At 43.8% G+C, this 72,089-nt stretch overlaps 1 protein-coding gene, 2 long non-coding RNA genes and 2 other non-coding genes across 8 annotated transcripts in view; 2 read left to right on the plus strand and 3 right to left on the minus strand.

Annotated features, from left to right (window-relative positions):
• Positions 1–24,611: 24,611 nt before the first annotated feature.
• trnan-guu (transfer RNA asparagine (anticodon GUU)) lies at positions 24,612–24,685 on the minus strand. The gene has a single exon. It is a non-coding gene; the product is annotated as a tRNA-Asn (tRNA).
• Positions 24,686–31,725: 7,040 nt separating this feature from the next.
• LOC147270625 (uncharacterized) lies at positions 31,726–37,652 on the minus strand. Its single transcript, XR_015115696.1, has 3 exons — positions 37,479–37,652; positions 33,922–34,257; positions 31,726–32,361 (listed from the first exon to the last, which is right to left on the minus strand). It is a non-coding gene; the product is annotated as an uncharacterized LOC147270625 (long non-coding RNA).
• A 5,092-nt stretch (positions 37,653–42,744) lies between these two features.
• Positions 42,745–42,816, plus strand: trnaq-uug (transfer RNA glutamine (anticodon UUG)). The gene has a single exon. It is a non-coding gene; the product is annotated as a tRNA-Gln (tRNA).
• Positions 42,817–61,879: 19,063 nt separating this feature from the next.
• LOC147270627 (uncharacterized) lies at positions 61,880–66,340 on the minus strand. Its single transcript, XR_015112106.1, has 3 exons — positions 66,312–66,340; positions 62,947–63,767; positions 61,880–62,826 (listed from the first exon to the last, which is right to left on the minus strand). It is a non-coding gene; the product is annotated as an uncharacterized LOC147270627 (long non-coding RNA).
• LOC147270628 (NACHT, LRR and PYD domains-containing protein 3-like) overlaps positions 62,874–72,089 on the plus strand; it is a 24,590-nt gene continuing 15,374 nt past the window's right edge. For 3 of the 4 annotated variants that reach the window (XM_086199015.1, XM_086199109.1, XM_086199283.1), the window contains exons 1-6: positions 62,874–62,988; positions 67,431–67,635; positions 67,776–67,886; positions 68,065–68,143; positions 68,245–68,440; positions 68,622–70,416. In XM_086199015.1, coding sequence (XP_086055141.1) covers positions 67,445–67,635; positions 67,776–67,886; positions 68,065–68,143; positions 68,245–68,440; positions 68,622–70,416 — 2,372 coding nt within the window. In that variant the 5' untranslated portion in view covers positions 62,874–62,988; positions 67,431–67,444. Of the gene's footprint in view, positions 62,989–67,430; positions 67,636–67,775; positions 67,887–68,064; positions 68,144–68,244; positions 68,441–68,621; positions 70,417–71,983 lie in introns of all 4 variants that reach the window. The other variant, XM_086199198.1, reaches the window with a different exon arrangement.

Below are 72,089 nucleotides of genomic sequence, written 5' to 3' on the forward strand. Positions count from 1 at the left end.
CTAATGAACTCAAAATGATGCTAACAGTAATGGAGTGAAAGTTTCGAATAACCTCAAAGTGATGCTGACAGTCATGTAGTAAGTGTTGCTACGAACCTCAAAATAATGCGACAGTAATGTAGTAAAAGTTGCTACGAACCTCAAAATATTGCGACAGTGATGTCGGAAGAATTGCGAATGAACTCAAAATGATGCTAAAAGTAATGTAGTGATAGTTGCTAATCAAGTCAGTGATGCTTACAGTAATGTAGTAAGTATTTCGAATAACCTCAAAGTGATGCTGACAGTCATGTAGTAAGTGTTGCTACGAACCTCAATATAATGCGACAGTAATGTAGTAAAAGTTGCTACGAACCTCAAAATATTGCGACAGTGATGTCGGAAGAATTGCTAATGAACTCAAAATGATGCTAAAAGTAATGTAGTGATAGTTGCTAATCAACTCAGTGATGCTTACAGTAATGTAGTTAGAGTTTCGAACAACCTCAAAGTGATGGTGACAGTCATGTAGTAAGAGTTGCTACGAACCTCAAAATAATGCGACAGTGATGTCGTTAAGAATTGCTAAAGATCTCAAAATGATGCGACAGTGATTTAGAAAGAATTGCTCATGAACTCAAAATGATGCTAACAGTAATGGAGTGAACGTTTCGAATAACCTCAAAGTGATGCTGATAGTCTTGTACAAAGAGTTGCTACGAACCTCAAAATAATGCGACAGTGATGTCGGAAGAATTGCTAATGATCTCAAAATGATGCGACAGTTATGTAGTAAGAATTGCTAATGAACTCAAAATGATGCTAACAGTAATGGAGTGAAACTTTCGAAAAACCTCAAAGTGATGCTGACAGTCATGTAGTAAGTGTTGCTACAAACCTCAAAATAATGCGAAAGTAATGTAGTAAAAGTTGCTACGAACCTCAAAATATTGCGACAGTGATGTCAAAAGAATCGCTAATGAACTCAAGATGATGCTAACAGTAATGTTGTGAAAGTTGCTAAGAAACTCAGTGATGCTTACAGTAATGTAGTAAGTGTTTCGAACAACCTCAAAGTGACGCTGACAGTCATGTAGTAAGAGTTGCTTCTAACCTCAACATGATGCTAAAAGTAATGTAGTGATAGTTGCTAATGAACTCAAAGTGATGCTGACAGTAATGTAGTAAGAGTTGCTATGAACCTTAAAATAATGCAACAATAATGTCGTAAGAGTTGCTACGAACCTCAAAATAATGTGACGGTGATGTCAGAAGAATTGCTAATGATCTCAAAATGATGCGACAGTGATTTAGTAAGAATTGCTAATGAAATCAAAATGATGCTAAAAGTAATGGAGTGAACGTTTCGAATAACCTCAAAGTGATGCTGACAGTCATGTACTAAGAGTTGCTACGAACCTCAAAATAATGCGACAGTAATGTAGTAAAAGTTGCTACGAACCTCAAAATATTGCGACAGTGATGTCTATGAATTGCTAATAAACTCAAAATGACGCTAACAGTAATGTAGTGATAGTTGCTAATAAACTCAAAATGATGCTAAAAGAAATGTAGTGATAGTTGCTAAACAACTCAGTGATGCTTACAGTAATGTAGTAAGTGTTTCGAACAACCTCAAAGTGACGCTGACAGTCATGTAGTAAGAGTTGCTTCTAACCTCAAAATGATGCTAAAAGTAATGTAGTGATAGTTACGTATGAACTCAAAGTGATGCTAGCAGTAATGTAGTAAGAGTTGCTTCGAACCTCAAAGTAATGCGACAGTGATGTCAAAAATATTGTTAATGATCTCAAACTGATGCGACAGTGATGTAGTAAGAATTGCTAATGAACTCAAAATGATGCTAACAGTAATGGAGTGAAAGTTTCGAATAACCTCAAAGTGATGCTGACAGTCATGTAGTAAGAGTTGCTACGAACCTCAAAATAATGCGACAGTAATGTAGTAAAAGTTGTTACGAACCTCAAAATATTGCGACAGTGATGTCTGAAGTAATGCTAATGAACTCAAAATGATGCTAACAGTAATGTAGTGATAGTTGCTAATAAACTCAAAGTGATGCTATGTAGTAAGAGTTGCTACGAACCTTAAAATAATGCAACAATAATGTCATAAGAGTTGCTACGAACCTCAAAATAATGTGACAGTGATGTCAGAAGAATTGCAAATGATCTCAAAATGATGCGACAGTGATGTAGTAAGAATTGCTAATGAACTCAAAATGATGCTCACAGTCATGGAGTGAAAGCATCAAATAACCTCAAAGTGATGCTGACAGTCATGTAGTAAGAGTTGCTACAAACCTCAAAATAATGCGACAGTAATGTAGTAAAAGTTAATACGAACCTCAAAATATTGCGACAGTGATTTCGGAAGAATTGCTAATGAACTCAAAATGATGCTAACAGTAATGTAGTGATAGTTGCTAATTAACTCAGTGATGCTTACAGTAATGTAGTAAGTGTTTCGAACAACCTCAAAGTGATGCTGATAGTCATATAGTCAGAGTTGCTACGAACCTTAAAATAATGCGACAGTGATGTCAGGAGAATTGCTAAAGATCTCAAAAAGATGCGACAGTGATTTAGTAAGAATTGCTCAACAACTCAAAATTATGCGAACAGCAATGTAGTGATAGTTGCTAATAAACTCAAAGTGATGCTGAAGGTAATGTAGTAAGAGTTGCTGCGAACCTTAAAATAATGCAACAATAATGTAGTCAGAGATGCAACGAACCTCAAAATATTGCGACAGTGATGTCGGAAGAATTGCTAATGATCTCAAAATGATGCGATAGTGATGTAGTAAGAATTGCTAATGAACTCAAAATGATGCTAACAGTAATGTAGTGATAGTTGCTAGTCAACTCAGTTATGCTTACAGTAATGTAGTCAGTGTTTTGAATACCCTCAAAGTGATGCTGACAGTCATGTACTAAGAGTTGATACGAACCTCAAAATAATGCGACAGTATTGTAGTAAAAGTTGCTACGAACCTCAAAATATTGCGACAGTGATGTCGGAAGAATTGCTAATGAACTCAAAATGATGCTAAATGTAATGTAGTGATAGTTGCTTATCAACTCAGTGATGCTTACACTAATGTAGTGAGTGTTTCGAATAACCTCAAAATAATGCAACAATAATGTAGTAAGAGTTGCTACGAAACTCAAAATATTGCGACAGTGATGTCGGAAGAACTGCTAATGATCTCAAAATGATGTGAAAGTGATGTAGTAAGAATTGCTAATGAACTCAAAATGATGCTAACAGTAATGGAGTGAAAGTTTCGAATAACCTCAAAGTGATGCTGACAGTCATGTAGTAAGTGTTGCTACGAACCACAAAATAATGCGACAGTAATGTAGTAAAAGTTGCTACGAACCTCAAAATATTGCGACAGTGATGTCGGAAGAATTGCTAATGAACTCAAAATGATGCTAACAGTAATGTAGTGATAGTTGCTAATCAACTCAGTGATGCTTCCAGTAATGTAGTTAGAGTTTCGAACAACCTCAAAGTGATGGTGACAGTCATGTAGTAACAGTTGCTACGAACCTCAAACTAATGCGACAGTCAAACAGCCGGAGCAGGAAAGCTAAGATGAATCAAAGATCCTCCACCCTGCCAGATCCGACCCTGGTAATGTAGACCTGCACAGGGTGGGTGGGGTGGAGCGGCTGGTGGTGGTGGAGGATGAAGACTCACCAGACTGCCCAAAGCCTGGACACGGTGGTGTCCACCGCAGCGTTCTGAGTAGAAGGATGAGAGCGATGTTCAATGGTACATGTTTTCTTTCCTGAACCGCCGATGTTTCCAATCACGAATCTCAGTCATGAGATTTGAACATCATGGAGGAGTTCAAAAGTGTCAAACTGGGCCGGTCTCCATTTTATGAGTCCAGAGACCGAGGATAAAACTACAAGTCCCTGGTTCAGATTTGACTCGTCTGAATCCAAACACAGCAGCGTTCTTCCACCAGGCCAGATGAGTTGATCATGATAACAAGATATCTTCATGCTACTACAACACACAAACTCATCACCAGAAAAGACTTCATGGTGGAACAACAAATCTCCTCCCAATGGGAAAAACATTGAGTTGAACAATCAACTTTTCCATGATGACATGGAGAGCTTGGCAGCAGCAGCAGGCTTCCATTGGGGGCTGATATGCCAGCTCCACTTAGCCTTCTTTGGAATGGTTTCACCTGGAGTGATGCTGTTATTGAGACCTTTTATCTGGAACAACACCACCTGCATGGAGACTGAGGACTTCAACAGATGCAGATGTATGATGCGGACTTTGTGCTAAAAACAGCAGAAAAAAAAGACAAAAAGTGGAGAATTTTAACAAAAGTATGCAAATGAGCTGAAGATCAAAATACAAAAAGTAAATCAAGGTTTTTTTCAAATGATTGCCAGCTATTTAGCTAAGAGAAGGACAAATGTCAATCAAGATGTCAGAATGGAACGATCCCACTGGCTTCTGGTCAAGAGAACCATGGAGATGCTAACTTCCTGTTGGACTATCAGGGTGTCTCATCCCTGACATGCTAACTTCCTGTTGGACTATCAGGGTGTCTCATCCCTGACATGCTAACTTCCTGTTGGACGATAAGCGTGTCTCATCCCTGACATGCTAACTTCCTGTTGGACGATAAGCGTGTCTCATCCCTGACATGCTAACTTCCTGTTGGACGATAAGCGTGTCTCATCCCTGACATGCTAACTTCCTGTTGGACGATAAGCGTGTCTCATCCCTGACATGCTAACTTCCTGTTGGACGATAAGCGTGTCTCATCCCTGACATGCTAACTTCCTGTTGGACGATAAGCGTGTCTCATCCCTGACATGCTAACTTCCTGTTGGACGATAAGCGTGTCTCATCCCTGACATGCTAACTTCCTGTTGGACGATAAGCGTGTCTCATCCCTCACATGCTAACTTCCTGTTGGACGATAAGCGTGTCTCATCCCTGACATGCTAACTTCCTGTTGGACGATAAGCGTGTCTCATCCCTCACATGCTAACTTCCTGTTGGACGATAAGCGTGTCTCATCCCTCACATGCTAACTTCCTGTTGGACGATAAGCGTGTCTCATCCCTCACATGCTAACTTCCTGTTGGACGATAAGCGTGTCTCATCCCTGACATGCTAACTTCCTGTTGGACAATAAGTGTGTCTCATCCCTGACATGCTAACTTCCTGTTGGACTATGAGGGTGTCTCATCCCTGACATGCTAACTTCCTTTTGGACTATGAGGGTGTCTCATCCCTGACATGCTAACTTCCTTTTGGACTATCAGGGTGTCTCATCCCTGAGATGCTAACTTCCTGTTGGACTATAAAGCCTGATCTAAGCCTGATTTATGCTTCTGTGTCGAGTAGTATTCATACCTCCTCCGTAGCCTGAAACGCGCCTCCAAAAAATCCTACTTACGCATCGCGTCGACGCGTGGTGACGTCAACGTCGAGGACTGTGATTGGTCTGCTCAGAACGTTATTTCCGGTTCAGTCGCAGCACAGCAACACCGCCATTTTCAAAGTTTCTGTGGTGAAGGCTCCAAGAAAAAATGGACCAAGCTGAAGAAAGGATTATCGAGGAGGTGCTCAAGTACGACCACCTCTACAACTCCTCTTCGCGGCACTACAAAGACTGACAAATGGCCAACAATTGTTGTCTGTGACCGGAAGAAAACCAAGGAATCCGACAAGAGCCCCGTAAACAATACAAAGACAAAGCCACACCCCCTAGCGGCTTGGATGTGAATTGCAGAGCAACGACGCAGAATAAACCAGGCTTTCCAGTCGCACCTGTTTTACGCCCCCGTGCCAGATAAGGACCCCCATCGGGCTGTGCCACTCTGGAGGGAGCGCGTCTCACACTCAGTCAGCGGAACCATGCGGATCCGGGCCGGAGCTGTGGGAAGGAGCGCCAATTGTATCGGGTTGTTGTTTTCTGGACTGCAGCAGAACAGGAGCAGCCGGGACTGGAATGTAGAAGTAGGTTATCTTGAAGTTGACTAAGTTATGGTGAACGATATTGTGGTTCAACACTTTAATGAGCTTTAAGGCAAACATATTTCATGAGGAAACAACGCCGGAATTGGACGGATTTCAGCGGCACACAACAACGTATCCGATACACCTCATTGGAAACCTGGTGGTCTCAGACTAAGAAACACCAGTCACCATGAAGAAAGGAACTTTTAGCTGAGCACTCATGTTCTTTTCTGCAGGTTGAATGTGGCATTTGTTGGACAGAAGCATCTCATCTCAACAAAAGCACCTCTTCAGTGCTGAGGCATGATGGGGCCAGGCATGAGAATGAAGTCCCAGATCCACCAGGATGAACTCAGGTATACAGCCACTCTCCAACTGACTCACAGTTGCTTCATTGATCATTAATTCCTATTCATTTCTTCTCTCCTTCATCTTTAACCATCCAGCTTCCAGGAAGCAGATGCTGGATGAGGCTCTGCTGAATTTCATCCTGAAGGACTGCCAGCCCCTCAGCACTGTTGAGAGGGAAGGGTTCAGGGAACTGGTTCAGGTCCTTGAGCCTCATATGTTTGCCAACCAGAAAGGTTTGTGTGGAAATGATCTAAAGCAGTAGTTGATATCTCCAGTTTATTTCATCTCTAATTTCAATGTATTGATTTACTCTGGGTGTCATTTTCAGACCATCAAACAAACGGTGGCTAAAAAGTACCAGGAGGAACGGGAAGGAGTGAAAAAGGAAGTCCAGCTGCCATGTGGACATCTGTGGACATGGAGGCTCCCTTGGCTCTGACCTGTCACTACATTAGTGAGAATGATTGTGTTGGGAGTGCAAGACTTTCCACAAAGTCACCCTGCATCGTTTTGAGGTTTTTAGCAACTCTCACTACATCACTTTCAACATCATTTTGAGGTTTGTCGCAACTCTCACTACATCACTGTAGCATCATTTTGAGGTTTTAAGCAACTCTCATTACATCACTGTTGCAACATTTTGAGGTTCGTATCTCTCACCACATCACTGTAGCATAATTTCTTAGGTTTGTAGCAACTCTCATTACATCACTTTAGCATGATTTTGAGATTAGTATCAACTCTCACTACATCACTGTCGCATCATTTTGAGGTTCGTAGCAACTCTCACCACATCACTGTAGCATCATTTTGAGATTCGTAGCAACTCTCACCACATCACTGTAGCATCATTTATTAGGTAAGTAGCAACTCTCACCACATCACTGTAGCATCATTTCTTAGGTATGTAGCAACTTTCATTACATCACGTTAGCATGATTGTGAAATTACTATCAACTCTCACCACATGAATGTAGAATCATTTTGAGAATCGTAGCAACTCTCACTACATCAGTCGCATCATTTTGAAATTTGTAGCAACTCTCAATTCATCACTGTAGCATCATTTTGAGGTTTGTAGCAACTCTTACAACATTACTGGAAGCATCAGTTTGAGCATCGTAGCAACTCTGCCTACATCACTGTAGCATCATTTCTTAGGTAAGTAGCAACTCTCATGACATCACTTTAGCATGATTTTGAAATTACTATCAACTCTCACCACATCACTGTAGCATCATTTCTTAGGTTTGTAGCAAATCTCATTACATCACTCTAGCATCATTTTGAGATTAGTAGCAACTCTCATTACATCACTGTAGCATTATTTTGAGGTTCGTAGCAACTCTCACCACATCACTGTAGCATCATTTCTTAGGTTTGTAGCAAATCTCATTACATCACTCTAGCATCATTTATAGGTTCGTAGCAACCCTCATTACATCACTGTAGCATCATTTTGCGGTTCGTAGCAACTCTCATTACATCACTGTAGCATCATTTCTTAGGGAAGTAGCAACTCTCATTACATCACTTTAGCGTGATTTTGAAATTACTATCAACTCTCACCACATCACTGTCAGCATCATTTTGAGATTAGTATCAACTCTCATTACACCGCTATAGCTTTATTTTGAAATTACTATCAACTCCCATGACATCACTGTAGCATAATTTTGAGGTTTGTAGCAACTCTCACTACATTACTGGAAGCATCAGTTTGAGCATCGTAGCAACTCTGCCTACATCACTGTAGCATAATTTCTTCGGTTAGAAGCAACTCTCATGAAATCACTTTAGCATGATTTTGAGATTAGTATCAACTCTCACTACATCACTGTCGCATCATTTTGAGGTTAGTAGCAACTCTCACTACATCACTGTCGCATCATTTCTTAGGTTAGTCGCAACTCTCACTACATCACTGTCGCATCATTTCTTAGGTTCGTAGCAACTCTCACCACATCACTGTAGCATCATTTTGAGGATCGTAGCAACTCTCACCACATGACTGGAGCATCATTTTGAGGATCGTAGCAACTCTCAACACATCATTGTCGCATCATTTTGAGGATAGTCGCAACTCTCACGACATTACTGTAGCATCATTTCTTAGGTTTGTAGCAAATCTCGTAACATCACTCTAGCATCATTTTGTGATTCGTAGCAACTCTCATTACATCACGCTAGCATCATTTTGAGATTCGTAGCAACTCTCATTACATCACTGTAGCATCATTTTGCGGTTCGTAGCAAACCTCACTACATCATTTTTGCATCAGTTCTCAGGGAAGTATCAACTGTCATTACACCACTTTCGCTTTATTTTGAAATTACTATCAACTCTCACCACAACACTGTCAGTATAATTTCTTAGGTTAGTAGCAACTGTCATAACATCACTGTAGCATCATTTTGAGGTAAGTAGCAACTCTCACTACATCACTGTCGCATCATTTTGAGGATAGTCGCAACTCTCACGACATTACTGTCGCATCATTTTGAGGTAAGTAGCAACTCTCACTACATTACTGGAAGCATCATTTTGACATTCGTAGCAACTCTCATTTCATCACTGTAGCATCATTTCTTAGGTTAGTAGCAACTCCCATGACATCACTGTAGCATCATTTTGAGGTTTGTAGCAACTCTCACTACATTACTGGAAGCATCATTTTGACATTTGTAGCAACTCTCATTTCATCACTGTAGCATCATTTCTTAGGTTAGTAGCAACTCCCATGACATCACTGTAGCATCATTTTGAGGTTTGTAGCAACTCTCACTACATGAATGTAGCATCATTTTGATGTTCGTAGCAACTCTCATTACATCACTGTTGCATCATTTTGAGGATCGTAGCAACTCTCATGACATCACTTTAGCATGATTTTGAAATTACTATCAACTCTCACCACAACACTGTCAGTATAATTTCTTAGGTTAGTAGCAACTGTCATAACATCACTGTAGCATCATTTTGAGGATCGTAGCAACTCTCAATACATCATTGTCGCATCATTTTGAGGATAGTCGCAACTCTCACGACATTACTGTAGCATCATTTCTTAGGTTTGTAGCAAATCTCATTACATCACTCTAGCATCATTTTGAGATTCGTAGCAACTCTCATTACATCACTGCAGCATCATTTTGCGGTTCGTAGCAAACCTCACGACATCACTGTAGCATCATTTCTTAGGGAAGTAGCAACTCTCATTACACCGCTTTAGTATCATTTTGAAATTACTATCAACTCTCACCACATCACTGTAGCATCACTTCTTAGGTTTGTAGCAACTCTCATTACATCACTGTAGCATCATTTCTTAGGTAAGTAGCAACTCTCACCACATCACTGTAGCATCATTTTGGGGTTCGTAGCAACTCTCACTACACCACTTTAGCATTATTTCTAAATTAGTATCAACTCTCACCACATCACTGTAGCATCACTTCTTAGGTTATTCGCAACTCTCACGACATCACTTTAGCGTGATTTTGAAATTACTATCAACTCTCACCACATCACTGTAGCATCATTTTGAGGATCGTAGTAACTCTCACTACATCACTGTTGCATCATTTTGACATTTGTAGCAACTCTCATTATATCACTGGAGCATCATTTCTTAGGTTAGTAGCAACTCCCATGACATCACTGCAGCATCATTTTGACATTTGTAGCAACTCTCATTATATCACTGTAGCATAATTTCTTAGGTTAGTAGCAACTGTCATAACATCACTGTAGCATCATTTTGAGGATCGTAGCAACTCTCACTACATCATTGTCGCATCATTTTGAGGATAGTCGCAACTCTCACGACATTACTGTAGCATCATTTTGAGATTCGTAGCAACTCTCACGACATCACTGTAGCATCACTTCTTAGGTTTGTCGCAACTCTCATTACATCACTTTAGCATCATTTTGAGGATCGTAGCAACTCTCACCACATCACTGTAGCATCATTTATTAGGTAAGTAGCAACTCTCACCACATCACTTTAGCATCATTTCTTAGGTATGAAGCAACTCTCATTACATCACTTTAGCGTGATTTTGAAATTACTATCAACTCTCACCACATCACTGTCGCATTAAATTGAGGTTCGTAGCAACTTTTAAATAAATTGCCTTGCCTTTTACTACATTACCGTTGCATTATTTAAAGGTTCGTAGCAACTCTTACTACATTACTGTCAGCATCACTTTGAGTTTATTAGAAACTATCACTACATTACAGTTAGCATCATTTTGAGTTTATTAGCAATTCATAGACATCACTGTACCATTAAATTGAGGTAAGTAGCAACACTTACTACATGACTGTCAGCATCACTTTGAGGTTGTTCGAAACGTTCACTCCATTACTGTTAGCATCATTTTGAGTTCATTAGCAATTCTTACTAAATCACTGTCGCATCATTTTGAGATCTTTAGCAATTCTTCTGACATCACTGTCGCATTATTTTGAGGTTAGTGGCAACTCTTACTACATGACTGTCGGAATCACTTTGAGGTTTTTCGAAACACTTACTACATTACTGTAAGCATCACTGAGTTTATTAGCAACTATCACTACATTACTGTTAGCATCATTTTGAGTTCATTAGCAATTCTTCTGACATCACTGTCGCGATATTTTGAGGTTCGTAGCAACTTTTACTACATTACTGTCGCATTATTTTGAGGTTCGTAGCAACTCTTAGTACATGACTGTCAGCATCACTTTGAGGTTATTCGAAACTTTCACTCCATTACTGTTAGCATCATTTTGAGTTCATTAGCAATTCTTACTACATCACTGTCGCATCATTTTGAGATCATTAGCAATTCTTCTGACATCACTGTCGCATTATTTTGATGTTCATAGCAACTCTTACTACTTTACTGTTGCATTATTTTAAGGTTCGTAGCAACCCTTACTACATGACTGTCATAATCACTTTGAGGTTGTTCGAAACACTTACTACATTACTGTCAGCATCACTTTGAGTTCATTAGCAACTATCACTACATTACTGTTAGCATCACTTTGAGGTTATTCGAAACACTTACTACATTACTGTAAGCATCACTGAGTTGATTAGCAACTATCACTACATTACCGTTAGCATCATTTTGAGTTCATTAGCAATTCTTCCGACATCACTGTCACAATATTTTGAGGTTCGTTGCAACTTTTACTACATTATTGTCGCATTATATTGAGGTTCGTAGCAACTCTTACTACATGACTGTCAGCATCACTTTGAGGTCATTCGAAACGTTCACTCCATTACTGTTAGCATCATTTTGAGATCATTACCAATTCTTCTGACATCACTGTCGCAATATTTTGAGGTTTGTAGCAACTTTTACTACATTCCTGTCGCATTATTTTGAGGTTCGTACCAACTCTTAATACATGACTGTCAGCATCACTTGGAGGTTATTCGAAACTTTCACTCCATTACTGTTAGCATCATTTTGAGTTCATTAGCAATTCTTACAACATCACTGTCGCATCATTTTGAGATCATTAGCAATTCTTCCGTCATCACTGTCGCATTATTTTGAGGTTCGTAGCAACTCTTAGGACAAGACTGTCAGCATCACTTTGAGGTTATTCGAAACTTTCACTCCATTACTGTTAGCATCATTTTAGTTCATTCGCAATTCTTACTACATCACTGTCGCATCATTTTTAGATCATTAGCAATTCTTCCGACATCACTGTCGCATTATTTTGAGGTTCGTAGCAACTCTTACTACATGACTGTCAGCATCACTTTGAGGTTATTCGAAACACTTACTACATTACTGTAAGCATCACTGACTTGATTAGCAACTATCACTACATTACTGTTAGCATCATTTTGAGTTCATTAGCAATTCTTCCGACATCACTGTCGCATCTTTTTGAGATCATTAGCAATTCTTCTGACATCACTGTCACATCATTTTGAGGTTCGTAGCAACTCTTACTACATTATTGTTGCATTATTTTAAGGTTCGTAGCAACTCTTACTACATTACTGTCAGCATCACTTTGAGTTTATAAGCAACTATCACTACATTACTGTTAGCATCATTTTGAGTTCATGAGCAATTCTCACGACATCACTGTAGCATTGAATTGAGTTCATTAGCAAGTCTTACTAAATGACTGTCAGCATCACTTTGAGGTTGTTCGAAACTCTTACTACATTACTGTAAGCATCACTGAGTTTCTTAGCAACTTTCACGACATTACTGTTAGCATCATCTTGAGTTCATTAGCGATTCTTCCGACATCACTGTTGCAATATTTTGAGGTTCGTAGCAACTTTTACTACATTACTGTCGCATTTTTTTGAGGTTCGTAGCAACTCTTACTACATGACTGTCAGCATCACTTTGAGGTTATTCGAAACGTTCACTCCATTACTGTTACCATCATTTTGAGATCATGACCAATTCTTCTGACATCACTGTCGCATCATTTTGAGATCTTTAGCAATGCTTCTGACATCACTGTCGCATTATTTTGAGGTTCGTCGCAACTCTTACTACATGACTGTCACCATCACTTTGAGGTTATTCGAAACACTTACTACATTACTGTAAGCATCACTGAGTTGATTAGCAACTACCACTACATTACTGTTAGCATCATCTTAAGTTCATTAGCAATTCTTCCGACATCACTGTTGCAATATTTTGAGGTTCGTAGCAACTTTTACTACATTACTGTCGCATTATATTGAGGTTCGTACCAACTCTTAGTACATGACTGTCAGCATCATTTGAGGTTAATCGAAACGTTCACTCCATTCCTGTTAGCATCATTTTGAGATCCTTACCAATTCTTCTGACATCACTGTCGCATCATTTTGAGGTTCGTAGCAACTCTTACTACATGACTGTCAGCATCACTTTGAGGTTATTCGAAACACTTACTACATTACTGTAAGCATCACTGAGTTGATTAGCAACTATCACTACATTACTGTTAGCATCATTTTGAGTTGTTGAGCAATTCTCACGACATCACTGTAGCATTAAATTGAGTTCATTAGCAACTCTTACGAAATGACTGTCAGCATCACTTTGAGGTTGTTCGAAACTCTTACTACATTACTGTAAGCATCACTGAGTTTCTTAGCAACTATCACTACATTACTGTTAGCATCATCTTGAGTTCATTAGCAATTCTTCCGACATCACTGTCGCAATATTTTGAGGTTCGTAGCGACTTTTACTACATTACTGTCGCATTATATTGAGGTTCGTAGCAACTCTTACGAAATGACTGTCAGCATCACTTTGAGGTTGTTCGAAACTCTTACTACATTACTGTAAGCATCACTGACTTGATTAGCAACTATCACTACATTACTGTTAGCATCATTTTGAGTTCATTAGCAATTCTTCCGACATCACTGTCGCAATATTATGAGGTTCGTAGCAACTTTTACTACATTACTGTCGCATTATTTTGAGGTTATTTGCAACTCTTCCTCCATTACTGTCAGCATCACTTTGAGGTTATTTGAAAGTTTCACTCCATTACTGTTAGCATCATCTTGAGTTCATTAGCAATTCTTCCGACATCACTGTCGCAATATTTTGAGATCTTTAGCAATTCTTCCGACATCACTGTCGCATTATTTTGAGGTTCGTAGCAACTCTTCCTAATGACTGTCACCATCACTTTGAGGTTATTCGAAACACTTACTACATTACTGTAAGCATCACTGAGTTGATTAGCAACTATCACTACATTACTGTTAGCATCATTTTAAGTTCATTATCAATTCTTCCGACATCACTGTCGCAATATTTTGAGGTTCGTAGCATCTTTTACTACATTACTGTCAGAATCACTTTGAGGTTTTTCGAAACACTTACTACATTACTGTAAGCATCACTGAGTTGATTAGCAACTATCACTACATTACTGTTAGCATCATTTTGAGTTCATTAGCAATTCTTCTGACATCACTGTCGCAATATTTTGAGGTTCGTAGCAACTTTTACTACATTACTGTCGCATTATTTTGAGGTTCGTAGCAACATTTACTACATGACTGTAAGCATCACTTTGAGGTTATTCGCAAGTTTCACTCCATTACTGTTAGCATCATTTTGAGTTCATTAGCAATTCTTACTACATCACTGTCGCATCATTTTGAGATCAGTAGCATTTCTTCCGACATCACTGTTGCAATATTTTGAGTTTCGTAGCAACTCTTACTACATTACTGTTGCATTATTTTAAGGTTCATAGCAACTCTTACTACATTACTGTCAGCATCACTTTGAGTTCATTCGCAACTATCACTACATTACTGTTAGCATCATTTAGAGTTGTTGAGCAATTCTCACGACATCACTGTCGCAATATTTTGAGGTTCGTAGCAACTTTTACTACATTACTGTCGCATTATTTTGAGGTTCGTAGCAACTTTTACTACATTACTGTCGCATTATTTTGAGGTTCGTAGCAACACTTACTACATGACTGTCAGCATCACTTTGAGGTTAATCGAAAGTTTAACTCCATTACTGTTAGCATCATCTTGAGTTCATGAGCAATTCTTCCGACATCACTGTCGCAATATTTTGAGGTTCGTAGCAACTCTTACTACATTATTGTTGCATTATTTTAAGGTTCGTAGCAACTCATACTACATTACTGTCAGCATCACTTTGAGTTTATTAGCAACTATCACTACATTACTGTTAGCATAATTTTGAGTTGTTGAGCAATTCTCACGACATCACTGTAGCATTAAATTGAGTTCATTAGCAACTCTTATTAAATGACTGTCAGCATCACTTTGAGGTTGTTCGGAACTCTTACTACATTACTGTAAGCATCACTGAGTTTCTTAGCAACTATCACTACATTACTGTTAGCATCATCTTGAGTTCATGAGCAATTCTTCCGACATCACTGTCGCAATATTTTGAGGTTCGTAGCAACTTTTACTATATTACTGTCGCATGATTTTGAGGTTCGGAGCAACTCTTACTACATTACTGTCAGCATCACTTTGAGGTTATTCGAAAGTTTCACTCCATTACTGTTAGCATCATCTTGAGTTCATTAGCAATTCTTCCGACATCACTGTCGCAATATTTTGAGGTTCGTAGCAACTTTTACTACATTACTTTCGCATTATTTTGAGGTTATTAGCAACACTTACTACATGACTGTCAGCATCACTTTGAGGTTATTCGAAAGTTTCACTCCATTACTTTTAGCATCATTTTGAGTTCAGTAGCAATTCTTCCGACATCACTGTCGCAATATTTTGAGGTCCGTAGCAACTTTTACTATATTACTGTTGAATTATATTGAGGTTCGTAGCAACTCTTACCACATGACTTCGAGCATCACTTTGAGGTTATTCGAAACACTTACTACATTACTGTAAGCATCACTGACTTGATGAGCAACTATCACTACATTACTGTTAGCATCATTTTGAGTTCATTAGAAATTCTTCCGACATCACTGTCGCAATATTTTTAGGTTTGTAGCAACTTTTACTACATTACTGTCGCATTATTTTGAGGTTCGGATAAACTCTTACTACATGACTGTCAGCATCACTTTGAGGTTATTCGAAACACTTACTATATTACTGTAAGCATCACTGACTTGATTAGCAACTATCACTACATTACTGTTAGCATCATTTTGAGTTCATGAGCAATTCTTCCGACATCACTGTCGCAATATTTTGAGGTTCGTAGCAACTTTTACTACATTACTGTCGCATTATTTTGAGGTTCGTAGCAACTTTTACTACATTACTGTTGCATTATTTTGAGGTTCGTAGCAACACTAACTACATGACTGTAAGCATCACTTTGAGGTTATTCGAAACTTTCACTCCATCACTGTCGCATCATTTTGAGATCATTAGCAATTCTTCTGACATCACTGTCACATTATTTTGACGTTCGTAGTAACTCTTACTACATTACTGTCAGCATCACTTTGAGTTTTTTAGCAACTATCACTACATTACTGTTGGCATCATTTTGGGTTTATGAGCAATTCTCACGACATCACTGTAGCATTGAATATCAGTTCATTAGCAACTCTTACTAAATGACTGTCAGCATCACTTTGAGGTTGTTCGAAACTCTTACTACATTACTGTAAGCATCACTGACTTGATTAGCAACTATCACTACATTACTGTTAGCATCATTTTAAGTTCATGAGCAATTCTTCCGACATCACTGTCGCAATATTTTAAGGTTCGTAGCAACTTTTACTACATTACTGTCGCATTATTTTGAGGTTCGTAGCAACTCTTAGTACATGACTGTCAGCATCACTTTGAGGTTATTCGAAACACTTACTACATTACTGTAAGCATCACTGAGTTGATTAGCAACTATCACTACATTACTGTTAGCATCATTTTGAGTTCATTAGCAATTCTTCCGATATCACTGTCGCAATATTTTGAGGTTCGTAGCAACTTTTACTACATTACTGTCGCATGATTTTGAGGTTCGTAGCAACTCTTAGTACATGACTGTCAGCATCACTTTGAGGTTATTCGAAACGTTCACTCCATTACTGTTAGCATCATTTTGAGTTCATTAGCAATTCTAAATAAATCAATGTCGCATCATTTTGAGATCATTAGCAATTCTTCTGACATCACTGTCACATTATTTTGAGGTTCGTAGCAACTCTTACTACATTATTGTTGCATTATTTTAAGGTTCGTAGCAACTCTTACTACATTACTGTAAGCATCACTGAGTTGATTAGCAACTATCACTACATTACTGTTAGCATCATTTTAAGTTCATTAGCAATTCTTCTGACATCACTGTCGCATTATTTTGAGGTTCGTAGCAACTCTTAGTACATGACTGTCAGCATCACTTTGAGGTTATTCGAAACGTTCTCTCCATTACTGTTAGCATCATTTTGAGTTCATGAGCAATTCTTACTAAATCACTGTCGCATCATTTTGAGATCTTTAGCAATTCTTCTGACATCACCGTCGCATTATTTTGAGGTTCATAGCAACTCTTACTACATGACTGTCAGCATCACTTTGAGGTTATTCGAAACACTTACTACATTACTGTAAGCATCACTGAGTTGATTAGCAACTTTCACGACATTACTGGTAGCATCATTTTGAGTTCATTAGCAATTCTTCCGATATCACTGTCGCAATATTTTGAGGTTCGTAGCAACTTTTACTACATTACTGTCGCATGATTTTGAGGTTCGTAGCAACTCTTAGTACATGACTGTCAGCATCACTTTGAGGTTATTCGAAACGTTCACTCCATTACTGTTAGCATCATTTTGAGTTCATTAGCAATTCTAAATAAATCAATGTCGCATCATTTTGAGATCATTAGCAATTCTTCTGACATCACTGTCACATTATTTTGAGGTTCGTAGCAACTCTTACTACATTATTGTTGCATTATTTTAAGGTTCGTAGCAACTCTTACTACATTACTGTAAGCATCACTGAGTTGATTAGCAACTATCACTACATTACTGTTAGCATCATTTTAAGTTCATTAGCAATTCTTCTGACATCACTGTCGCATTATTTTGAGGTTCGTAGCAACTCTTAGTACATGACTGTCAGCATCACTTTGAGGTTATTCGAAACGTTCTCTCCATTACTGTTAGCATCATTTTGAGTTCATGAGCAATTCTTACTAAATCACTGTCGCATCATTTTGAGATCTTTAGCAATTCTTCTGACATCACCGTCGCATTATTTTGAGGTTCATAGCAACTCTTACTACATGACTGTCAGCATCACTTTGAGGTTATTCGAAACACTTACTACATTACTGTAAGCATCACTGAGTTGATTAGCAACTTTCACGACATTACTGGTAGCATCATTTTGAGTTCATTAGCAATTCTTCCGATATCACTGTCGCAATATTTTGAGGTTCGTAGCAACTTTTACTACATTACTGTCGCATGATTTTGAGGTTCGTAGCAACACTTACTACATGACTGTAAGCATCACTTTGAGGTTATTCGAATTTGTCACTCCATTACCATTAGAATCATTTTGAGTTCATTAGCAATTCTTACTACATCACTGTCGCATCATTTTGAGATCATTAGCAATTCTTCTGACATTACTGTCGCATTATTTTGAGGTTCGTACCAACTCTTAGTACATGACTCTCAGCATCACTTTGAGGTTATTCGAAACATTCACTCCATTACTGTTAGCATCATTTTGAGTTCATGAGCAATTCTTACTAAATCACTGTCGCATCATTTTGAGATCTTTAGCATTTCTTCTGACATCGCTGTCGCATTATTTTGAGGTTCGTAGCAACTCTTACTACATTATTGTTGCATTATTTTAAGGTTCGTAGCAACTCTTACTACATTACTGTCAGCATCACTTTGAGTTTTTTAGCAACTATCACTACATTAGTATTTTCATTATTTGAGTTTATGAGCAATTCTCACGACATCACTGTAGCATCATTTTGAGTTCATTAGCAATTCTTACTACATCACTGTCGCATCATTTTGAGATCATTAGCAATTCTTCCGACATCACTGTCGCATTATTTTGAGGTTCATAGCAACTCTTAGTACAAGACTGTCAGCATCACTTTGAGGTTATTCGAAACGTTCACTCCATTACTGTTAGCATCATTTTGAGTTCATTAGCAATTCTTCCGACATCACTGTCGCAATATTTTGAGGTTCGTAGCAACTTTTACTACATTACTGTCGCTTTATTTTGAGGTTCGTAGCAACTCTTACTACATGACTGTCAGCATCACTTTGAGGTTATTTGAAACACTTACTACATTACTGTAAGCATCACTGAGTTGATTAGCAACTATCACTACATTACTGTTAGCATCATTTTGAGTTCATTAGCAATTCTTCCGACATCACTGTCGCAATATTTTGAGGTTCGTAGCAACTCTTACTACATTACTGTCAGCATCACTTTGATTTTATTAGCAAGTATCACTAAATTACTGGAATCATCACTGAGTTTCTTAGCAACTATCACTACATTACTGTTAGCATCATCTTGAGTTCATTAGCAATTCTTCCGACATCACTGTCGCAATATTTTGAGGTTCGAAGCAACTTGTACTACATTACTGTCGCATTATTTTGAGGTTCGTAGCAACACTTACTACATTACTGTCAGCATCACTTTGAGGTTATTCGAAAGTTTCACTCCATTACTGTTAGATTCGTAGTAAGAGTTTCGAACAACCTCAAAGTGATGCTGACACTCATGTAGTGACAGTTGCTTCTAACCTCAAAATGATGCTAACAGTAATGTAGTGATAGTTTCTAATAAACTCAGTGATGCTGACAGTCATGTAGTAGGAGTTGCTATGAACCTCAAAATAATGCAACAGTAAAGTAGTAAAAGTTGCTTCGAACCTCAAAATAATGCGACAGTGATGTCAGAAGAATTGGTAATGATCTCAAACTGATGGGACAGTGATGTCGTAGGAATTGCTCATGAACTCAAAATGATGCTAACAGTAATGTAGTGATAGTTGCTAATTAACTCAGTGATGCTTTCAGTAATGTAGTAAATGTTTCGAACAACCTCAAAGTGATGCTGACAGTCATGTAGTAAGAGTTGCTAATGAACTCAAAATGATGCTAACAGTAATGGAGTGAAAGTTTCGAATTACCTCAAAGTGATGCTGACAGAAATGTAGTAAAAGTTGCTACGAACCTCAAAATATTGCGACAGTGATTTCGGAAGAATTGCTAATGAACTCAAAATGATGCTCACAGTAATGTAGTGATAGTTGCTCATTAACTCAGTGATGCTTACAGTAATGTAGTAATTGTTTCGAACAACCTCAAAGTGATGCTGACAGTCATGTAGTAAGAGTTGCTACGAACCTCAAAATAATGCGACAGTGATGTCAGAAGAATTGCTAAAGATCTCAAAATGATGCGACAGTGATTTAGTAAGAATTGCTAATGAACTCAAAATGATGCGACAGTAATGTAATAAAAGTTGCTACGAACCTAAAAATATTGCGACAGTGATGTCGGAAGAATTGCTAATGAACTCAAGATGATGCTAACAGTAATGTAGTGATAGTTGCTAAGAAACTCAGTGATGCTGACAGTAATGTAGTAAGAGTTTCGAACAACCTCAAAGTGATGCTGACAGTCATTAAGTAAGAGTTGCTACGAACCTCAATTTAATGCTACAGTGATGTCGTAAGAATTGCTGATAAACTCAAAATGATGCGAACAGTAATGTAGAGATAGTTGCTAATAAACTCAAAGTGATGCTGACAGTAATGTAGTAAGAGTTGCTACGAACCTTTTAATAATGCAACAGTAATGTAGTAAAAGTTGCTACGAACCTCAAAATATTGCTACAGTGATGTCGGAAGAATTACTAATGAACGCAAAATGATGCTAACAGTAATGGAGTGATAGTTGCTAATAAACTCAGTGATGCTTACAGTAATGTAGTAAGAGTTTCGAACAACCTCAAAGTGATGCTGACAGTCATGTAGTAAGAGTTGCTACGAACATCAAAATGATGCTAATAGTAATGTAGTGATAGTTGCTAATAAAGTTAAAGTGATGCTGACAGTAATGTAGTAAGAGTTGCTACGAACCTTAAAATAATGCAACAGTAAAGTAGTAAGAGTTGCTTTGAACCTCAAAATAATGCGACAGTGATGTCAGAAGAATTGCTAAAGATCTCAAAATAATGCGACAGTGATGTCAGAAGAATTGGTAATGATCTCAAACTGATGGGACAGTGATGTCGTAAGAATTGCTAATGAACTCAACATGATGCTAACAGTAATGTAGTGATAGTTGCTAATCAACTCAGTGATGCTTACAGTAATGTAGTAAGAGTTTCGAACAACCTCAAAGTGATGCTGACAGTAATGTAGTAAGAGTTGCGAATGAACTCAATTTAATGCTACAGTGATGTCGTGAGAATTGCTAAAGATCTCAAAATAATGCGACAGTGATGTCAGAAGAATTGGTAATGATCTCAAACTGATGGGACAGTGATGTCGTAAGAATTGCTAATAAACTCAAAATGATGCTGACAGTAATGTATGTGTAGGTTCTCATTCATCCAGGTCATCGTAGATCGAAGCGAAGTAAAATCTGGTCAACTGGACGTAAGTTTATCTTGAAGACGTTTCACCTCTCATCCGAGAGGCTTCTTCAGTTCTAGTGAAGAGTGTGGAAACTCCAGCTTATAAACCTATGTGGGAGTGGTCAGTGCTATTGTGGTGGAAACGACCCTCCCGAGACTCACCTGGCCTCCCCAAACGACATTTGTTGTGAGGTGTCAGGGATTTTCAGGGGTGGTCGTTAGGGAGTTTCACCGACCACTCAGATGCTAATGGGCTGTGCTGGCATCAGCCGTTCCACATGGGTCTTTCAGCTGAGCTCTTTGGGGAAGTTTTGAAAGGACTTGGTTGTAAATAGGTGAAAGGAAATGTCGCAGTCCACCTCCTCTGTTCAAAGATGGTTTCTCTATCCTGACGTGGATGGCTTCTTTAACTCCTCTTTCAAACCATCTGTCCTCTCTGTCGGGGATTTGGACATGGTCGTCCTGGAAGGAGTGGCTTTCCTCCTTGAGGTGGAGGAAAACCGCTGAGTCCTGTCCTCCAGAGTTGGCTCTTCTATGTTGGGCCATGCGCTTGTTGAGGGGCTGTTTGGTTTCCCCTATGTAGAGATCCGTGCAGGCCTCACTGCATCTGACAGCGTATAACAGATTGCTTTTCTGGCTGTGAGGGGTGGGTTTCTCCTTGTTCTGATCCAGAAACTCAACAGCTTCTATCATTGATTTGACAGGAAATGTTGATGACACACTGGGATTTTTGTTCTCCTGCTGTCACTGTCAAGTGCAGCTTAACATGAGAGGTAGCAGGATCATTCATGTGTTCATGTTTCCAGCAGACAAGGAGGGAACCTGGGAGGACTTCAGTGACTTTGATCACTGGTTCTCACTTCATCTTCTCAGTATAAAGTTCAAAGCGAGCCGGCCAGGAGTTGAACCTAGAATCTTCTGATCCGTAGTCAGACTCGTTATCCATTGCGCCACCAGCCCTGTGAAGAAGCTGCTGTGTTCATGTGTCCTTGCTGTTACAGAAAAGCCCAACAAGGTGGTGGCATTTTCAGGGGACACAATGGTGCAGTGGTCAGCACTGTGGCCTCCCAGCAAGAAGGTTCAGCTCTCCTCCTATTTGGTTGCTAGGAACCTGAATCAGGCCTCAGTGGAGCCGTGCTGCTGAGGCTGAGTGAGGCTGAGTGAGGGACTGAGCAGGAGCCAGCAGGTCCAAGCAGGTTCAGGCAAACTCCCCTCGGTCCACCAACATCAAAGCAGAGGAACTGAGTTCATCTAACAAAATGATTCATATCATCTCCTCTTGGAATGTTCTGGAACTACAAGTACACTTAAAATGGCCGACTTATGACCATAGAAGGAACTTTGAAGTAGATTTGATTTATTTAAGTCAGTCACAGTCATTTTTTTCAAGAACTTAGTTCAGGTAACTTGATTGTTTTACTAAGATGAGCTTTAATGTTAAAACATTGAAACAAGACCTTCATGTATTTATGATGACATCACCAATAGGAGCCTTCCCAGTCTGTCAGGGGGTAGAGTTCAGTCACCACCAATGACATCAGAGTCAGAGTTTAGACATCAAAGACAGACATTAAAGCCTCTCTTATTAAAAAAAATTAAAGTGTTATATCTTTGAAAATATACTGCAATACATGAAATACTATATTTCCATGGATGGTAACCTCGTTCTTATATTCTTTAATATACTGCAATAGTAATGGACCCTCTATGACACTGTAGTGATGAATCTATCAAGGAGTACAAATGATTAGAATCAGAATTTTGAAGTCAAGTTTGAGATCAGTTTGATCCTCTCTCTCTCTCCCTCCCTCTATCTCTCTCTCCCTCCCTCCCTCTCTCTCCCTCCCTCCCACCCTCTCTCTCTCTCTCTCCCTCCCTCCCACCCTCTCTCTCTCTCCCTCCCTCTATCTCTCTCCCTCCCTCTATCTCTCTCTCCCTCTCCCTCTCTCTCTCCCTCCCTCTATCTCTCTCTCCCTCTCTCTCTCTCTCTGTCTCTCTCTCTCCCTCTCTCTCTCCCCCCCCTCTCTGTCCCCCCCCCTCTCTCTCTCAGGAGCTTTTAAATGAATATTTTAATAAAACAGAACAGGAGACTGAAGAGTGATCACTCAAACCCACAAGCTGAATGGGACATCTCTTAAAAAATTGAACCACTGAGTAAAACCATAGAAGCGCTCCTGTCTAGTTGGTGCTAACAAGTTAGCTGTTGAGTGAGTCCAGCTGTGCTGTCTAGGAATCCTGGTCAAAAGCCTCCACACATCAAACAGCTGGTGTGTTGGTGGATCTGTGGATCCTGCTGGAAGAAGCAGGGTGGAGCTCTGAATGGTTCCTGTCTCAAAGAGCTTCTCTGTGCAGCTCCCATCAGCTCCTAAAAACAGGAAACCAGCAGATTCACTGTTGAACGGTGGCATTAAAATGTCTCAAAAGCTGTCCTGTCCACCATTTGTTGGTGCAAAGACATTTAAAAACACAAGTTGAACATTTTCCAAAGTTGCTCTCACCGTCTTTCAAACACCTGGAATGATTTCCTCCAAATCAAAAGAAACTGGTGAAAAAAACAACAACAAAAACTCCTGGAGAATCAAACTCCACCCTCTGCTCCAACTGGACTTGGGACTTCAAATGACCCCCATTAAAAGCCTGCCTGCATCCCCATTCACTGACTGTTGTGCTGTGGGTCTCCTGGACAAACATGGCAGGATCCTCTTGATCTCCAGGAGAATAAAAGAGGGAACCCTAGAAAACAAGTCAGCGTGAAAGAGGAGCAGATTTTAAAACTCCTCATCATTTCCACCTCCAGGAGTGAAGCCTCCAAGGACCCAAGAGGCTCCAGCTGGCAGAGCTCTCACTGGTTTCTCCACCACCTCGCTAACCTGAGCTGGAGCATCTGAGAACCAAACAGTGACCCCCTTCACTCCAGAGCCCACTCCACAAACTCTGAGCCCCCACTTTACCCACAGCCAGCAGGCCTCCTCAACACTGCATGACACACGACGACTAAATTTAACACTGAAGCGTCTCATCAAGAGATCTGTCACATGAGTCTGCTGTGGAGGGTCAGTCTGTCCGTCCACATTCAGATCATTAACGCAGCAACTCCTAAGCACCAGTAGAGCCTGTTCATCGTCCCTGGGTGGGCTCGAACCACCAGCCTCTCGGTTAACAGCCGAGCGCGCTGACCAATTGCGCCACAGAGACTCTGAGTCTCCTGCTTTTCATGAAGAGTTTTCAGGCTAAATTCAGTGTGTGAGGTCCACACTGCACATTTGAGGGACCATGAAGGACAGAGGAGAGTCTGACTGTCATGGTGAAAGCCTTCAGCACTAGAACTGAAACAGCCCCACCATCTTAACCCCCCCAGACCAAACAGGCTTCATCAGAAACAGACCCCCCTCCTAGAACATCCAGAGATCATCAGTCTGATTAATAGAACATGACAAACAATCAAGAACATGTTATTGTTTGATCAGAAGCTGAAACAATGTTTCTATGTTTGTCTGTTCTGGTCTGAATGAAAGAGGAGGTTTTCTTGGTCATGTGACGTGGGTGAGAGTTCAACTAGAACTTCCTGCTTCAACAGGATTTTAGTTTGTTGGGATTTTGTCAAAGCCACCAACCAAACCTCTGAGTGGTGCAGATGTCTGCTGCCTCCTCAGAGCAGACTGGAGCTCAGCCTCACTCACCTGTGGGAGCCCCAGCACAGCCACCGTGTGATGGAGTTTCAGTTCAGGCTCCAAGGTCCTGGATTGAATTGGTGTTTTGTGTTTTTAGGCCTCCTGGCACCATCAATGGTAGAGCAGAGTGGTGCAGAGGAAGCGTGCTGGGCCCAGAGGTCGATGGATCGAAACCATCCTCTGCTAAAAGAACAAAATAAAATGAACCTGTGTTTTTAGAAATGTGTGTCTGTTAAAAAGAGGTTCATAAGGATTTTGTCTTCCTCCACAATCACCAACCATTGTGAGAGTTAACAACAGTCCACTTTCTGACTGAAGCAAAAGTAGACTTCAAAAGGTTTTTCTGATTCAACATAGCAGCTAAATTTCCATTTCCATTTCCTGAACAGGACAGGTTAAAAAAAGGGAACGTCATGACTTCCTCTGTATGTTAGAATATGAACGACTAAAAATGTTCATGCCCAGTTTTAAGTTAGAATTAAACAGAAAATACAAAACTCTTCCCTCTTCAATCCTGTCACTCAGTGTTGTAAACTGTTTCAAACAAATTCTACTGTTCAACAGTTCAAGTGTTTCTAATGAAGCTGAATGTTCTCCTCTACTTTCCTCAATTGGGTTTCTTTCATGTCCTCCTGAGATCAAAGACAGAATTCTAGGTACAAATAAAGACACCATCAAAGCCTCCTGATGACATCATCAATTCTGTCTTTGATCTGTGTCTGTCCAGCCGGTCCTGAGTGGATCCAACAGTTTCCCATGGGTGACTCTGTCGTGGTCTCTCTCCTGCTGTCTCCAACTCTCAGAGTGCTTCTACTGGTTTCTCTCCATCGTCCCTGTTGCTAGGCAGAGCACTGGTGAGGACTGAGGCCAGTGATGTCATCACCTCCAGCTGAGACCTGCCAGGTGGTCCTGCTTCATTCAACTCTGCTGCCTCTGCCACTGCCCTGACTGGTGAGGCTGACAGCAGGTTCTCTCTCATCTAAACTCTCTGTTTACAATGGAGGCTGAAATCCTTGTGATTGGTGGTTCAATCATCAGGTCAGTTGAACTCCCAGGAGCCATCACCTGCTGTCTTCCTGGTGCCAAAGTTGTGGACATTATTGAACGTCTCCAGGACTCATCGATCTCCACCCCTCCTGCAGGTTCTCCCTGTCTCTGTGTGGGTTCTCTCTGGTACTCCAGCTTCCTCCCAAAGTCCAAAGACATCAAGAGGGTAGTGGTTACCTGGACACTCTAAATGACTGTGAGTGTGTGAATGGTTGTCTGTCTGTGTGTGTTGGTCCTGGGATGGACTGGTGACCCATCAAGGGTGAACCCAGGGCTGGACTGGCCATCTGGCCGATGCACATCTTTGGGCCGGCCCATAACTGTCATAATTTTTTTTTCAAAAGTGTATAGTTTTTAATCGACCGTAACGGTATCGGAGACGCGAAACGCGGCCCATTGGTTGATTTTCTTGAAGGACATTGGGCTCGTCCAATGAAATCTCTCCGCTCTCTCTCTTTCTCTTAGTCAAGCCATGCTGTTGCAATGGAAGTGGAGGAGTCAGATCAGACAGTTGGAGACTATTTTAGTCGCCCTTCTTCCACACAGAGGACTGATTTTTTAAAGTTTCATCCTCAACAAGATTCCATAAACCCTGTTGTCCAGAGGCTCTTCGTTAGAACGGACGGCACGACGTGGAAATGGCTGACTTATTGTGGTCAACGTCATGCTTTGTTTTGTTTTGTTTGCCCTGCTTTTAGCAAGCCCAGTGATCCAAGTGTCTTCATTAGAGGCCTGACAGACTGGAGGCATGTGCACCAAAGAGTAGAGGAGCATGAGAGAGGCATGGCACAGAGGCAGTGTGCTGAGGCCTATTTTTGAAACTGCTCCAGAGCAAGACTGGCCACCTCCTTGAGGGAAGACAGCTGACAGGACACCGTGAGCAGGTTAAGAAGCAGGGCTGGACTGGGACCAAAAAATGGCCCTGGCACTTTTCATCCCTGGCAGCCCTCCATGGTTATTTACACGATATGTGTAAGCACACGCCATACCAGAGGATGTATGCGCACATTTTGAAGTTTCAAAAATTAAAATAAAGTGCAGTATTCTACATGGAAGACAGTAACCATGTTAAAAGAGTGATACTCTTTCACTACTCAGAGACCTTCTTCTTCCACTACACGTTCCAACACCTGACGTCTCTTCTTCCCAGTCCAGCCCTGGAAAGAACGCGTCGAGTTTTGGAAATTCGTCTGCTTTTCTTCTCGGTGTCTCTTTTTCGGCTCCTCCTTTCTCCTTCCTCTTACTGGGCAACATTCTTCATGGCTTCTGACTGCAAGGCGGCCGCTGAGTGGTGGCACTACAACTGGATGGGTCTGTTTCTCATTTGAACACAAAAACAAACTAACCGCTGTTTCTGCGTTTTTACCAGAAATATATATTTTGAAATGCCTGCTCACACCGGCCCATCCGGCTACATCCACCAAACTTTACACACATAATATAATATAATAATATAATATAATAACCCTAAACACAAGCCCCAAAGCAGTAGTTGTTTTGTTTTTCTTCATAAAGGAGGTGCACTGTCATGACTACGATATCTCTGGCAACAAACATGGAAGGGGCTTTGGGGTCTTGTGTTTCAGCTCTGTAACTTCTGGATGGCTGAAAATGTGAGAATCAGTCCTCTCACTGACATCAACCATTGGTGTGACTTTTGGTGGCTTCAGCTCAAATGAAACCAGGGAAGAGGGGCCAGACTTTGAGGAGCCCATTAGGGTTAGTGGATGCCCCGGGACCGTGCTTGGGCCCCTTAGCACCTAGATGGCTGAAATTCCCAGCACATGCTACTCTGGGGCATCACACTATGTGTGTAAAGTTTGGTGGATGTAGCCCAAGTAGAAACACCAGAACCCAGATTTGATCCTCAATTCTGCTCCAAAAGGCTCTCGGAGTGCAGAAGTCCCAGACCCTGATTTTGCCCAGTTTCACAAGGGGATAGTTTTTTCTCTTTGAACCTAGGAAGTTGAAATTTGAGTGTGTTGTTCTGTTCTCGAAGGATCGCATCTGTGCTGGTTTGACCCCCCTAAGTCCTTTCTGCTGTCCGTAAAGGGCGTGGCAAAGTCCAGTAAAGTCTTTAAATGAAGCATCATAACTGGTCAAAGTTGCTCCAAATGAGATGAGCTTTCTGGGAGGAGTTCACACCTCTGCCAGAAACCAATATTTAAAACTTTGAAGCCCCACCTCCTTCCTGAAGCCACTTCCTGTTTGGGAGGGGGTTCTAGAATTATTCCACCAGATTAGGATTTCATAAAGTTTCAGGTCTGTACCCACTGGAGAGGCCAATGAGAGCAAAAGAGCAACAGGGTCAAAGGTCAACAGGCCTCGTGTCTCAGCCAGGCCTCAAAGGGTTAAGTGAGCCTTTTGGAGCTCCTTTGAAAAAAGGCCTGACACCAATCTTGTTCAGGACCAACATGAAGAAGGATCTTTGGAACATTTTCACATCTTTAAGACCGCCTTGACTCCTTTTTATAGCAGGAGTCACTGAACAGCACAAAGCTGCTATTGCAGCCATCAGGCCTCATTTCTGATCAGTTATTATTGTTGAAACAAAGCTGAATATCAATTATTGATTTTTATTGTCATCATTGTGAACACCTGATGAGAGAAACACAATAAAAACATTTGAAAAGGAAGGATCAGAGTGTTGTTGTACTGCAATACTACAGTACAGCATCAGAGACATTCAGTTATTGATTGCCTGAATGATTGATTTACCCAGAAGAGGAACAGCTTTGTTGGAGCAGTAAAAATACACACATCAGAATGACAAAGTTACATTGGAAAAGAAACTACATGACATTACCAGCACAATATATGAAGAACAGTTAGGATCAATTTAACTGGCCAGATAGTTAGGATTTCTTTAATGATATCCTTGATGAACCCAGACATCAGAGTGGTTTGTTCCCCTCAATCATAAATCTGTAAATACAGCGTGAAGTGATGGAACTAAAAGGCCACCTCTGAGTGCAGGAGTGAGCCTCTGTGACGGATGTGACGTCAGCAGACCGCCATTAGTTTGAGTCATTGTTTATATTCTTAATGCTGATTGGTCGATCTATAAGGGTGACAAATGGACTTTGTAGGTAGAATAAACATCCAGAAATTAAATGAATTTGTAGATTGTCTTATTAATCAAAAGATGAAGTATTAAAAATATTTGTTTTTTTTCCTTGGAGTGAGCGACAACTACTGGATTTTCTCACAGAAGACAAACCAAACAAACAAACAAACCAAAGATTATACTCAAGAACTGAGCGAAGATTCTGAAAACAAAATGCACCCCGCCTCTCGCCCGTAGACGCTGGGATAGCAGTTGAAGAGGCCAATGACCACGAGGAAAGACAACCTGAGGCTGACGCAGCGCAGAAAAGACATCAGGCAGAACCCCTGAGAGCAGAGCTTGCTAGCATTGGTGAAGGCATGAGACTCAAGCAGGAACTCCAGAACCACTGAGAACAATTAAAGACCAACTTAAAAGAACCATGAGGTAAGAAGTTCCCCCTCAGATGTGATATTGAACACAAAGTCCCAGAAAGTAATAAAGAACTAGAGGAGCAAAAATTATCTCCTGGATACAAGTCAACACAACTGCTAGAGAACAAACTGATGACATCAATGAGTCCCTAAATAAGAGGCCACTTTGATTCTTAAGCCATGATTCAGCGCTCAGACCCTGATAAACCCTCCAGATGAGGGTTGTTCCTGATTCTCTCATGTTTGTATTCCTGCTGACCCCTGACCCTGGTAACCCTCCTGATGAAGGTTGTTCCTGATTGTCTCTTGTTTGTATTCCTGCTGACCCCTGACCCTGGTAACCCTCCTGATGAAGGTTGTTCCTGATTGTCTCTTGTTTGTATTCCTGCTGACCCCTGACCCTGGTAACCCTCCTGATGAAGGTTGTTCCTGATTGTCTCATGTTTGTATTCCTGCTGACCCCTGACCCTGGTAACCCTCCTGATGAAGGTTGTTCCTGATTGTCTCTTGTTTGTATTCCTGCTGACCCCTGACACTGGTAACCCTCCTGATGAAGGTTGTTCCTGATTGTCTCTTGTTTGTATTCCTGCTGACCCCTTACACTGGTAACCCTCCTGATGAAGGTTGTTCCTGATTGTCTCTTGTTTGTATTCCTGCTGACCCCTGACCCTGGTAACCCTCCTGATGAGGGTTGTTCCTGATTCTCTCATGTTTGTATTCCTGCTGACCCCTGACACTGGTAACCCTCCTGATGAAGGTTGTTCCTGATTCTCTCATGTTTTTATTCCTTCTGACCCCAGACCCTGATAAAACCTCCTGATGCAGGTTTCTGGTTGCTTTTGTAACCCAATCCTGGAATATCCATGTCTCTCTAGGTTCATATGGAGCAGGGGTTCGAGTGCCATCTCCACCTTAACACCAGATGTTACAGTTGATTGCAACTTTCGTTTTGGTTTGTAATTCTAAGATTGTACCACATAAAACACAAAAATACATTCATTTGAACAATAATGAACTGGGCCCTTTAAGAAAATAAAGTGTCCTCATGTGAGTTTTCTCACTTTTGTTAACCTTGAAAGTTCGTGGGCTCCAAGTCAGAGTTCCTTCAGATCAAGTGGGGTTTGATCTGTGAGTTCCAAAGCTAATAATCCCTGAGATTGAAAGTAGCAATGAGTGCATTCTTTCTACCGTAAACTGGAGCTGGTGCTAATCCAGATGCCTGGCGTGATCCTACCACAGAGCAGATGGTTCACCTGCTATTCCAGAGCATGTAGACACTGGTGTCTGGAATCAAGCTGGGTGGCTCACCATCTCTGGAATCTACTGGAATCTTGTGGACCGTCCCCACTGATCTAAAGACACAGGCTTCCAGTCTCTGTTGTGATTCATTCAGGACTGATCTCTCTTCTGTTTCTCTGTTGTTGAACAACTTTAGACCTGATGAGCAAAGCACTCAGTCCTGCTGAATGCAAGTACTTGTATGAAGATTCTCTCTAGTGGTTCAATTTCTTGAATTCAATTCTTGAATGAATTCACAGTAAAATTATTTTACTCTCACACAAAAAAAAAATACGCTCAGCATATTTTGACACAATAAGAATACCATTAAATATGAAACTGCTCCTGTTTAACCAACGTGTCAATAAAAATATCAACTATTTCACATGTTAAACATGCTTTAAATCAATAACCTCACCAGTTTTTGGTGAAATCAACATTTTTAGTGTTTAGTGTTTTAACTCAGAATAAAATAAATCACTCCATGCAAATTAATCCCCATTTTTCTCTCTTTGCATAAAATACACCATTTTGCATGAAGACTTGTTCTCTAAACAATAACAACAAACGTTCCTTACATCAGCACAAAACAGCTGTGTGCTAAGACCAGTAGAAGAAATGTGCATTTTAGGGTGCTCCTCCAAACTGAGGTGCTCTTATGGCTCCAATAAACCCTGACAGAAGAATGGAGATTCAGCATAGCACCGCCCCCACAGCCCCACAGCGTGAGTGAGCAGCAGCAGCAGCTCATCTACCAACAGTCAAAGGATATCTCTCTGATTTGCATGTGCTCCACTCCTGAAGACGTCAGGGTTCAGACTCCCAGCAGGGCGGAAAGAGTTGGCCGACGTGATGACCGATTATTCTGGTGTCAAGACTCCTCCTGGCTCTGATTAATGTGGTCACTACCTGGATGCTTCTTCTTGCTACGTGCATGACTTCTTGCTGCAGTGAGACAGAGAAAAAAAATAAATAAATAATGACCACGTGCCAGCTTACTACTTACGTTGAAGAACTGGTGTCTAAATTTGATCTAGAAGCTCCACCAGAGGAATATCATGTTGTTATAACTCCATCCCTAGGATTTGTTCCAACAAATTTATTAGAACTCCTTTAATAAATGAATCTGTTCCCTCTGCAAAAATGTATTGAAATTCTCTTTACAGTGAAAGATTGGAAAAAAAGTGTGGCTGATGGAGGATGAATTTGTCTTAAGAAGATGAAAGAGGTATCTTTCTTTATCCAGCTGAAAAACAGAGAGATTTAAGACTGAAATTGAATCCTCCTGTAATTTCTGTGGCTTGAGAGAAGAATCCATTGAACATTTCTTCCATCACTGCTTGTGTGGTCGAACATTCTGGTCCAACGTGGAGAAGTCTGTTTCAATGAAAACATCTGCGAGAAAAGGACAACCAAATCAAAAAGGACAACTTGTTTAAATTTGAGGTAAATTTCATCTTTCATCTTATTTTTCATCTCTCTGTCTTTTGTCTGATTATTTGTCTGAACTCATGATGTCTTTGTACTGCTTTACATTTCTATGTTGTAACCCTGGCTAAAGAGCTTTATTTTGTATTTTTGAATTGATTAATTAAAAAAAAGCTTACTTCCCCCAACAGACTGAACTTGGGATCTGATTGGCTGCTGTGAGCTTGAGATGCTGCCTTCAAGTGCACCTTGAATTTTCCATCCATCCATCAATTTACTTCCAATTATACTGTTAAGGGTTGCAAGGGGGCTGGACAACACATATAGACGGACAACGTGTCAGGGTTGCTTCATACTTTCTGGTTTCACTTGAGTCAGTTATCCTGTAATTAAGGCTTCTTAATGATGCCTGACTCGTTGCTCTGCTTCCAAACAAAAGGGAATCATTAACAAGAGAAGAAGCTTCATCAAATAGGTTGAAGCTAAAAGTTTCATCAAGTTGATGAGCTGCTTTGGCAGCTTCAGAACACACAGTGATGTGGTTCCACCCACAGGAGAGTGGCTTTAGGGTTCACTTCCCACCAATGCACACAACTCCTACATGTAAGTTCTCAATAGGATGGAGTCAAATTCTGATGGAAGCTTTTGTTATATTTCCTAAATGGATGTGAAATGATTTCTCCAAGGGAAAGTGAAGCAGCAGCAGTAGAACATCAGTTGTGCTCACTTCTGTTCTGGGATCAGATTTGGATCAAATTGCTTTCAGGCTTCAGGTGCTGGTAGAATGAAATATTTCCTTTATTGTCCTCCTCAATTTGTCCATCATCAGGAGACTCAGTGTTTTTGTTTTGAGGAACCAATGAAATTGCACCAGTATGGCTGACACCCTGGTGACTGGTCAGACCAGCAGCTCTGACTGTGTAAAGCCCAGTTGCAGCCCTGAAGTCTCAGAAGCAGCAGAGGAAACACACTGCGTGCAGTCCTGGTTAGGCGTGAACGTCACCTTCAATATCAGCGCCTGTTGTTCAGTGCTGGGGGGGCAGAGGCATGAGTCACTTAGTGAGCAGAATGGTAGTGAACTCAGTTCACCACACGATGAAGTATTAATGTATCATTAAGGAACATTCCAACACATGAATCAATTAAGTTTCAGTGTGTGCACTTTAGTCAAATGTACATGTCACAGGTTGTCCACGACAGCCTTTTGGAGTTGTTGTGTATTTGATGAGTTGAAGGACTCATACTGCCCCCCCCCCCCCCAACTGATAACTAGAGAATGTACCTACTCATGATTAAAGGCAGTAGGACTACAGGCCAATTTGCCAAAATGTTGGACTATTGCTTAAAACCCTTAGCACTTTCCTTGGATGGCGAGTTCACATGAACAACACTGGCATCGTCATAGACGACCGTCCAGTATGACCTTTGACAAAATGCCATTTCAGCAGAAATTACTAGCATGTTTTGAGTAACTGACAGAAGTGATCTTGCACATAAAAGACAGAGGTGAATAAATTCAAATCAAACCATGAATGGAGTATGAACTGGATTCAGACATGAACACTTCCAACTGGTTTCCAAATCCTCTGCAGTGCAAATGTAGATGCTACTCTTTGGTAGGCTTTGCCTCCTTGTACTCCTGGATGTGAAAGGGTCGTCTGTTCCTGGGACGTTTCTCACTTCTCTGCCATCAGGGTTCAACAAACATGGTCGTCATCCTCAGGTCCTGGTTCAAATGGATTTGCTGTTTAACAGCAGCAACCAAGAGCTGCTCTGACGACCAGTGAGGCTGAATGGAAAGAGGAAGGGACTTCCCTCTAACAGGTTTTAGGGAGTCACCTGTCAACGTCGTCACCCCAACATCTGCAAAATAACAAATAACATAGGAAATAAAAAGGAAATTGATTCAATATGGCAAATCCATGAGATTGGTCACTTTGCAAGATGCGGGTCTGCATTGACAGCTGAATCTAAACAACCTATGCAATGTGAACAACAGGTCAAACCTTCACAGGTTTCTTCTTCTGTTGGCTCTGAGAGGCCTGATATTCCTGTGAAAAGAAGGACTTTCTCTCCCTCTCCTTAACAGCCCTGAACTGGAAAAAGGTTTCTATGGAAGAGCTCCCTGCTAGAAAAAAATACACAGTTATTACCTCCTGAAACACTCTTAATTTATACAGAGCATTTCTCATTACTCATCTGAGTCCAGCCACTGCACCAGGCTAGCGATAGAAAGAAGCGATTTTAGAAATCCAAGAGTATGATTGAACCTTTAAGGCCCCTTTGAATCATTTTATGTCACAGAATCCATAAATCTGTTAAGCTGCACTAGCGCTAGGTTGTGCAACATCCATATGTCCACTAGTGGCAGGCGTCTCCTTGTGGACATCCTGTAAAAAACTTATGTTTAAGCCACATACAGAGCAAAAGGTAGGGAAGCTGTGAGTGCAGCGCCACAGAATGGACAGAACATCTGAAATTAAAACAAGGGGACAGGCTTGGACGCCTGGGATAGAGGGTTGAATGTAGTATTTGAACGATAATCAGTCTCTAATCTCAGTTTATCTCATTGCTACCAGCAAGCAGGCTCACAATAGACAAGCAAAGGGGCAGCGTGAACATGTTAATAACATGAACGTCCCGTAATGTGAGGCGTTGTACCGTGATATCTTTGAATTAGCATTTTAAGTTCATTTTATGTAAACAGTCAAATAAAGTCACATTACCACGCTACGCCGTAACTTGATTTTCTTCCCGCTCTTCTTGGAAACCAAACGTCTGTCAGCCGTCTCCTCTCCTCTCCTACGCGTCTCTGCATTGAGCTGTTGGGCTGAGAGCGCCCCCTGCAGGTTCGGTGCACTTGCGTTGGGGGCGACTGGTTTTGCAGCGTTTTCATTTTGGAGCCGCATTCTTGGTTCGCTTCCTGTTGTGCTATGCATCGTTTCTCTGTTTGCGGCGCAAAATGTGATGATGCATTTGTTTTTGTTTGTTGCATCACGCTTTTTTCACTTGCACGGCGTTAGTCTTTTTACCACCTCGTGTACATGGAGCCGGTCTGGGCCTACATCTCAGCAGACCCTTGCTACTGCTCTGCATTGTGTTGAGTGTTGAGTGGGAGAAGGAGACTCAGTGTTTGGTATTCGCCCAAACAGGTGGTGTAATTTATTTCTGCACAGAAATAAATTTGAAAAATGCAGCAGCATTCATCCACCGGACCGGGGGCGCCGCCAGAAATTTTGGGCCCCTTGAAAGATTCAAATTTTGCCCCCCAAATCCCCCCCCCCCCCCCATCATCATAACTGCATTTTTTGTCAGACTTTTCATTGCCTGTTCATGGACCATGAGTTTGTGTGACTTTAAATAAACGTATAAACTTATTACAAGTTACTTAATTACAAAGTGTGGAAAACTTTCTGAAGTGCTGAATGTTGTGTTGATTTGAACTAAGAATCTGACCAAAACTCGATCATAGACCTGCGACCTCGGATGTCCTGGTGCCACGTGCACCGGTGGGCATCCTTATGTTCAAACATGGTGTTCGTTATGGACAAACTGTGACTTGCACAGAAGTCCAATAACTGAACACCACTCTGGTTCAGGTCGGGCCTGCCGTCCCTCCCAATCACACCCCTCCAGGTCACGCTGTCGTTGCCCACGTGAGCGTTGAAGTCTCCCAGTAGGACAATGGAGTCCCCAGCCGGGGCACCATCCAGTACTCTTCCCAAGGACTCCAAAAAGGGTGGGTACTCTGAACTGGTGTTCGGAGCATTCGCGCACACCACCGTCAGGACACGTTCCCCGACCCGAAGGCGCAGGGAAGCAACCCTTTCGTCCACCGGGGTAAACCCCAACGTACAGGAAGAGGGTCGAGGGGCAAAAACATGTGAGACAAGCCCCCAGCACCACCCCACCTCTCCCACCAGCTCGTTGAGGTTTCACCACATTTCAAAATAATGCGTCTCAATGGGGTTCCAGCTTTCACTGAGTGGCTGCCTTTTTTTCTGTCCCAGTCTGTGCGGAGATAAAAGCAATTCCAATCCTTTTTTGTCTTTTCCCTGCCATTTGCTGCCTTTTTGTACTTCAAGTTCATCACCAAAATATTTCCACTACATACAAACAACATGAAGACATCTTCACTTACACTGCTCACACAGTAAAGACTTCAATGCCCAGGTCGAGGCGCCGAGTCTTCTTTGTAGCAAAGTCACAAATTCAATATTTGAAGTCCAGTGAGCGAGCCAATTCCCTTTCAGCTGAAAGTGTTGCAGGACCCTTCAGGCTCTCTTGCCCCATGGTCGACCTGAGGTGACTCAGGATCAGTCTGAGTTCACTGAATGCCCTTCCTCCACCAGCAACCGTAACGGGCAGAGGGCAAAAAAATCCAAAGTGCACACAAACCTCTCCAAAAATGCTCTGGAGTTGCATTTGATAGACTGCATAGAGCAGATCAGGACGAGTGCAGTCAGAAGGGAGAGTGGCAGAATGGACTGCACTGTTTCAGGGATGCAGGCCAGTGAGATGCATTGTAGTGAACTCACACTCAGCCTTCCATGAGTTCCCCTAACAGTCAATAATTTAACTGAACTGTGATCAAGGCTGGAAGTAACACAATAAAGAAATCAACTATAAAGAATGTGTGACAGATTAGACCCACATAGGGATACCCACACGCCCCCAACCCACAAGTTGGGTTTGTGGCAGAGCACTGATGGACCAGGGCCTTAAAAACTAGAATCCTACAGCCTTTATGTACTGCTTAGCTCCTTCTCCAAACCTGGTTCCAGTAGTTTGGGTGGGCGTGTCCTCCTGAAGCTGAATCTGTGCATATTTAGGGCACCCATTAGTCATGAGCTCAGCACCAGCAGAACGTAGTATTTTATCTTGTACTGAGTCCAGTTTATCTCGCAAGTTCACCCACTTCAGCTGTTTGTTCACCGTGACGACAAAGGCAGCGTTTTTAAATGAGAACTGGCACTGCACCGCTCGCTGTAAACTTGTTCTCCTGGTTGGCTCATCGGGCCGCGTTCATCAGAACCCTGTTCTCATTCACGAGCGTTTAGAACTCTCAAGGCCAGTGAGCCTACCTTCTTGGAGAAGAACTGAGGGACCAGTTGTCTGCCTCTTTTCTTCCTCTCTTCTTTCTCCCGTCTTCCTCTTCGTTTGAGCCAACCAGACTTCATTATTACCGCTCGTTTCTCACACCGTCCATCAGCGACTCAGCGGCTGTGAGCGCACACCTGCAGCAGCGGCAGAGTGACGGAGCTCAGAGCGGCATTCGCGGGTTTGAATTGGACTGCACCATTGTGCAAGGGGGGGGGGGTTAAATGGCAATGTGATGAAGAACTCAAGAAAAAAGTAATGGAAATCGACAACCATGTTTAATTAGCTCATTTTAAATGATTTTTTTTTTTTTTACTTTACAGCCCCACTGAGGGCCCCTGTCAGTGCTCGGGCCCTTAGAATCGTTCCCATGTACCCCCCCCCCAGCAGCGCCCATGGTCATGCCATCCATTGGCTCACCAGCCCTGTGAAAACCTCTTCATGTTCATGTGTACTTCATTTTACAGTAATTCCAAACGATCTGGTGGCATTTTCAGGGGACACAATGGTGCAGTGGTGAGCACTGCTGCCTCCCAGCAGGAAGGTTCCAGATTGGAGCCCCAGCTGTGTGAGTCTGCATGTTCTCCCTGTTCCTGTGTGGGTTCTCTCTTCCTCCCACAGTCCAAAGACATCAAGAGGGGACGAGGCTGATTGATACTCTAAATTGACCGTAGGTGTGACTGTGAGTGTGAATGGTTGTCTGTCTCTATGTGTTGGTCCTGTGATGGACTGGTGACCTTTCCAGGCTGAACCCCGCCTCTCGCCCGTTGATGCTGGGCTAGGCTCCAGCCCCCCCCCCCCCACACACACACACACACACAAACCTTGACATATAATCAGTGTAGAAAAGGAAATTTATTGACACTAATGACTGAATCTGTCAGAACTGAACTGGATGTAAACCCTGAGAATTCAGAGTAAGGACCAGGAGGGAGGAACACAATAATAGATAAGAGAAAATGTGGAGTCTGGATTCTTTTCTAGAAGGAGACGGCAGTGACAGTCCTGCAGAGTGACATCACTGACATGACTGGATGACTTCAGTCACATGACTGGATGACTTCAGTCATGTGAGTGGATGACAGCGTAGATGCCAATTTAGAGGTTGGGGAAATAGTCTCTGAGAATCCCGCTTGAACCCACGCCCTCCTTGTCCTTCTAAAACCCAAACAGCGACCATCAGTCTCCCTCCAATCCTGTACTTGGTTCAATGTTGCTGTTCCATTTTGCAGCAGTAGGTGTCGCTGTGATCCCAGGTTCAGTTCAAGAGTCCCAACTCCAGCTCATGTTGGTGACCTCAGTGGCAGGTAAAATGGCGCTTCAGTGGATCATGTGATCAACTCATGTGTGTCCTCACTGCTCCACGGGTCTGTCAAATGTTCTGTAAAATAGTTGGACCCAGCAGAGCTGCTAGATTAGGAGTTGATGGAGTCGTTGCAGATACCAGGGTCCAAAGTCCAGCTTGAACCTGGTTTGTGCAGTTCTTTGTCAAGCTAGCAGCCGTTCTTTTCACTGCCAAGCTAAAGTGACTTCTGTCAACAAAGGTCAACATACAAAAGGATATTTCTACTGGCAGTTCAAGATTTTGATCAAACTCCTTTTTCAGAGCTGGAACCTTCCTCTTGTGTCAGCTTCCTGTTCCCATCTCCATGGTAACGGTCAGTTTTGACCCACGTCTTCAATCAGCTGTCAAATAAACTAAAACAATTTTCTATCCTCCAAGTTGTTTCCATCTCTTGGTGACCTTGTTAGGCTTCCTTATCATGGAAATATTGGCTTGAATATTTAGTTGTGGGCCTCTGGACCTTTTTTTAGTCAGTAAACCCTCGATTTCAGTTAAAATATGATAAATGAACCTCAAGAAAATCCTAGAAATAAACCAAAGGTTGTTGTGTTTCCTGACCATTACTGAGGGTGTTAGAACACATCTCTGACATGGATTGGTTTGATTTAGTATTCATTTTAATATAATTAACTATCGGAACATCCATGGTGTTATGGGTCAGTTTAGACCCTCATATTTTTACTTCAAGAAAAAGAGAAAAAAGTCTCTTTTTCAGCAACACAACTTTGATATAAACACAAAATGAAAAGCAGAACAAGCCAGAACCCAAAATATGGATTTGGAAGGTCAACAAACAACAACCAGTCAAGCAAATCAAACCAACAGAAACCAGTTACTGGTTCAAAACCAGTAAAAAACAAAAACAGAGGAAAAGTCTCTGTGTGTAAGAACATGCATGTGTGTGCATGTGTGTGTGTGTGTATGTGTGTGTGTGTGTGTGTGTGTGTGTGTGTGTGTGTCTGTGTCTGTGTGTCTGTGTGTGTTCAGATGCTTGTGTGTCACTTCTGTGTGTTCTTTCCAGAGATGTTCCCTGCAGTTGAAGCACCATCCGTTTGTCCTGCTGTCCTGACTGCTTGGGCAGTCCTGACCCTCTTTCTTCTGGAACCATGTCCTGAGGGGGTTGTGGCTGTGGCTGTTCTGGTTGGTGTTGAGGCAGGGCTGCTGAGGAGGACGCTGGTGTGGATGCTCTCTGTGTTGCTGATGGCATGGATGGAGTGCTGCTGAGCTCTGCAGGTGTCTGAGCAAGGCTGCAGCGTCTGGGTCTCGGGGCGTCCGTTCCCTTCCCTCAGTGTGTGGCTTGACCAGGGAACTTCCCAGCTCCTCCACAAACATTCTCCTCTAGCTCTTCTTGGTTGAGCTCCACTCCTGGTGGATGTTGGTCCACAACACCAATGTTTCTATGCAGACTCATCAAGGATGCTGCAAAACACAAGAATCCACCACAAGACTTTCTCTTCAACCATGTTGAGGTCTTCATGGCTGTGATGATGCAGGTTCTCTTTCTTATTTTCGTCTTTAAAAAGTCAGTCGTTTCATGTTAAATAATGAATGTTTATTAAAAAACAGTTGATCATCTTTTATTAATTACTGTATTCTCTTTTGGTGTCCCAGTGTTCATTTATTGATCTAAACCTGATATTTAGAAAAGCAGACAGCACAAAAACAGAAAATGCCACCATATCATTTAAATTTTCTGTCAAACAAATGTTGACTTTTTTTGTATAAGCCCCTCCCCTCTGTAGGTCTGGTGGCGCAATGGATAACGCGTCTGACTTTGGATCAGAAGATTCTAGGTTCAACTCCTGGCTCCGTTCAAACTTCATAAACAAAAGCTTTCACACCTGAAGTGAGAACCAGTGATCAAAGTCACTGAAGTCCTCCCAGGTTTCCTCCTTCTCTGCTGGAAACATGAACACATGAATGATCCTGCTACCTCTCATGTTAAGCTGCACTTGACAGTGACAGCAGGAGAACAAAAATCCCAGTGTGTCATCAACATTTCCTGTCAATCAATGATAGAAGCTGTTGAGTTTCTGGATCAGAACAAGGAGAAAGGAGCCCCAATGAAAGAGTGATGGTTCTTGATTCTGATTTTGTTCTTCACTCCTACACCAGAGAGTGAAAGTGTGGGCTGGCTGGGAGCAACTGCCTGCTTCAGAGTGGGAGGAGCCTCAGGACTTTCCAGTGAGAGCTGCAAACTTCCACCAGCGCCCAGTGCCAGCAGGTCTTCATGATGGAGCTGAGAAGAACACAACAACACCAGATCACTGGAGAGGAGCACAACACTTCTTTGCTTCCTGGCCACTCTCATGTCTGTCTGTCCATCTGGAGCTGGGGGAGGAGCTTCACATGTTTTTTATTTTCTTAAAAAGGGAATGACATGACTTCCTCTGTATGTTAGAATATGAACGACTAAAAATGTTCATCCACAGTTTAAAGTTAGAATTAAATTTAAAGTAGAAAACTCTCCCCTCTTCAATCCTGTCACAGTGTTGTAAACTGTTTCAAACAAATTCTACTGTTAAACAGTTCAAGTGTTTCCAATGAAGCTGAATGTTCTCCTCTACTTTCCTCAATTGGGTTTCTTTCATGTCCTCCTGAGATCAAAGACAGAATTCTAGGTACAAATAAAGACACTATCAAAGCCCTGATGACATCATCATCAATTCTGTCTTTGATCTGTGTCTGTCCAGCCGGTCCTGAGTGGATCCAACAGTTTCCCATGGGTGACTCTGTCGTGGTCTCTCTCCTCCTGCTGTCTCCAACTCTCAGAGTGCTTCTACTGGTTTCTCTCCATCGTCCCTGTTGCTAGGCAGAGCACTGGTGAGGACTGAGGCCAGTGATGTCATCACCTCCAGCTGAGACCTGCCAGGTGATCCTGCTTCATTCAACTCTGCTGCCTCTGCCACTGCCCTGACTGGTGAGGCTGACAGCAGGTTCTCTCTCATCTAAACTCTCTGTTTACAATGGAGGCTGAAATCCTTGTGATTGGTGGTTCAATCATCAGGTCTGTTGAACTCCCAGGTGCCATCACCTGCTGTCTTCCTGGTGCCAAAGTTGTGGACATTATTGAACGTCTCCAGGACTCATTGATCTCCACCCCTCAGCTCACATCCTGATTATACAGGTGTGTGTGAATGACATCACGAAGAGGCAGCCAATCATACTTCATGACCAGCTTGAGTCTCTTGCTAGTTCAAATCAGAGTCTGGGTAAATTCTGTGTTTTTTCTGGCTCCATCTCTGCTCCTTCCAGAAGCAGGGAGCATTTCAGCCTCTTTCCAGTCTGCATGAATGCTGAAAGGCTTCTGTACTGTTTGGCTTTGCTGTTCCCTGCAGCTTGGACATCAGATTAGAACGAACCACACTCACTAACTCACCTGTTCTTAACCACTGAGAGCTGATTTGGTTAAACATGGAAAAATACTGACTCACTATGAGGATGTTCTCCTGCCCTGTGTGGGTGGAGCCAAGAGAATAAAAAGACTGTGAGACCCAGAAATCAGGGCTTTTTCTCCTCCATCTTAAGGTGGTTAGACTGAAGTCTCAGCTCTGACTCTAGATCTGTTCTCTGTGTGCCAACATAAATGTGATTGGACCAGAGAAGTTGATGAGGATTTTGTTAACCTGAACCATGATAGAAAATTGTTTTCGTTTATTTGACAGCTGATTGAAGACGTGGGTCAAAACTGACCGTTAACATAGAGATGGGAACAGGAAGCTGACACAGAGGAAGGTTCCAGCTCTGAAAAAGGAGTCTGCAACCATTAACAGGAATGAGCGGAAGACAATGGATGAATGGATGGATGGATGTTTGTGAAAATTAAAACCAGACAACCACTGTAGTCCCTCCTACATGATAAGCGCCATAATTTTTCTCACTCATGTCTTTTTTTTTTTTGGACAGGTTCCATGGTGTAATGGTTAGCACTCTGGACTTTGAATCCAGTGATCCGAGTTCAAATCTCGGTGGAGCCTCCAGCAGGTCTCGGACTGCGGACTTTGAAGGAGGAATTGCATTTTTCGATGGCCAACTCCTGCTACTTGGCTGTGGCTGGTTGGGAGGAGGCTCAGGCCCTAACAACGCTGCCACCACCTTCAATTAAGACCTCAGTTTTGTCCTGGTTGAGCTGGACAAAGTTCTCTGTCACCATGACAGGTAAATGGACATCAACTGGTCCTGAGACACGGCGATGTGAAAAGGAAAGAATCGCTGCTAGCTTGACAAATAACTGCACAAACCAGGTTCAAGCCTGGACTTTGGACCCTGGTATCTGCAACAACTCCCATCAACTCCTAATCTAGCATCTCTGCTGAGGGTCCAACTATTTTACAGAACATTTGAGCATCACAACACTTAGCAGGACCGTCAAGTTGGATTCTCAGAGACTATTTCCCCAACCACTACATTGGCATCTACACTACCCAGATAGCAGGAGTCTTTGGGCCAGATCCGTTTGAAAGCTTCCTGATCCGGCTGTGGTGCACACATGACGGTTTTGGCCCACACATGAAATACAGGTTTTAACCCGAAAGCTCCAAAATCCAAGGTGAAATGAAAATGTGTGGAACTAACTGGATTCAGTCCGAACATCCTAAGGTGCCAAATACTGAAGTAAAATCAGAACTGGACCAATCCTGGGTCTGGTGTGGTGCTGATCTGCAATTGGGATGCGGGCCGTTTTTGGGCCATCGTGCGTCTAGACACTGTTTGTGTTCAAGTTTAAAGTCCCACAATCAGAAGTAGCTGAATCTGACAGGTGAAGGTTTGGAACTACAAGATGGTTGATGTTTCCTTGACTTGATGCTCTGACTGTCAGGGTGGATGACAGCTTCTTCTGCTGCTGCATCTTAGTAGCTAAGATTTGTGTCCAACCAGATCAACTTAAAGAGCTTCAACAGACAAACTGTCCAGTTTAACAACAAATACCAGTCAGTAGGGCTGGGTATCGATTCAGATTTTCCTAATCGATTGGATTCGATTTTCCGAGGTCCGATTCAATTCAATTCACGATTCAATCCGATTCAACGTCCATTTATTTATTTATTTAAACCTGACCAAGTGACTGACAACACAAAAAAATGAATGAATATAAATCAAATTAAAATAAATTACAAGATAGACAATGTAAATAAAGTTTCTCCAAAGATGACACACATAAACAGGACACTCACTTAGCTACAACTGTCTCACAGCTTTTGTGCAATAACACTACAATGGTTGTGACAACTGCATCAGAACAGAATTAACAGCCAGCTGTTGACTCAAATAAATGTAGGCAAATTAAAATAGCACCAATATCTCAGTTTTTTGGAACATGGTCTGTATATTTGAAACATACAATGTAAACTGAAAAACACCATCAGACAAGTGGTGACATTCCATCTTGTTTTCCAGGCATTCTGAACTTCCTGTTTGGGTTTGGTTTGTTTTTCATTCATGCAAAAAAGAAAAGTATTTCCAAGTCTAAACAGCTCTGAATTACTCCTTAAAGGGTTTTCTTGACACACGAATAAAAAAGATCTTGTAAACTTCTGAACAATAATCACAAACCTAAGTCCATAAAACTTCAAGACCTGTCATCCCTTTTCTTACTTGTTGGAGACAGTAAGATTTTTCTGCATGAAAAGGAGTTGATCAACATGTTGAGGAGTAAGGCAGCTCCTTTTTGCCGTCACAACATCCCCAGTGGTGGAAAAAACCCGCTCGGACGGGACACTGGTACCAGGTACACAAAGGTACCGTTTTGCTTGGTGGGCCAATAGGGGATCCTGCTTTGCATGTGTTCTCCACCAGTTGAGAGGATTCTCAGAGAGTGGAATGGGTGTTACTTCCCTGTATATTTTGATTTCATCCTGGGCCTTTTCAAATACAGTTTTCTGTGTAACTGTCTCTTTCCGCATGTAGGCTGACCCTAGGAGAGACATCAGTGCAGAGGATTCCTTTGGTCTCTTTGGTGGAGCAACATCTTCAACGGGATCAGGCACAGCTTCTTCTTTTCCACCAAAAGCAGATGTTTGCTGTTTGAAAATAGCAAGAAAATGATCTGGAAAGACACTTGGAATACAATTCAGAATACAACTGCTTAATATTAAAATAATGAAGACAAATTAAATTTGAGTTGAATACAGTAAAGTACAAAAACTGTAGGAAATAAGGATTTTTTTGTGTCAATAACTTACATTAGAAGCCTCTGCCTGTGCCACAACAGAAGCACCAGTCACCAGTCGGGAGAATGTGTGGTTCCAGGCCTCATCAGACAAGAAAGGCAGAGCCTTGAAACGAGGGTCTGACGCTGAAGCAACATAGAGCCTGTCCTTCAAGGCACGAACCTTGAAAAGATATATTTGATCACTTAAATATAATTTAATTGGAAATGAATGTGCATGAATGCACACGCATTCACCTACATACTTTTTAAGCTTACCTTGAATTGAGGTTGTTGTCTGCTGCTGTCCTGACCTCTTTGATGACTGTTGAATCCTGGGGGACACAGCGCATCTCTTCCAACAGTTGTGCATGCAAGGGTGCAATGATGGACAGAGTCGGGGATTTTTCCTCAGACGTGGCAAGAGTAGCTGCTTTCAGTGGCTGAAGGGCTTTGACCACATCCTCTGGGACTCTTACGTCCACTTCTGTCAACGTGCAGACATCTTTCTCGTTTCTGCGTACTTCAGGTGACAGCAGAGCTGCTGAGATGGCTGGTTGCTGCTGGAGGAAACGGTCCAGCATCTCCAGTGAGCTATTCCAACGTGTCACCACGTCAATCACCATCTTGTGCTCAGGAAGCTCCAGCACCCTTTGCTTCTCACTGAGGATGCGGCTCGCCGTAGAGCTACGATGAAAAAATGCAGCCATGCGTCTGACTCTGCCGAGCAAGCGTGCAGCTGTAGGGACTTTCAGCGCAGTTTGCGAGGCTAAATTAAGAAGGTGTGCAAAGCAACCAATGTGCAACAAGCCCGTAATCTCCGCAGCGCGGACAATATTTGCTGCATTGTCAGTTTCGATAGCTTGCACCTTGTTCCTAAGCTTCCACTCGCCTATTGCACTGAATAACAGTTCGCTGAGTTTTCTCGCTGTGTGGCTGGTTTCCACGGCTCTGGTTTGAAGAACATGGCATGCGAGGACCCAGTCGCTAATGTAGTGAGCTGGAATGGTCAGATATGAATCTGTTGCTCTTGACGTCTAACAATCACAAGTCAATGCCACGTTCTCTGCTGAGTGAAGCGAAGTTTCGATGCTTTGTTTTAAGCTTGCGTTCATGTTTGGTATTGTCGAATGTCTTTGCATATAAAAACTGCGACAGCCTCGGTTATCTTATACCTGCTCCAGGCTGCGTTGTTTGAGCCGTGTCGACTGGTTTTCTGCTGGGTGATGTCTTGACAAGTGGAAATTTGTCGTATTCCCACAGTACTTTACCATCCCGTTGCATAGTTTGCATATTGCCCCCCCCCCAAGTCGTCATTTTCTCCGTCCTTAAAACCAAAGTGCACCCAAACATCGGCCTTTAATCTCACCGAGTGTGCCTTCAGGGTTGTGCTTCAGTCCGCCATGTTTGCTTGACTGGTAGTAAATTCTCGCAAGATCACATTCCATTAAAACTGCCGCCAAACGCTGATCATGCGAGACTGCCAGAGTTGATACACAGGCTGTTCTCTGCAAGTTAGGAATCGATCTGTGGGTTTTATGAATCGATATCAAACCATGAAAAGGAAAATTGATTCAAATGGATTAAATAGATTTTTTAAACCCAGCCCTACTCATTAACGATAAATCTTCCATGCAAACCAAAGTTAAACACGGTGTTCCCCAAGGTTCAGTGCTGGGGCCGATACTCTTCACTTTATATATGCTTCCTTTAGGTCATATTATTCAAAAACACTCCATACATTTCCATTGTTTCACAGATGATAATCAATTATATTTATCAATAAAGCTTGATCAAGGCCAACAGTTATCCAAACTACAAGCATGCATTCCAGACATGAAGGCCTGGATGACTTATAACTTGTTACTGTTCAACTCTGATAAGACAGAAGTTCCTGTGCTTGGCCCAAAACCCCTTAGAGACACATTATCTAGTGATGTCACTGCTCTATTGTAACTCTTTATTATCATATATTTTTATTTACTTTATTATCAGGCTGTACTAACAAGTGGTTGAAGACTCTGCAGCTGGTCCACAATGCAGGTGCATGCATAGAAATAAAGCGTAAAGCATAGACAAGAAGCATAGACAGAAACTAGGAAGAGAGAGCACATCACGCAAATCTTAGCTTCGCTGCACTGGCCTCCAGTAAAATCCAGAGTAGTGTTTAAAATCCTTCTCCCAGCTTGTGAAGCTCTTAAAGGACAATTCCAGTGCAAAACAAACCAAATGTGTGTTCTTGTATTATTAATTATTTTTGAAGAATTGCAGGGATGTATTTTTGCAACATTCAAAAGTAACCTGGTTTGGTTGCATACTGCAAATTAGCTCTCAACACAGGTTTAACAGAAAAGTCACGCAGAATCTCGTGTCTTTCATGATGTTTCTTGTGTTGCAGCAGGTATCTGGAGGGTGGGGAGCTGTTCATTCCTCCTAGTTGGAAGCACCTGGGCCCATTTTTGATTTATTGTTGTGTTTTTTTTTAGTTAAATACATTCATTATTGGCTTTCAACCTGCGTCTCCCACTCTTTTGTCATGGCTTCAGTGTCATGTTTGGAAAAATGGTTTCTCCCCACTGTGCATTCTCATGTGTCTTTTCAGGTGTCCCTTTACCGAGAATCTTTTAGCACAAACTGAGCAGGGGAATGGTTTCTCCCCAGTGTGCGTTCTTATGTGTTTTTTCAGTTGTGCCTTTATCAAGAATCTTTCAGCACCAAGTGAGCAGGGGAATGGTTTCTCCCCAGTGTGTGTTCTCGTGGTTTTTCAGATATCTCTTTTCTGAGAATCTTGTGCCACAAATTGAGCAGAGGAATGGTTTCTCTCTAGTATGTGTTCTTATGTGGCTTTTCAAATATCCTTGAACAGAGAACATTTTTCCACAAATGGAGCAGGGGAATTGCTTCTCCCCTGTGTGAGTTCTCATGTGCATTTTCAGATGCCCATTTTCTGAAAATCTTGTGCCACAAACTGAGCAGGGGAATGGTTTCTCCCCATTGTGCATTTTCATGTGTCTTTTCAGACCTCTCTTTTCTGAGAATCTTTTGCCACAAACTGAGCAGGGGAATGGTTTCTCTCCAGTGTGTCTTCTCATGTGTCTTCTCAAATTACCCTTTTCTGAGAATCTTCTGCCACAAACTGAGCATGGGAATGGTTTCTCCCCAGTGTGTGTTCTCATGTGATTATTCAAACTCCTTCTGTTCCTAAAATCTTTACTGCATGTTGAGCACCTAAAGGGACGCTCATCCTTCCTGACTTCTGTCTCAGATTCAGAAGGACCAAAGTTCACGTTCCTGATGATCTCTGATTCTCTTTCAGTCTTTACTTTTTGCTCTTTTGAGCTGCAATGACTCACTTCCTGTCCTGGTCTCAATTTCTGAAGCAAATTCCTCCTGGAGCCAAAGGGTTCCTTGTGCTCAGAGGTGGCCGTGTTATCAGGTCTGACCCAATCATCCTCACTGACTTCAGGCTCAGCTTCAGAAGAGTCTGACATCTGGTCTTCAGTCTGGGGTTGTACAAGTGGATCTGGATCTACCTTGCTGGCTGGTTCTGGTTCTGGTCCTCCACTCTCTTCTCCATCAGCTTCTGTTTTCAGAGGATGAACTGGGCTGCTGCTCAGAGACTCTTCCTTCAAGTTCTCCTCAGTTAGACTCTGATGAAGCTGTGGGAACTGAGGTTTCTCTTCGTCCCCTTCTCTCTTCACAGGGACCAGAGTGAAGGGGAACGTGGTGATATCAGCCTCCTGCTGCCCTTGAAGCTGCCCTCCCTCCTCACTGGTCCAGAGCTCCTCCCTCTCCTCTTTAATGTGGGGGGGCTCTGGGTCCTGCAGCTCAGGGGGAACCTCTTCTTTAATCACCAGCAGCTGCTCCACATCTGCAGGACACAAACAGCAACATCAGAAATCTCTTCATTTGACTCTGAAACAGCGGAGCAACAGACAGAAACAGAAATCAACTCAATGAAAAGAGACGTCCTGCTACTGACAACCAGTCAGCAAACTGGGAACAGAAACGCTGGCTTCAGATGCTTGGATCAACGTTGGGTCACCCAGGTCAAAGGTCATAGGTCCCCATCACTGAATGGTTTTGTCCATTCATAATCACAAGGTGAGGTTTATCCACTCTAACAACACCAAATAGCCGTCAGCTATTAAAATCTTCTATGTTTTTACATTCCTGCTCAGTTGGAACACAATGGCCCTCATTACAGACACAACAAGACCAGAGACACTTGCTGGCTACCATTAGCATGAGTACCGCCTCCCAGTGTCCTGGTCAGTGTGTGGGGTCCAGGGACATCCTGGCCACTGGGAAAAGTGGGACAATTCTTGAATGGCCGGTCCAGCCCAGGCCGGCTGGGCAGTGAACAAAAATAACTTTTTAAAAGGCCTGTATAGTTTCCATTATAGGAGGCACAGTGGTGCAGTGGTTCAACCTGTCACCTCACAGCAACAAGGTTCTGGGTTCGAGCCCCTGCTCAAGCACAGGATCTTTCTGTGTGAGTCTGCATGTTCTCCCTGTTCCTACGTGGGTTCTCTCCAGGTTTTCTGGCTTTGCATTTGTATTCTACATGTAGCTGAGTCAATGCCTATGATATCATTTTACTCTTAATTTGGTGAACTTTCTAAACCTCTAATACTGTAATATTGTAGTAGTAACAGTGTGATAGCCTTTTATTTAGAAGTGGAAACTCTTCTCATTGTTCTGTACTGTTGATGAATGGTTGATGGTCTTCAAGGTTCCTGTTCATGTTGGAGCACTGGAGGTCTGAACCACTGAGACACTCAAAGAGCTGCATGAGTGACATCACTTCAAGCTGGCAGAACGACTCCAGCCAGGGTCCTGCTGAGTGTTGTGATGCTCCGTGTTTAGCTGTCAAGCTAGCAGCTCTGGACTCACTGATCTGGACTGAAACTGCATTGAAATGAAACAACAGAGCTTCACTGGTGTCTGCAGGAGGTTTGCCTTTGGATTTTGTCCCCTAAAGCTGCTGTAACATTGGTTCATTCTGACGGGACTCATTTGGATATCATGTGACTTGCTGCAGGAGACAGAGAGACTGCTGACACGTGTGTGTGTGTGTGTGTGTGTGTGTGTGTGTGTGCTGACTGAGTCAGTGCTGCTCTTTCAGCATCACCATCCTGGTCCTCCTGATGTGTCTGGTGGTCTTCAGCCTGGCAGCAACCACCTTCAGCTGCTCCACAGCTTTCCTCATGTGTCTGATCCATGATGGTGGTAGAATGGAGCTCCATCATCAGAAAAAGTCCCACCAACATTGTGCTGCCTGCTCTTTGACTTTTACTGACTTGTTGTTGTTGATTTGATCCACCATCTTTATCTGAGGGGGCACTGAGCAGGTCTGGGATCATGGATGGGATTGGACCACCTTTGCCTTCAGAAAAACAATCCAATCCTTCTTTCTGGCTCCTGAAGGTGGAGTTTGTCTCTGGGATTTTTCCACAAAATTTTAGAAGTTAAAAACCCCACAAATCCTGATGGACTCCCAACATTACTGGATTAAGAGTTGACAAAATGATCTGCAGCAGCGGAAAAATCTGCTGAAAAAGGTGCGTGATACAGTGTCAGCTTCCTCTCATCTCTCTGTCACACCGCTGTGTGTGTGTTTGTGTGTGTATCTTCTCGTGACACACAAACACACACACACCCCCTCCCAACCCCACTGCCTCCATCACCATCAATCACTGCTTGGACCCTAACGAGCCAGGACGTAGCCCGTCAGGTTCCAGCACAGCTTTTTGCTGTGTTGGGTTGCACTCAGACTGACGTTTCTCTTTCTCTCTCTCTCCCTTCAGAAAGTAACAGATGAGCCACAAACTGAATGTGGACCAGATTTACTGCAGAAGCTGAAGAATCCACTGGAAAAGGCATCACTGAGAGGACAGGTTCACCTCCTCTCTTTCCCTCCGAGCCCTGTCATTGATGCGTCTCAGCATCTTGGGAGAGTTCCTTCTCTGCTTTGTCACAGATCTGAACCCCCTACCATCAAACCACGTTCCATCAAAGAAAGAGGACTTTGGTCAACTTGGGCCATGAGAAGTCCAGAACACATGACTTGGATATGGAGGTTTGTTAGAGTTTGCAAAGGGAAACAGGAGGCTGTTGTTGAGGAGTGGATTGGTGAGAAAGGAGAGTGGAGCTGTTCAGGTGCAAACAGAGTTCAGGGGCTCCAAACAAGAAGCTGAGAACAGGACAAGAAGACAAACAAGAGGTTTAACACAACGCCAACCCTTCAGTTTGGTAAATATCGGCTACATTGAGAGCTCTTATCGAGTCTGACTTTATTTTGTAAGTTGATCTCAGAATTGGAACCAGAAATGTTTTTTTAGTTTTCTTTTTTAATTTGGCCCCGAGGGACTGCCACCTCCTCCTGGTCAGGGGTTTGGGGCCTCAGGGACCCTCAGAGTTCCACCAGCAGAAGCTCAAGCCCTGTTCAAACTACGCTACTTTTTGTTAGCGACAGGCCCTGCTGTTCACACCATCGGCGCTCAATCAGGCTGCTGTTCACACTACAAGATTTGTCGGTGCACAGGAGTGTTCAGACTACAGGATTTTCCCCGTCAGGAGGCGTGGCCAACTGCACAGCTGACCAGGAAACTCTTGGACGCAGCGCACGCCCCTTTCATTGTAAACATGGAGGTGGAGCAGAACGCAGCCCTCCAGGTCCTTAGTGCGCTACCATGGAGCCAAGAATCCTGTGTCCAAGGATATGGTGAACCCTTCCTAGAATCCATGCCCCTCCTCATTGTTGTTGGTGGCTCTGCGTCACTCCCCCACTGCCAGAGCTCCCATGTCTGCTGTCATTGGCTGCAGCTCCGTTTACGTCACTGCCACAAGTCCTGATATCCAGCAGTGCTGGTGTCCACTTTTTGTCACCGACGTCGCATGCGACCTCCCAGTCCACTGTCTTGGATCTGTTCACCCTCATTACTGTAGTGTGGTGGTCATTGATGCCTCAGCCTGATTGGGGGAGGGAAGTCACTGACGCCAAAAATCTTGGAGTGAACTGGGCTTTAGCCTTCATGTGGGACCAGGTTGGACCGGTCTGAGGGTGAAGGTCTGACAAAGTGCAATCCAATTACATGACAACAACAGTGATCCAGAGACCCACCTACCCCCCCCCCCCCCAACACCACCACACCCCTTCCCGCCTCAGTCGCCATCATGTGCCCCTTCACATTTCTGTCTGCCCCCTTATAAATGCCCGTCGAGAACCGGCCCTGCTGCAGCTCCACTTCCTGGACTGAATGAGGGGCCCAGCAGGTCCCTGCGGGGACTCACCTGCTCTGTCCAGCCTGACTCGGGGCTTCAGCACGGCATCGAGCAGCAACCTCTGCCGGCGGTTCTCCCGCTCGTACTCCGCCACGGTTTCCTCCAGCAGAGCCACGATCTGCTCCGCGGCCGCCGCCAGCCGCTCGGTGAGCAGCGCTCTCAGCACCGGTACTCCAGCCGCTGAGTCTCCTTCTCCCAGCTGCAGCAGGAAGTCTTCAGCGGCGGCGAGGATCCGCTCCTGGACCGACACCCGCAGCAGCTGCGCGGCGCACATGTTGAGGTTCTACCGGCGCCACTCAGCCTTCAGGAGACAAAGACCGAGGCCGGGGGTTCACGGACTTCTCCTTCTTTCCTTGTTGTGTTCAAAGCTTCCCGCGTCTTCTTCTCGTTTTTTGAAGTGCGTATTGATGACGTATGTGGTGACGTCCGAAGCCTCGCCAGCCGGCAGTGACCACGTGACTGATTCAGGACCTGCTTCGCCGGCTTGGCGTGAGGGTCTAAATCTAAAGCAGTGAAACGCCGTGGTTTCCTCCCTCTGGTCCGCGCATCTGTTGGAGTTTCGTTTCCAGAGGTGAACCAGCGAGGAAGAGCAGGTTTTCCCCATCTGGGAACATCTGGAGTTGATTTCTCCTCATCAGCTCTGCTCCTACTGATGACTGTAGGAATTTTTCAACAAGTCATCATTAATCAATCAGAAGGACCCACAGAGTCTATATTACGCTGTTCAAAATCTGAAGAGGACACCCTCTAGTCTAAAGTGATCCTTAAATGTGACAACAGTTGATAACAAACTACCAGAAGAGAAACCAGTCTGTTGCATATCAAAGTATTTGTAGCTGGGTCAGTGTGACTGTGAGCCTTCATCTTAACAGCTAAATTGATCCTTAAATGTGACAACAGTTGATAACAAACTACCAGAAGAGAAACCAGTCTGTTGCATTTCAAAGTATTTGTAGCTGCGTCAGTGTGACTGTGAGCCTTCATAGCCAGCATGAAGGAGCTGGTTTTATCTTTGCTGGGGAAATCCCACACACAGCTGCTCTCAGTTCCAAATGTGTGTGTCCTCACTCCACTGTCCTCCTGCTGCCCTCAGAATACAGACACAATTCAACCTGGCAAGTTTGGAGCATAGAAGTGCTCCTGAAGAGATGTGTGTCAGCCCACAGCTGGCTGTTCTTACCTGGAACCTCAAGATGAAACTGCTTCCACAGATTGGAAATGAATCTGATGTTGACTTTTGGACAAATCACCTGTTCATCAGTTCATCATCACTTCCATCCATTTCTACTGCTTATCTTGTTATAGAAAGGAGTCTATCTGCTGTGTGACTGAGGCAGTTACTGTGAGCTGCTGCATGTCTCAGTGTGTGTGTGTGTGTGTGTCAGTGACGTGCGGTCAGGGGAGGCAAGTGAGGCCGTGCCTCGCCCGTCATCATGGAAAGAAAAAAATGTAAATTGAAAAAAATAAAAGCAATTATTGTATTTTTCCTTTGATTTGTACGATAAAGTTATTTTGCTTTTAACTCAACCAGTTTTAAGTTATTTTTTATTCAAAATCACAGATTTTTCATATTTATCGTTCAAATACTGAGAAGAGACGTGCGGTGAGGCACCAGGCAGCTGAGCCTCACCAGGCATTGCTCAATGACTCGGCTAACTGTGCTGCGCGCTATGCAGGGAGCCCGTATTGCTGTCTCTTTCTATGGCGCTATTAAAATGTTCAAATACTTCTGCAAAACAAACTACATTTCTATAGTTTAGCTGGTGAATATCATGTAGAGTGTTTTTGTATACACTGAGTGTAACGTGTTTCTTGTGCTGAGCGATCATAAAACGGCTGCGAAAAGGTGCTGGGTGAGGCACGCAGTTCTCCTGCCTCATGGAGGAGGCGCTAGTGAGCCCAGGGATTCTGCTTGCGCCTCCTCCGGTCCGCTGCAGAAGAAGAAGTGACAGCGAACTACAATTTACTGTTAGGAAAGTCAAGTGCAGTCATTCAGTTATTGTAATCATTTTTGGACCTAAACACCACAGGGACACACTCTTGAATCGGATCTCTACTCTAGATGGCATCACCCTAACTTCGAGTACAACTGCAAGGAACTTTGGGGTCATTTTTGACCAGGACCTTTCCTTCAGCTCCCACATAAAGCATGTGACTAGGACCGCCTTCTTCCATCTGCGAAGTATCGCTAAGATTAGGAACATCCTTTCCCAGAGTGATGCTGAAAAACTGGCGCATGCATTTATCACTTCTCGGCTGGACCACTGCAACTCTCTCCTGTCAGGATGTCCTAAATACTCTCTAAAGAGTCTCCAGCTGGTCTAGAACGCTGCAGCCAGGGTTCTGACAGGAGTTAAGAAGAGAGAACACATCTCTCCACTTTAGCTTCTCTCCACTGGCTTCCTGTAGGATCTAGAATCGACTTCAAAATCCTTCTGCTAACTTATAAGGCTCTCAATGATAAAGCTCCATCCTATTTGAAAGAGCTCATTAGTCCCTACTGTCCGACCAGAGCACTCCGCTCCCAGAATGCAGGTCTTTTAGTGATTCCCAGTATCAATAAAAACAGACTGGGAGGTAGAGCCTTTAGTGACCGGGCTCCTCTACTGTGGAACCAGCTCTCTCCATGGGTCAGAGAGGCAGACACTTTAACTACGTTTAAGTCCAGGCTTAAGACCTTCCTCTATGACAGAGCCTTCAGTTAGGACTGGTTCAGGTAGCTCTGAACCATTGATAGCTATGCTGCTATAGGCTTAGACTGCTGGGGGACACATCAGGTTACATGGAGCCCTTCCCTCCTCTCCTCTCCTCTCCCCCTCTCTCCTCCTCTCCTCCCTGCACATTTTTGGAACTGTCCCGACCACTACTTGTTGCACTTTGTAGTTTGGCCTTGGTGTCTCGCAGTCTCTCTGTGTTTCCACAGATCCACCAGAGCCCCAACCGCCGCCTGCATCGCCCCCCCCCCCTCTTATTCCCTACTGTTACACCGGCCTGCGCTCCCCTTCCATGAACCAGTCTGCCATCCAGTCCCCCATCAAGCTGGCTTGCTCTCCCTGCCTCCCCTTCCAGAAGCTTCCTTCTTCAGCTGTTATTAACATTTCCGTGTTTCTCACATTTTGTATTGTAAACTGTTTTCTTGTCTGTAACAACATCTACTGCACGTCTGTCCGTCCTGGTGAGGGATCCTCCTCTGTTGCTCACCCTGAGGTTTCTCAGATTTTTCCCTGTTAAAAGGGTTTTCTATGGAGTTTTTCCTCAGTCGATGTGAGGGTCTAAGGGCAGAGGATGTTGTTATGATGCCATGTGAAGCCCTTTGAGACAAACTGTTTGTGAAAACGGGCTATACAAATAAAATTGCCTTGCCTTGCCTTATTTTTTTTTCTCCTGAGTGGCCGTAATGTCACAATGGAGGATTCCATTTCTAAGCTAAAACAATTTTCTAAATTGGATTTTCAATGGAAGCAGGAGGTTCACGCTAAAGTATCCAGAGCGCTGAAGAAGCTGTGGCAGACAGAAGCCAAAACATGGAGAACATTTTTTGACTGTTTTTATTATTAAATGCAGGTTTTTTTTCATATGTTGACAGATCTGATTGTGATGGAGTCGGTGCCTCACCAGCCATGAACCTCACCACACGTCACTGTCTTCCAGTGAACGTCCAACTATCCTCTGAAATAAGAGATGAATCTTTCCCTGCTGAGACTCCTGATCTCTGACTGTCACTAGCATGTGCTAGCAGAATACAGCACTCCTTCTTCATGATCTGTCTTTGTCACTGACCAGCTCTCCTGCTCTCTTTCCTCCTACCAGTCAAAGCAGACATCCGCACCTACTGATCTTGGATCTGCTGCCCGTTCCTGCCTGGTAAAAGAAGGAACCAGCACCTGGTTCTCCAGGCTGAATGAACTCCAGGACGTTGGCCAGCCGTGTCAGTTGAAACCTTATTTGTCCAAATAGAGAAAAAATAAGTCTGATTGTTGATGAAAGATGTCATCATGGCTTTGAAACTGTGGTTGGGGACCAGCCAACATGAGCACATTCATGGAAGAATAGCAGTAAAAACAGGAAGTGTCAGTTAGCAAATACTCACCAGTCTGTCACGATCATACTTGATTCTAGTGGAACAAAATGGCTGCTGCTGACTGTGCTGCCTGGTGGAGGATCACTCTTCACCATCCTCTCAGGCCTTGATGGAACCAAAAAGGCCAGTTCCTGGAGAAGATCCTCTAGGGGTCCAGGTTAAAGCGGCGCCCCAGCTGGCACCAGGCGCTGACCCAGGTCCTGCATGGGAGATACTGTCAGTTCTGTTCTGCCCTGCTCACAACCACAGGCTGGTGTTGAGGCCTGCAGCAACCAGGGCCCCAGTCACCAAGAGTATAAAGGCTGGTCATTGTGGCAGTGGGAGGAGTCAAAATGAAGACAGACCAATGAGAGCAGGACGTTCCTGGAGAAGTCAGAAGAACTTGACCATGTTTCCTACAGTACCCAGGAGGCCTGGTAGTTGTTGAAGGAAGCTCCAAAAGCAAAGAGCAGACAGCAGGATATCAAAAGAAAAGATCCAGACACTAAAACTACAAGTAGAAACAAGAAGAAATACTAAAAGCTTTGGAAAGATACTACAAGGTTGGATATACATTATTATATACACTACTATTCTCACTGACTCCCAAAGAGGGACAGGAAACATTAGAATGTGGATCAGATCAGCTGATTTCAGTGTTGAGTCCATCCCTCCATCCACTTTCTGTTGTTGTCCTTTAAGGGTCATGGGGGGGGGGGGGCGATCCCAGGTGACATTGTTCAAGAGGCAGGGTTCACCCTGGACAGGTCACCAGTCCATCAGGAGAAATGAGGTGGTCAGCATCATGCAACCTAAACTAAAACATTAGTCAGATCAAATTCAGATTAAAGCAAGAGTCTCCAGATCAAAGTCAGAATTCCTGACGATGTCATCAGGGCTTTGACAGTAACTAGAATTCTGTGTTTGATCTCAGGAGGATATGAAAGAAACACAATTGAGAAAAGTATATGAGACCACGGCGGCATGATGGTGCAGTGGTGAGCACTGTGGCCTCACAGCAAGAAGGTTCTGGGTTTGAGTCCAGGCTCAGGTGCAGAATCTGCATCTTCTCCCCGTTCATGCGTGGGTTCTCTCTGGTACTCCGGCTCCTTCCCACCGTCCAAAGATGTGTAATTTGGGATGAGTCTGATTGGACACTCTAAATTGACCGTAGGTATGAATGGTTGTTCGTCTCTGTATGTTGGCCCTGCAATGGACTGGCAACCTGTCCAGGGTGAACCCTGCCTCTGGCCTGTAGATGCTGGGATAGGTTCCAGACCCCTCGACCATCAATGTAGGTCTTTTGTTAATTGCATGCCACATGAAATTATTATTGGTCACTTTTCTAGCAACAGTCTCACAGTGGCAAGACAAGAACACTTCTACTTTTGATGATGACAGTTTGTTCAACACTAAACTTCATCCAGTACCATGTTGTCAAACACTGGAACCTCCACAGCACCTGAACAGGGACTTGAACCCTGGACCCTCACATTAAAAGTCTGATGCTCTACCCTCTGAGCTCCTCAGGCTCTTTCTACAGCATTGAGACAGGAACAGAAACACCTGTGAAGGTCAAACTGATGCTTTCTTGACTTGTTCAGTCCTCCATGTTAAAGTCCACCAGGCTTTTGATTGGCTCTGATTCTCTGTGGCAAAATCCAACAAGAGGCTCCAAAAATGTCCTGAATGTCACAAGGTAAGGCGATTTTATTTGTAGAGCCCGTTTTCACAAACAGTTTGTCTCAAAGGGCTTCACATGGCATCATAACAACATCCTCTGCCCTTAGACCCTCACATCGACTGAGGAAAAACTCCATAGAAAACCCTTTTAACAGGGAAAAATCTGAGAAACCTCAGGGTGAGCAACAGAGGAGGATCCCTCACCCAGGACGGACAGACGTGCAGTAGATGTTGTTACAGACAAGAAAACAGTTTACAATACAAAATGTGGGAAACACGGAAATGTTAATAACAGCTGAAGAAGGAAGCTTCTGGAAGGGGAGGCAGGGAGAGCAAGCCAGCTTGATGGGGGACTGGATGGCAGACTGGTTCATGGAAGGGGAGCGCAGGCCGGTGTAACAGTAGGGAATAAGGGGGGGGGGCGATGCAGGCGGCGGTTGGGGCTCAGGTGGATCTGTGGAAACACAGAGAGACTGCGAGACACCAAGGCCAAACTACAAAGTGCAACAAGTAGTGGTAGTGACAGTTCCAAAAATGTGTGGGGAGGAGAGGAGGAGAGAGGGGGAGAGGAGAGGAGAGGAGGGAAGGGCTCCATGTAACCTGATGTGTCCCCCAGCAGTCTAAGCCTGTAGCAGCATAGCTATCAATGGTTCAGAGCTACCTGAACCAGTCCTAACTGAAGGCTCTGTCATAAAGGAAAGTCTTAAGCCTGGACTTAAACGTAGTTAAAGTGTCTGCCTCTCTGACCCATGGAGAGAGCTGGTTCCACAGCAGAGGAGCCCGGTCACTAAAGGCTCTACCTCCCAGTCTGTTTTTAGAGATACTGGGAATCACTAAAAGACCTGCATTCTGGGAGCGGAGTGCTCTGGTCGGACAGTAGGGACTAATGAGCTCTTTCAAATAGGATGGAGCTTTATCATTGAGAGCCTTATAAGTCAGCAGAAGGATTTTGAAGTCGATTCTATTTGAGTATTTGAGTGTTTTATTTGTCACCAAGGGATCGAACCCAAGGCGAAATTGCATTACACTACTCAAAGCCTGATACAACGATCACAAGCGGTCACAATTATTACAGATTGAAAGTAATAATGGTACACTTCAGAAATTTAACAACAGCACATATACATTTGCTGTGTATGTACGCTAAACTTGAGCAGTCCGTTGACCCAATGGAGGCAAGATCCTACAGGAAGCCAGTGGAGAGAAGCTAAAGTGGAGAGATGTGTTCTCTCTTCTTAACTCCTGTCAGAACCCTGGCTGCAGCGTTCTGGACCAGCTGGAGACTCTTTAGGGAGTATTTAGGACATCCTGACAGGAGAGAGTTGCAGTAGTCCAGCCTAGAAGTGATAAATGCATGGACCAGTTTTTCAGCATCACTCTGGGAAAGGATGTTCCTAATCTTAACGATACTTTGCAGATGGAAGAAGGCGGTCCTAGTCACATGCTTTATGTGGGAGCTGAAGGAAAGGTCCTGGTCAAAAATGACCCCAAGGTTCCTTGCAGTTGTACTCGGAGTTAGGGTGATGCCATCTAGAGTAGAGATCCGATTCAAGAGTGTGTCCCTGAGGTGTTTAGGTCCAAACACGATGACCTCAGTTTTATCTGAATTTAGCATTAAGAAGTTAGAAGACATCCAGGATTTAATGTCTTTCAGGCAGTCTTGCAGATGAGTAAACTGGCTTGTGTCGTCTGGCTCCATCGACAAGTAAGGTTGTGTGTCATCTGCATAACAGTGAACAGAGGGCAGTAGAATATCAAATCTAGAGGTTTGGTCCATTGTATCACGATGACATCAAAGACAAAATTCTGAAATCAAAGAGTAAAAAAATTCTGGGTTCAAAGAATTCTGAAGTCAAGTTTTGGAAGTCGACCATGAACATGAACCTCCAAGTCTGAAGTTTAAACTGGTAGCTGTGGTTTGACTGGTTTGTTGTTTAAGTTACCAGGTTTGTAAATACTTTCCCATTCAGGGCCTTGAATTTCAGGGGAGTCCTTCGACAAAGTCATGTCCAAATAAGGGCATTTCTGGTTCCTTGAAGCTGCCTTCGATGCTCAGCCACAGGTAAATCCCTCCTCCTGGTAACAGGACAAAGTAAACATTGTCCCCATGGTACTGAATCAGGGAGATTTGAATGTGTGGGGTTTCTTTGTTCTTCATCTTCATGACTGAACAGAGAAGCTTTAGTTGATGGCAGTTTTCAAAGTGGAGCTGCTGCCAAAGGGGCTTTCCTCCATTGTCAGGGTCCTGCTTCTATTTGGGCGGTGAGGACTCTTTCTGAGCCGCTTCTTGAAGGGAAGTGAAACAATGTGTGAGTGAGTGACTGCTGGAGCAGAGAAACATCTGACAGAAACTCCTTCAAGAGGAAATCTGCTCTCACAGTCCTGGTGTCCTAGCAGCAGGATTTGATTGACAGCTAGCCTGTCCTCTAATCTGAGCGGTGTCTTCTAGGTGATGTCCCTCCCTCCCTAACGGTGCTGCCCCCCTCCAGCCAGGAGCTGCAGCAGGGGAGGGTCACACTGGTGTTGTTGGCCAACAAGGGCTTCCCTTCAGACTGGAGTCTGGCCTGGAAGGTGGACGGCAGCAGCAGCGGCGGCGGGGAGGAGAGCAGGAGCCCCAGGGTGCTGGAGAAGGACGGCCTCTACAGCTGGAGCAGCACCCTGAGGCTCCCCGCAGACCAGTGGAGGAAGGTGGGCTGGGTGAGCTGTGAGGCCACCCAGGGCTCCCAGACTCCAGTGTCAGAGGTGCTGAGGAGAGACCAGTGTTCCCAGTCCTGACCTGACTCACTGGGACTCTGAACTCTGCAACAGTTTTCCTCTGTAAACGTTGCCATCAGAATGTTTGCTGCTCCATTTTGATTGTTGCTCTCCAGCTTCAGCTCAATAAAAACCTCTTCATCACATCAGTCCCATGTGGAGCTGCGTTGTTCCAACAACACTGAGCTCTCAGCTCATAGCAGTTCTACAATAAAGGTTCCAACACAACGTTCCATTGATCCATGAACAAAGCAGGCGGTGAGACCATGATGATGTCACATCTGTCCACTGTCCAGATGTCAGAGCTGAAAATGATACGATGCCATGTTCCCTTCAACAACAGTCCAGCAGAAAGCCACCATGAAGACCTGAGGAGAAGCAAGGCAGCTCACCACAGTCAGGAACTCCCAGTCACCTCAACAAGGTTTCTGTCCACTCACGTTCAACCAGACCAGCAGATCACCTGCATCCCCACTGCCTCACCACCAGAGGTCAGTAGAACATCAACCATAGAGGCTCCCACTGAGGAATGAACACCACCACCAGCAGACGGCTCTCCCTCTCTGACAGCATTTAAAGGAGGTTTCCTGGAGTGACTGGTCTGATCAGTCACTCCAGCTTCCAGTAAACCATTCAGTTGAAAATACCAGCAAGTCCCATAAACCTCCTGAACATAGAGAGGGAAACATCCCTCAGAATAAGGACACACAATAAAAACCAAAGAAATGCTTGGGTCCAGTCCCCCCTGACTGAGGACACCTGAGCAGACCTGACTCAGGCTGACCAGGTTGTGTTTGTTCATGTTTAGTGTTGGTGAGTGTGTGTCCTTGTGTGTTTGTGAGTGTTCATATGTGTGGTGTGACTGAGCTTCATCCAGGAGTGTGGCTGAGAGGAGCAGAGAGAGAGAGAGCAGTGCTGTGTGAAAGGAACTAAACTCCACGTTCCAGTACACAGAGCTTGATGGGCTCTGTTGGTCCTCTAGCAGTCAGACCTGGCTTCAACACTGCTGCAGTTCTACATCTGGACCACGTTTTGTTCAAGTCTAATTCATGTTTCCCCTTCACACAAAACTGGTCATGCATTTGTTTTAAATCAAAGAATTCTTGTACTTTATTCCATCAATGTGAACCCTTTGTTCATGGAAACTGTTTCATCTAGCAAATCTATAACCTGCACTTCTTCTGAAGATCTTGTGTCGCTCCATGTTGGAGTTCCAAAGTTGGAGGTAAGAGTGAGGGTGTGAGAGGAGGGCTGGACGGGTGAGGAGGGAGAGGTTGAAGTGGACAAAAGGCCAGGCTGCAGCACAGATAGAGGAGTTGTTGTTGCCCAGTTCTGATGGAGGAGTCAGAGTGAAAGGAGGGATAGGAACCTGAACGAGTGAAAGGAGAGGTGTGTATGACTGAAGGGGAAACGCCTCCTGGCTCCTCCAGCTGTGATTGGTGGGAATGGTCAGTGGGCGTGACTAAGGTGTGTGTGGGTATTGTAGTACAGTTGACTCATAGCTTGGCAACCAGCCCAGAAGATACACAGACACAGAAAGTTAAAAATAGTCCCCCCGCGCTCACCTGGACTCCTGCACAGACGTTCATGTTTTTCCTCTTGTCTTTTATTCCAAGTGCCAATAGAAGAACAGGTTAAAGGTGCAACTTGTAAAATGAGTATCGTATCAACCGTCCTAATCGGGGCGAAGAACCCAGAGCTTTTAAAAGAAAGGTTAGAAATTTCTGAAAAGTGGGAGAAGCGAACCAAAGGAACGACCCCAGCATGGCCCAAGGGTGGCACCTCTAATGTGTAAAGACTTCAGTCAGATAACAACATGAATAATATTGATGGCAGTTCAGGTCTGAATGGGGGAGCAGGAGGAAAACTGGGAGATGATGATGAGACCCTGGACAGAGACAAGCTGCAGCTGTTCAAAGACGTCTCTCAGGGAATCCTGGAAGAACTCGATGTGACCTCATGAAGGTCTGGAAGTGTTGAAGCAGGGACAGGAACTCAACTGCTGCTGCTGGGATCCATCTGATCTGGAGCCATCATAGAGGCAGGCAGCACCATCTAGTGGAGAGATGGGACAACTGCATGTAACTGGTTTCTGCCTGTGGCCTGACTGGTTTTCAGGTTGTTCTCGTTGACTTGTTATGAGGAAGCGACGCCAGATCAAATGCACATAAACACCTGGCCTGAGGAGGGAGAAGGAGCAGCGTCTCTCTGATCCAGGTATGAAGGCCATGATTAATGGACATGTCTGTCCATGTCGGTCACCTGTTTGTCTTGAACCGCTAACTGAATTAAAGGAGGGGGAAGAAGGAGGGAAGAAAAGAACCATTGAACGAGTGTGCAGGTTGAGTTCAGCAGGTGAGAACCCCCCAGACCAACAGGATCCCTCTGACTGAGTCGGCTCCCTGCTTGAGTGTCCAGCTGAACCGTCTCCATCAGGAGGTGTGAAGGTGGGATTCTAGCTGGTTCACAACGAGCGTCAGTGGGAACGTTCACAGCAAACCAGCAGCGCTTGGTTTCTCATGTTGCGTCATCAGGGAAGAATGCAGGGAGAGTATGAACGGGTCCAACCGGATCTTAACATGCCAGACTTCACACTGGAGTTGAGGGACAGCCGCTGTGTCTCATCCAGACATGAAAGAGGGTCCTGACCACAGCATCATTCAGTGTTGCTGTTTGAGGTCCTGGAGGCGGAGCAGCTGCTAGAAAAGCCTGAGTTTATGATTCTGAGCTGTTGGAGGAGTGAAGCTGAGACTCAAACCTGGAATCTGATCCGAACCATCAGAGTTTCCTGATGCTTGGATCAACATTCCGAGTAGGAATGTTGGACTGAGATCTTTCCAAAGTCAGAGCTGCTGGTTCCTTCACCTGCACTCGCTGCTTCATGGAGATTCTGTTCTCCATCAGAAGGTGATGACACCAACAGTCTGATAGTCAGGTTGTCATGGTGATACGTTTGTGACTCTGGTCCCAGGTTGGGACCAGAGTCACAAACTGTTCTGTGAAACACAGAGAAACACAGCAACAATGAAGACACAGCAGCCCGTTCATCGTCCAGATCATGGACATAGTAAAGAGTAGATCCCGCATCCGCCGCTACCACGAATGGGCGCTGTCGAGAAATGCCGCCGCCAACTTGGTCCGGTCGCCCGCCTCACTCTGCACCGCTGTTTAACCGGCGCAATGAAGTCTCAGCGCATTAAATGAATCATAGTTCGCTCAATACTACGCTATTTTTTCCTCTACAAAAGTCATTCAAAGATTCATGATGGAGGCCATAACTTTTTGGCGTTTTCAAACACTCATAATGAATCAAATAATATTTTAGAAGATGCCGGCAGTGGCTGTAGATGCCATAGTAACATAATTAATCAAGGATAACTAGGTTAGAGCTGGTTCCTGCTACGTCTCAGTGATTATTAAAAACTGGCCATTTTAATTGGCTAATTTAATATATATTTATTTGATTTTGTTTAATTTTATAGATCTGTATACACACACTAATAATGTCATATAGAAGCAGACTGTCTACTTTAATAATTGGAAAATTGAAGAAATACCCACAAATATAGAGCCTACATATCCAAAAATTGCACAATTTCAAGTTAAACCTAAGAACATCCATCCATCATCATCTTCTGCTGCTTATTCCTACACATTAAGGGTCGCAGGGGGGCTGGAGCCTATCCCATCACCTATGGGCAAGAGGCAGTGTTCACCCTGGACAGGTCACCAGTCCATCACAGGGCCAACATACAGAGACGAACAACCATTCACACTCACACCTACGGTCAATTTAGAGTATCAATCAGCCTCGTCCCCTCTTGATGTCTTTGGACTGTGGGAGGAAGAGAGAACCCACACAGGAACAGGGAGAACATGGAGACTCACACAGAAAGATCCTATGCTGGAGCCGGGACTCCAACCTGGAACCTTCTTGCTGTGAGGCCACAGTGCTGACCACTGCACCACCGTGCAGACCCCCAAGAACATATGAGATAATATTCAATTTGTAGTCATAGTACAATGAATACTATTAGTATTAATAGTATACTATAAATAGTACCATAAACTGAGCAAACACGTACTGTAATGCTTAAAGTAGTATTTTTGTGGCTGCCGGGTCATCCTGAGGAGTCTCAGATCTGCTGGAGGCAAGACAGAAAGACAGGGATGGATGGATAAGATGGATAGATACAAAAAATCTTTAAAAAAAAGAGTTCACTTTCCTACTTTCTATTTTATTCCTTCAAGTTTCTTCTCTCCCAAACAAAGTTTTCCAATCGAATGCTAATCTGTTGCTAACACCAAAGTTGCTATAATTGTGAATAAGTCAGCTGTCTTCAAGTGACTCTACCATCAGGTAGAATGTTGAGGAAACGTTTAATCCTACTTGTGAAAAGTTAACCCTTGAGCCCTGCTCGCTACCGTCCGCACACTGGCACAGGAATACGGCGCACAGTGCTCCGGCATCGCTGAATCACCATACGAATGACTGGAGCGTATGGGAGCTTGACCGGACCAAGATGGCGGCCGTATTTCTCGCTGCGCAGCAGTCCGAGCGGTGTCTACTCTTTATTGTGTCCATGGTCCAGATCGTGTCTGAGGCATACCACCCAGGCGCACCTGCTCCTGTGACGAAGGTTCCACCCTGATGCGGCACATTTTCACCATGTTTCAATGTTGAAACTGACATAAAATTTAACATGACAGCGATGTTGTTCAATTCTATTAAGGTGGTATTAAACCCTGGCAACAAAGAAATTTTTTTTTAATTAAATGAATATCTAAACAGGCTGCACGGTGGTGCAGTGGTCAGCACTGTGGCCTCACAGCAAGAAGGTTCCGGGTTCGAGTCCTGGCTCCAGCACAGGATCTTTCTGTGTGGAGTCTCCATGTTCTCCCTGTTCCTGTCTGGTCCCTTCTGTATATAGCTGCTTTATTACATTTGTGTATCACAACTGGGGAAATAAATATTGTTACAACTTATGCAACTCTGTCGTGTTTTGCCATCAGTGGTTTAATGTCTGGATCCCACCACTGCCACCAAATGTCACACCCCAGACACGGTTATGGGTAGTGTGAGACCCAGACATTAAACCATTGATGGCAAAACACGACAGAGTTGCATAAGTTGTAACAATATTTATGTCCCCAGTTGTGATACACAAATGTAATAAAGCAGCTATATACAGAAGGGACCAGAGGTCTGTAATAAAAATAATCAAAACTAAATAACAAGCTCAAAACCAAAGCATAATAACTCAGATACAAATCAAAATATTTAACAATGATCAAATGCGTACATTCTATGTTTTAGCAGTATACTTTCAAGAATAAATCAAATATGCATATTCTGTGTTTTAGCAGTCACAATACTTTCAACAAGAATAAATCAAATATGCATATTCTATGTTTTAGCAGTCAATACTTTCAACAAGAATAAGTCAATGCGCATATCAACCATGGTTTACTCTTAGCTTAATCAATAGAAAGAACATCATAACTTGGAAACAATAGAACTTTTGAGAAACAATATTCACCTCTGGACCTCAGCAATGAGCACCTCACCCCAGCAGCGTTAACAGCAGACTGCCTTGTAAGCCCACTCTCACCCCTTATATACTCTCATGGCCCCTCCCACCAGACAGACCAAAGACCAGTTAAGGGGAGTTGTATTGTTTTCCCAAATTGTTCTGTGTACCTTAACATACAGCAAAGAAACACCATGTCCTTCAGTGACCATATATATCTGCTACTTTGCAATAAACAAATGTCCAGTGTCCTTCATTGACCAAACCCATTCACATGTCCATGTACTGTTCGAGTTCCCCTGTCTCCGGACAGGGAATGGTTCGCCCCAATTTGGGCGTAGCCTTCGACGCCTACTTAAAGGCTCCAGCCCCACCCTGACTCTTTTAGGATCCAGTTCAGAGCCCTGGTGAGGGAGAAGGTTGTAGGTTTTGTGAATAAATGTCCTTTAATGTTGCTGGTTGTTTCCGGGTTTGTCCATGTTATCCCACCAAACAATTGTGCACTTATTGAGGTGGGTTAGGGACAAACAGTGACAGTGGGGTCTAGACTGTCACAGGTTCTCTCTGGTACTCCAGCTTCCTCCACAGTCCAAAGACATCAAGAGGGGACGAGGCTGATTGATACTCTAAATTGACTGTAGGTGTGACTGTGAGTGAGAATGGTTGTTTGTCTCTGTATGTTGGTCCTGCGATGGACTGGCGACCTGTCCAGGGTGAACCCCGCCTCTCACCTGTAGATGCTGGGATAGGCTCCACCCTCCCACCCCGCGACCCTGACTAGTAAGGAATAAGCGGCAGACGACGATGGAATATCTCAACACAAAAATGGTCGCACTATTTTTGGGCATGTCACACGTTCATTTGTCAGACTTTGATGTTGGATCTGATAGCAGCTCTTTCAGTTCAGAGCAGCTCAACCAGACAAAGTTCAACTGTCCTCCTGGAGTCCAAAGGTTCAGGTCTTCTTGCTGCTATCAGATGACTTCCGTCCTCCAGACAGAGAAGAATGAATGTCTCTCCACCATGTTTCTGAAGAGGAGAAGGATTTGAACTTGGAGGAGTCACAAGTTTGGGTCCTGAGATGTGAAGCTTGTTGATAAATGAAGGTGTTGTTGTGTTTGTGTGAAGGTTTGAACTCTGATATGAATCAGAGTGAGGACCTAGAGGAGGGAGCCCCTCCCCAGAAAACCAGGCTGGACTCTACTGGTCCTGGAGCTGGAGCTGGAGCTGGACCTGGAGCTGGACCTGGACCCAGGTGTGTGTCCTTCAGAAGCAACGCCTGTATGGATCAGCCGATTTCTTTCAAAGATGGTCAACAGTCTTCTGGTCAGAGGTGAGCTCTGAGGACTGAAACTCATTTTTCTCAGGCATTTTTTTTATCGTCATCATTAAAACGTTTGACCTTCAACATTTTCCTGTTTTCCTGGATGATTTTTCCTGATCGTCAGCATTGATCAGTGTTGTTTCCATCAGGTTCTCTCAGAGGACACCAGACCCCCCCGAACCCAGCTGTGTGTCCATGAAGAGTGATTGGTCTATGGGTCTTCCTCTCAAGTTCAAAGGTGGACTGGAGTCTGATCCCAGGTGAGAATGTAAACTGTCTGTTCTGATACGATCTCTTCCACTCAAGAGCAGGGGGCTATGGGCAGGTCTGGGACCAGCCACAGACCCCCCCATCTCTGCTGGGTCCAGGTCCCTGCTACCATGAAGGTCCCTGGTGTTCCTTTACTATTGGTTCTTTGACTTCATCTTGTCTCCACAGACTTGATCAGCAGAACTCAGATGGTCTCGGTGGTGAGTCCATCCAGCAACACCCAGCACACCTGGACTCCATCTTTATGGTCTGTGAGGGTTCAGTCACTCACTGGAGACCAGCAGGTTTTCAGTCACATGACCTGTTTTTGCCTCCACTCGTTTCACTCTGACATTTATTCTGTTCCAGCTGCTGGAGGAGAAGATTGTTGACTTTGTGAAGAAGGAGCTGAAGAGATTCCGGAGGGTTCTGAGTCCAGATGAACCAGAGGAGTGGTTGGATGATGAGGAGGAGCAGAGGAGGAGCAGAGAGGCGTTCATGAAGATCACACTGGACTTCCTCAAGAGAATGAATCAGGAGCAGCTGGCTGACCGTCTGCTCAGCAGTAAGATGATTTGAACAGCTTTAAAGCTGGAGTGCATCATGTTTTGATCCAAATGAAGGTTCCTCACATTCAAGCCCTCGTCAAACCAGTTCCAGCTTCCTTCCTGCAGCACCCAGATATATCAGGACCAGGACGAGTCCCAGTGTTCACCCTTGACTCCATTTGTTCTTTGTTCATTCAGGAACTTCTGCAGCCTGCCAAAGTCAACTGAAGTCCAACCTGCAGAAGAAGTTTGAGTGTGTATTTGAGGGGGTCGCTAAAGCAGGAAACCCAAGCCTTCTGAATCAGATCTACACAGAGCTCCACATCACCGAGGGAGGGGCTGCAGAGGTCAATGAGGAACACGAGGTCAGACAGATTGAAGCAGCATCCAGGAAACCAGCCGCACCAGAAACAACCATCAGACTAGAAGACCTCTTTAGAGCCTCAGCTGGAAGAGAGACAGCAGTCAGGACCGTGCTGACAAAGGGAGTGGCTGGCATCGGGAAGACGGTCCTAACACACAAGTTGACACTGGACTGGGCTGAAGGCAGAACCAACCAGCACATAGACTTCATGTTCCCGTTCACCTTCAGAGAGCTGAATGTGCTGAAGCAGAGGAACTTCAGCTTGGTGGAACTTGTTCATCTCTTCTTCTCTGAAATCAAAGAAGCAGGAATCAGCAGGTTGGAAGAGTTCCAGGTTGCGTTGATCTTTGACGGTCTGGACGAGTGTCGACTCCCTCTGGACTTCCACAACAACCGGACCGTGACCAATGCTACAGAGTCCACCTCAGTGGACGAGCTGCTGACAAACCTCATCAGAGGGACACTGCTTCCCTCCGCTCACCTCTTGATGACCACACGACCTGCAGCAGCCAATCAGATCCCTGCTGGGTGTGTTGACATGGTGACGGAGGTGAGAGGGTTCACTGACCCCCAGAAGGAGGAGTACTTCAGGAAGAGATTCAGAGATGAGGAGCAGGCCGAAACCATGGTCTCCCACATCAAGAGGTCCCGAAGCCTCCACATCATGTGTCACATCCCCGTCTTCTGCTGGATCACTGCGACCGTCCTGGAGGACCTGTTGACCACCAGAGAGAGAGGAGAATTGCCAAAGACCCTGACTGAGATGTACATTCACTTCCTGGTGGTTCAGGCCAAAGTCAAGAAGGTCAAGTATGATGGAGGAGCTGAGACGGATCCACACTGGACTCCAGAGAGCAGGAGGATGATGAAGGCTCTGGGAAAACTGGCTTTTGATCAGCTGCAGAGAGGCAACCTGATCTTCTATGAATGTGACCTGACAGAGTGTGGCATCGACATCAGAGCAGCCTCTGTGTACTCAGGAGTGTTCACTCAGATCTTCAGAGAGGAGAGAGGACTGTACCAGGACCGGGTGTTCTGCTTCGTTCATCTGAGTGTTCAGGAGTTTCTGGCTGCTCTTCATGTCCATCTGACCTTCATCAACTCTGGAGTCAATCTGCTGACAGAGAAACAAACATCCCGGAGGTCACGAGTCTTCAGAGGTGAACCTGAACTAAAACACCTGCACCAGAGAGCTGTGGACCAGGCCTTGAAGAGTCCCAATGGACACCTGGACTTGTTCCTCCGCTTCCTCCTGGGTCTCTCACTGCAGACCAATCAGACTCTCCTGCAAGGTTTGGTGTCACAGACAGAAAGAAGCTCAGAGACCAAACAGGAAATAGTTGAGTTCATCAAGACGAAGATGAATGAGGATCTGTCTCCAGAGAGAAGCATCAACCTGATCCACTGTCTGAATGAACTGAACGATGATTCTCTGGTGGAGGAGATCCAGCGTCTGCTGGGATCAGGACGTCTGTCCTCAGCTAAACTGTCTCCAGCTCAGTGGTCGGCTCTGGTCTTCATCTTACTGTCCTCAGAAGATCTGGACGTGTTTGACCTGAGCAAATATTCAGCTTCAGAGGAGGCTCTTCTGAGGCTGCTGCCAGTGGTCAAAGCTTCAACTGCAGCTCGGTAGGTGGATGAAGTCCTGGATGTGTGATGAGACTTTTACCAGTTGAACTTCATATGTGAGGAACACCTCTGGTTCTCATCCTCCACCCTCTCATGGTCTGAGTCTCTGTAGGAAGTTGGAGCAGGATAGAACAGGAAAGAACAGAGACCAGAATGTGGTGGAACAGGGAGGACATTTGGCCGATGTCCCGTCCAAAGAGTTTGGTCAGAATGATGAGAGCAGAACATCCTGAGCTGGACTACTAGATATTTCTTCTAGTTTAACAAGCTCTCCTCCACATGAAGGGAAGGCATTCATGAGGGCTGAAGTTCAATCATGATGTCCATGTTCTGTTTCTCCAACAACTGATCAGAAGAGTCTTTTTGTTCTGATCTCATCAGATGTCTGTGTAGGTTCTCATTCATCCAGGTCATCGTAGATCGAAGCGAAGTAAAATCTGGTCAACTGGAAGTAAGTTTATCTTGAAGACGTTTCACCTCTCATCCGAGAGGCTTCTTCAGTTCTAGTGAAGAGTGTGGAAACTCCAGCTTATAAACCTATGTGGGAGTGGTCAGTGCTATTGTGGTGGAAACGACCCTCCCGAGACTCACCTGGCCTCCCCAAACGACAGTCGTGGTGCAGTGTCAGGGAGTTTCAGGGGTGGTCGTTAGGGAGTTTCACCGACCACTCAGATGCTAATGGGCTGTGCTGGCAGCAGTCGTTCCACATGGGTCTTTCAGCTGAGCTCTTTGGGGAAGCTTTGAAAGGACTTGGTTGTAAATAGGAGAAAGGAAATGTCGCAGTCCACCTCCTCTGTTCAAAGATGGTTTCTCTATCTTGACGTGGATGGCTTCTTTAACTCCTCTTTCAAACCATCTGTCCTCTCTGTCGAGGATTTGGACATGGTCGTCCTGGAAGGAGTGGCTTTCCTCCTTGAGGTGGAGGAAAACCGCTGAGTCCTGTCCTCCAGAGTTGGCTCTTCTATGTTGGGCCATGCGCTTGTTGAGGGGCTGTTTGGTTTCCCCTATGTAGAGATCCGTACAGTGAGGTCTGCACGGATCTGCCTGCAGAGGAGGTGGACTGCGACATTTCCTTTCACCTATTTACAACCAAGTCCTTTCAAAGCTTCCCCAAAGAGCTCAGCTGAAAGACCCATGTGGAACGGCTGCTGCCAGCACAGTCCATTAGCATCTGAGTGGTCGGTGAAACTCCCTAACGACCACCCCTGAAACTCCCTGACACCTCACAACGACTGTCGTTTGGGGAGGCCAGGTGAGTCTCGGGAGGGTCGTTTCCACCACAATAGCACTGACCACTCCCACATAGGTTTATAAGCTGGAAATTCCACACTCTTCACTAGAACTGAAGAAGCCTCTTGGATGAGAGGTGAAACGTCTTCAAGATAAACCTACGTCCAGTTGACCAGATTTTACTTCGCTTCGATCTCATCAGATGTTCTTCTGGTTTTACTTTGTTCTTCTCCTCCTTTTCCTCTGGTGGATGCTTGATAAATTCCCTCCAGAGCCTATTTTTCTTCTTAAAGTCTTTCTCCAAACCCTTTGTTCACCTTGGTTCCCTCCTCTTTAGGAACTTGTCTCAACTCCTTCAACAGACAACGTCGGTCAAAAAGAGTCCAAAATGGCTGTCAAACCTCATCCTAGGAGTCCCTGCTGTCCTCTCCAGAAACTTCCTG

Source organism: Aulostomus chinensis, chromosome 1 (assembly GCF_037954235.1).
Source record: "Aulostomus chinensis isolate RoL2024-O1b breed Wild chromosome 1, RoL_Achi_v1.0, whole genome shotgun sequence".
In the NCBI taxonomy this organism is placed as follows: Eukaryota; Metazoa; Chordata; class Actinopteri; order Syngnathiformes; family Aulostomidae; genus Aulostomus; species Aulostomus chinensis.